Below are 72,089 nucleotides of genomic sequence, written 5' to 3' on the forward strand. Positions count from 1 at the left end.
ATTTACCAAAAGGTGATTCATATTCACCACCTCTATCACTTCTAAGTTTTTTAATTTTCTTACTAAGTTGATTTTCAACTTCATTCTTATATTGAATAAAAGTTTCCAAAATTTCATCATTGGTTCGAATTAAATAAACATAACTATATCTAATATAATCATCTATGAAAGTGATAAAATACTTTTTCTCACCTCTAGTTTGAATTGATTTAAAATTACAAATATCACTATGAATTAATGCAAGTGGTTTTGTACTTCTTTCAATTGAATGAAAAGAAGTTTTGGATAATTTTGCCTCAACTTAAATTTCACATTTATGATTTGAATCAACGTCAAATTTAGGTAAACAATCAATATTAATTAATCTACACAAAGATCCATAATTAACTTGTCCAAGTCTATCATGCCATAAATTTGAAGACTCAAGCAAGTAAGAAGAATATGTATTTTTATTAATAACAAAAGGTACAACAGTCATTACATTCATTTTGAAAAGGCCATTAGACATGTAACATTTTCCTACATACGTCCCATTTTTGGTAAGTACAAACTTGTCACTTTCAAAAACTAGCCTAAATCCATTTTTACTCAACAAAGATCCCGAAAAAGATTCTTGCGAATGTCCGGTACATACAGCACATTGCTGAGAATGAGTTCCTTTCCAAATGTCATCTTCAGAATAATCTTTCCTTATCCTTTAACTTTGGAAGTTGAGGAGTTGCCCATAAAAAGTTGTTCACCATTGTCCACTATAGAATAAGATGTGAGCATCTTTTTGTCGGCACAAATATGGCGAGTAGCACCAGTGTCCACCCACCATTCTTTAAGATTTCCGACAAGGTTTGCCTCGGAAACAACTGCAGAAAGATTTATGTCATCTACACCATTGGAAATTTTGTTCACTTCGGTCATATTGGCTTGAGCAGGCTTCTTGCTTATTCTTCTTTTGCTTTTGCCTTTGCTACGACAATCTTTGGCCCGATGTCCCTCTTTGTCACAGATGTAACACTTACCATTAAACTTGTACTTTTTAGTTTCTCCTCCTTTAGAGCCTTGTGAGGAACTTTCTCCAGAAAACTTTTGTTTCTTTGCTTTTGGAGCATGTTCCACCACAGTTGCCTTAAACTCCATTGGATGCTTATCAGCCCGCTTTTCATTGCGATTGTCCTTCTCAATCCTCAAACGCACAATCAATTCTTCCAAAGATATTTCTTTGCGCTTGTGTTTGAGGTAGTTCTTGAATTCCTTACAGCCTTGTGGTAATTTTTCAATTAAGGCTGCAACTTGGAAGAATTCACTGAGCAACATACCTTTTGTGTGAATGTCATGCAGGACGAGTTGGAGATTTTGAACTTGGCTGATCACAATCTTAGAATCAACCATCACAAAATCTAGGAATTTGCTAACCACAAATTTCTTTGAGTCAGCATCTTCTGTTTTGTACTTTTTCTCTAAATACTCTCATAGTTCCTTTGCCGTTTTGATAGGACTATAGACGTTGTATAATGTGTTATCAAGTCCGTTCAAAATGTAGTTCCAACAAAGGAAATCAGCAAGTTTCCAAGCATCGACCGCAACAACCACTTACCGGTCAATTTTATCATCTTTCAAAGTAGGAGCATCCTTACGGAGAAAACGTGCCAGGTTGAGAATAGTAAGATAGAACAACATTTTCTACTGTCATCTTTTAGTTCCTGAGAACTTCTCTGGCTTCTCAACGTGATTGACTGGCACAATCACAACAGGATGAGGGGTTGGAGTAATGCAACCACCACACCAGTACTTGTTTGAGTATTAGTTTTACCAGTTTCAGTAGCCATGAATTCTAAATTACAAAACAAAATTAGAATTAGAATTTTATACTATACAGAAAATTAAACCAAAACCACAAAATTAAATTCTGTAAAAGTAAAATAAATAAGAATTGTAACTTTTATTTCCAATTAATTTGAAGAAAAAATAAAATTTTATTTAAACAAATTAATTCCACACAGAAAAATATTTCTGTAAGAATTCAAAAATTAAAATACTAAAAACAGAATTTTAAATAATTAACACTCAAAAATTATTTCTAAAAACCAAAATTAATTTCTGGCAACTTCACAAATAAATATTCTGAATTGTTAATGACACCAATATATTACTATTAGTTGTCAAAGAAAATAGACAGTATATTACTACTATCTGTTAAATAGTATATTACTACTATTTATTTTTCCAATCAGAATATTATTTTGTAAAATCACAAAAATAATTTCTGTAAGAAGAATAAAGAGAAAAGGAAACAAATGAAAAATTATGTATAAACAGAATAATTTGAATATGTCTTAAGATTGTTGGAACAATCTTCTGTGTAAATAAAAAAATTGAAACAAATCAAACAAATAAAATAAATTACTTACCGAATTTATTTTACCGAACCAAATAAATAATTAAAAGATCAAGTTGAGCGTGTGACACTCTGTCCTTAAGACAGATTCGCCCCGTTACGGTTCTTACGGATAAAAGGCGTCTATCTCCTAGGATACAATGATCTTCACAAATTGTAGTAGCACTCCAAACAATTTGTACAGCGAACAAAACCTACGTTCTATACTCTCTGAATTTATCTCTAAAATTAGTATGAAGAATAATAATGCATGAGAGCAAAATTAAGGCAAGAAAATCAATTTTTCAAAATTGAATGACTGTTGGAAATGGCCTGCAATATATAGACCCAAACAGGTAGGTTTTTTGAACTGAATAGGTGCAAGTTCAAATTGGACAAATACAGCATCAATCTAGACAGATCTGACAACTGTAGCAGTTATAAAACTGTCCAGAATTGCTGGCAGTTTTTTCCAATCTGTTTAAACATTTGAATCTGTCGAACCTTCAATTTGAATCTGTTCAATCTGCCTAGGCAGATTTAAATCTGTTTGAAAAAACAGAATCTGCCCAGGTGCAACAGCTTTGGAAACTGTTTGGAAAATTAGACTGTAGGAGGTAACATATGGACAAAAAAATAAAATTCAATTTTGGCACAAAATTAGAATTTAGAATTTCTGGAAAAAATCAAATAAATTTTTGTCCAAAAAATAATATTAGAATCAACCCGACCTACAACCGTGCTTGGCGGCGGCGACGCGTGTGTGGTAGTTTGAGTCAAGGTTCCATTTGTCCATAACTCCTCCCTTCTACAAACTTGGGGTACCCCTTGGGGCCCAACCCAAGTGTTGTCATCTAGAGCTTATATACATACACAAGTTCTCTTAAAGTTTCAATGTGGGACAAGCGTAAGGAAATTCACATTTAATTCTTTAATTCCATGAATCCGAAAACGACGTCAAGTTCTCATTCACTCATAAATGGTTTTGACGAACTGTCTTCACCGTGTGATTTGCTATGCAGCAAGGAACACATCACCTCTTCGGACCTACCCCAAAAGCTGTTTGGGGCCCACTCAAAATTAGACTCAAAATTGGCTCAAAATAAATCTATAAAAAACCATTATTTCCAACATTATGAAATTAAACAAGCATGATGGTTATGTATATGGTGCCCTATTCCCATAAAACTTTTGAGCAAATAATAAAACAGTAATGGTAGGAACTAACCATTTCAAAAGAGAATATCAAGAAAGTTAGTATATGATTTAAATTCATCTGTCAGTCCAACATACAAGAGTTGAATATGGATTTATATAATTTTTTATGTGAATTTTTAATATCTAGTATTACTGTTAATAAAATTGTCAAAAATAGAGAGGGGTGAAGGTTTGGGTGGAGAGTTTAGGTAGTTGACATAAATGTAAACTATTTTATTATAATTTTGCTAATGAAAAAAATCTACTCGATTAAAAAGAGATAATCGAGAAGGATAACATCACCCTAAATATAAAATCAATAGTTTAAATGAGATTATAGGGGCATTCTATATTCTTTAAACACAAGTAGAATGACTAATTCATTATTATTATTATTATTTTTGCAAAGCAAATTTCTTATCCAGGATGTTAGAGGTGGGAAAATTTATTGGTTGATTTAGGATATTGTATTGTAATTGGTAAAATGAGATGAAATTTATAAATTTATATTAAGTGATTAAAAAATATTAGAGAATATAATAAATTGTAATCGGTGAGTAATATGATTATGTGATATTGCTGAATTAACCAATAATTTTTGTCAAAGGTGAGTAATATTTAGTTGTTTATTTATTTTCAAGCTATTTATTGTAGCGGTTGTCGAGCTTCCAACTATGTACGGTTAGACTAATTATTTGATTTAATGCAATTTTTTAATATTTATAATTAATTTCTGCTTGATTAAAAAATAATCGGTAATGATATATTTCACTAAAAGTGCTACTTTAAAGTACCACTAATGAGTTGGCAAGTACTTTACATAAAAAAAATAAGACACAAGCAGTGAGTTCCGTCTACTGCCACATCACTAGTGGTATTTTTAGAGCACCACTTTTAGTGGTCTTAAGCATTATTGAAAAATAATATGTATTTAAGCAGGCGTAAAGAATGATGATGGTAAGCAGTAGGGTTGTAAATGAACAGAGCCGTTCATGAACAGACTCGAACTCGACTCGGTAAGAGCTCGTTCGAACTCGGTTCGTTAATTTTTTTTTGCGTTCGAGCTCGAGCTTGAACTCGTTAAATTTTTAATAAACAAAGCCAAACATTCTAAAGCTCGACTCGTTAGCTGGCTCGTTTAATATTTATTATTTATATATTAAATAATATAAAAATATGTATAAAAAATAGGAAAAATATACTATTTATATATTTTAAAAATATAAATGTAAATAATAGTTAATTATAGATAGTATATTAATATAATATTGGTAGTAAATATTATTATTTTAGTAAAATATAAACTTTTTTTAGTATACTTATATATATTGTATATATAATTGTATAATAAAAGTTTTAATTGTAATTTTAATCTCACAGGCAAGTATGAATTTATAAATTTTTTAGCTTGTTAAAGCTCGAGCTCGAGTCGAGCCTAAGCCAACTCGGCTCGAGCTCGGTTCGTTAAATTTTTATTCAGTTCGAGTTCGAGCTCGAACTCGTTAAAATTTTAATAAACAAACCCAAACATACTAAAATTCGACTCGGCTCGACTCGACTCGTTTACCGTCCTAGTAGGCAGCTCATCATTGATCCTCTTGCTAGGGCTAGGTATCAAATTATTATTGATTAGATTAGGACATAGTTCATTATTACATCATTAAGCAAATAATAAATGCCAACCACAAATGCTGGCCGGCAAAATTATAATATCAAAAATATATATATATATATATATTATGCAAACAAATTTATTTTTCTCACAATTTTTTGGCGTGTAAAAAAATTTTGGAAAGCGAAGTCGAACCCAATTTACTAACCTGATAAATGTCGAATCAATTTGTAAAAAAAAAAAATAAAAATTGTAAGATTCGTTTCAATATGAAAATTTTTTAGGGGTGCATTGTATATTATACGTTTGGGATGTGAGTTATTTTTTGACTTTTTAACTATCTTAGTTTGAGGCTAAAAAATCTCATTTGGGATGAATTTTTTGACTTTTTTGAATTTTGTAAGAAAAAAAATAAAATAGCTATGAGTTGAATTTGATATTTTATCTTATTTGTCTAAAATAGTCTATTTTGTCATATATGGCTATTTTAATCCAAATATTCATCCCAAACGGGGCCTTATACAAATTTTTTAAAGTTTTTGCAAATTTACGTAAGTAGTTTTATAAAATTGTATGAACTTAACATAAATTTACATATAATCATATAAGTTTTTTATGAATTTACGTAAATTTGTTTTGAATTTATGTAATTTTATATAATAACTTACATAAATTTATAAAAATTAATATAATTTTATATAAAATTAGGTACGATGTATATTGAAACATTTGTCAATATCTCATAATATGTGTGTTCAAATAATATATATATATATATATATATTATTGAATGCTTTTATACGTTAGGATTTGGTCCGTGTAGTTAAGCCTTCGTAGGTTCATTATGTGACTCACTTCAATGACTTGAGAAATGCATGATATAGGGCTTTTTATGTAAATCATCCATATAAAATTTTAGGGGGTGTTTGGGAACCAAAAATTGAGGTTAAAATAGTTTCAAATACCAAAAAAGCTAAATAGCTTACTAAACTAATAATTTATATTTATAAAAAAAATAAAACAAAACAAAAACCAATGCACTGACGGCCAGCAGTGGGTAGGCCCAGCCTAGTTGCACAGGCCAAAATGACATTTTTGCCCCTATAGACTAATTTTGAAAAAAGTAAAGTTGAGGACAAACTTGTCATTTCAACCTCAAACATCATTTCAAATACATTTTTCAATACAACAACTCAAATAAAAATCCATCCTATTTTTCCAAATACAAAAACTAAAATCGCCTATTAAAATAGTCAAAAAATCAGAAAACTTCTAAAATAGTCACTTCCCAAACACCCACTAAATTGATTAGACAACTCTAACCAGATGATTTTATTACATTTGTTATTAAAAAATGAATCATGAATATGATTGTGAAAATAAACCATCTATTATTTGAATACAAATGTGAACTGGTTATATGCTTACAGTTATTTGATCAATTCGACTTTGTGCTTGGATGATCTGCTCAAAAGATTTTATAATATAAACAATTCAAACCATTAATCTAGATCTCATAGTGAGCCCACTAAAAGCGTCTCCAATTCACCATCAGATGCTTCATCAAATTTGAAGCTTGATGAAAAGCGCCAAAAGAGACGCTCCAACCTTTTATCAAAATCATATCAAATAGAGACAAAATCAAATATTTCATCAGGTGAAGGGAGCCTTACATTTTTTATCAAATTTAAATTTATCGTTAGGCCGGACAACTTTCTAGATGTCAAGCAAGAGCAATTTTGACAATTTTTTTGTTCATGTCTAGACAACTTTCAGAACATTCGCTCAAATGTCCACTCGGACAATTGGGGATGTGAAAAAATCTAATGAAAATTTTAATTTTAACATTAGAATAAACGGTATTAAATCAAATTTTTTTATCAAAATTTTATTGAAATTTATTAAAATTTTTAATACACTGTTAGAAGTGGTCTAAGACCCAACAAGACCATCTAGTTGGCCAAGTTAAGACAATTCAAATCCTTTTTCTATTTTTTTTGTTTTTTTCCTTTCGAAAACTCAAAACAAATACTTGGCTAACCTTTTTTTTTTTTTTTTTTTCTTTGGAGGGAGAATTTTCTCAAAATAAATATACTTTTAAGACACACAAACAAGATAATTTTTTTTGAATGTTCAAATTTTGCTTTTAATATTAAAAAATAAAACAAAGTACAACCAAAGACGGCATAATTGTCTTTGCTATGTGTGTATGGTTTGGGTTGGTATCTACCATTGTGAGCTTTGTCACAAGTGCTAAAATGCACCAGGAGGACACCGAAGCCACCAAAAATATTCAATTAGTCAAAAAAATTCCAGTTAATAATGCCCATCTTTGTTGAAGCCTCCAAGTGGACAAGAGACTTCTCATGAATGAGTTGGACATCTTATCATATGTAATAGGAGGAGATTTCTCTCTGGTTTGGGTTTGGACTGAAGAGTGTTGATTAGCTTTGAGATTGTGCAACATTAACACTTTTTATAAATTAAATATTTTTGTCTGTCCATTAAATATTAAGTTAATTTTTTTATTCAAATATAATATTAGATGAACAAAATTTAAATTATTAATTTATAAAAAATGCTGATGTGGCGCATTTCCACTGCTCTAACTGGACATTCAGTTCGGACATTCAAATTGGAGAGGAGTTCATCCCAAAATGAAAAATGAAATTAAGCATATTAATTTATACATTAAATTGTGTTTTCAAATTTAAACAACAATTTATACATTAAAAAAAAAAACACTAATGATCACATGATTATACATGGTGTTACTAATTAATAAGAAATTATGCAAGGAATTAGGCAACCAAATAATATCATGTAATGTGAAATTTTTTATTGATATGTTTCAGTTCTTATTCACAAATTACAACAAACCACACTACAAAAAAGAAACCCAAAGCAAATATGTAGGTTTGATTTGGGCTCATATTCCAATTCATGTTGAGACTAATCATTTACTATATATGTTCTAAATTAAAAAAAAAAAAAAAAAATCACAAACACATCTTACAAAACAATTAAAAGTATCAAGAAAAGAAATATGTAAATTTATCAAGAAAAAAATCACAGAATTAGACACAATCCTCTTGTGTTTAGTTCTGTGATTAGTATCTGTTTTCCTAGACATTCTGTTTCTGGAATCACAAATGGCATCATGAAGAAAGAGTACACAATCTATGACTTGCTTTTGGTGGATTTTTTAGGTTTCTGGGCAGTTTCCGGCTTGCCAAACACCCCACAAAAACCACAACCGGAGACTTTCGGAGAGGGAGGATCGATCGCAGGGGTGCTAAAGTCGATCTTGACTGTCCGATATGCAGGCTCACTGTTGGATCGAGGACAATGCACCTGTGAAGCTCTTGATCTTGCTAAATTCTCTTCATCTTTGCTTGACTTCACTTTTCTTAGCTCTCCTGCTAAATACTTTTGATCCCAAACTAACCCTGATGAGCCTTGTCTTCTAAATGATGTTTTAGACCTTTGCAAACCATCCATCTCTCTCTCTCTCTCTCTCTCTCTCTCAAACTAGGTGTACTTTGCATGATGTTTCATAGTTGTATCTATTTATACTAGAATGGTGGTAGGCAATTTAATATTTCTTTTATTGTTTTTTAATATATATTTTTTATTATGTAATTTTATTCTTCCCTCTCCTTTCATTTCATTATTTTTTTTAAGGTTTTACTATATTAGTGTCAACTCTTAAGGTTTTACTATAGTTATTGTCAACTCTTAGAGGTAAGTGAAATTCTTTTTAAGTTTATTGAATTACTAGCGTAATGTGCACGGTTTTAAATTAATAATTAATAATTAGTTTTAAAATTAAAATTAAATAATAAAATTTTAATTATTTTTATCACAATTTTTCTTATAATTTTTTTCCTACTATTAATGTTCTGTTTTAATTTCTAAATAATAATAATATGAATCATTATGTAATTAGTAAAAATTAAATAAAAATTATGATAAATTATAAAATTGCACTTTTAATTTTTATTTTTAGGAGCCAAAACTACACCTATGATAAAATATAAATACATAATTTTAATTTGTCATATATTAGATGATATTGTAAACTATGTGAAACTCAATAATTATTATTATTTTTTACGAATTACATTTTTTTAGTTTGCCATATAATAGTAATAATAATAATAATTTTTTTTTGTGAAACTCAATCTAGCAAAATTTGTTTAAATAAAATAATTGAATAACAAAATGAAAATGACAAACAATGAATTACCAGTGACATTTATTTTCTTATCTTTCCTGAAATCAGTATTTATTTACCAAGTACAACTTTTAGATTTTCTCACAATCGCTAGTTTTGACATCTCTTATTGGGCCGTTTTCTTATTATTCTCTCTCAGTATTTATCTTTGCTTAACAGATCTTCATAGCACGGGTATAATTTTTTAAAATTATTTCATAAATCATAATACCCGTGCTATGCACGGGTTTAAATAAATAATTAAAATAATTTTGAAATTAAATAATAACATAATATTTATTTATAATAAATAAATAAACTATGGTAGAATGTATTTTAAAAAAAGTATAATAAAATTACAAAAAATATATTTACAATGAAATATAAATGTATTTTGTCTTATAAATTTTGCAATATAGTTTATTTTATATCAGAGATAGCTCAATCTTATAATAAATTACATTTGTCAATTTATCAACTATCCATTGTCTATTTTGTAAAAATTTTAAAATATGTCTGCTTAGGCATAAAATTATAGTTTCTCCTATGTCATAATTTACGAATACAAAAAAATACGAGTTGGCTTGAGAATTTATAGTTGTGCTAGATACTAAAAGTAACATAATTTAATTAACTCAACATTTATCTCAACTTGGCCATGAATAATTGTCTTAGCATTGGTTTGGCATGATGGGTTTGGGTCGGTTGAGGCTAAAATTGTTACAAAAAAACAAAATAGACTTTTTAGTCTTAAGTTAAAAAATGTAGCATTTAAATCATAATCATTTCATTTTTTTTCCTCACAAAAGTCAAAAAAGTCAAAAAGCTCATCCCTAATGAGACTTTTTAGCCTAAGGCTAAAATAGCGAAAAAGTCAACCCACATTCTAAACGAAGCCAAAGCATGAACAACTTAACTCATTTATTTATAAAATTAGTGAATAAATATATGTTATTATTTTTTATAATAAAATAAGAAATATGTATATGTTTATGCATAATTATAAAAAAAAACTCAAATTTTGATAAAATTTTATATTTATATTTAAAATTATTACACAAATAGTTAAGTATATTTATGTGTGAAAAAACTATTCAAGGTCAACCTAAAGTATGGGCATTATTCTAACCATACTTTAGGCCTAATTTAAAATGTTGATTGGTCAATTAATAGAAATAGTTGATAATTATTAATTTAAATTTTATGTTTAAATTATATTATGATTTCTCAGGTTTTGAATAGTATGAATTAATTTGAGGGATAATACTTGCATTAAACCTTAAAAAAAGTTTAGAAGTTATACTAAGATCAATTTTTATACCAGCAATGAAATTCTTAGAAAATTATTATCTCCATTCATACCTAATTCATGATCACTTAACCCGCTTATTCTTTTTATTTTTAAAATTGGTAAATATATTATGATTATTTTTTATAACCAAAATAAGAAAATGTATGTATATTTTTGCCACATTTATTTATTGTAAAAATTTTATATATTTATATTAAAAATTCTTATACAAATAATTAGGGCAAATCACATATACCTCCCTTGAGGTTTGGCTAAATTACAGATACCTCCTGAGGTTTCGAAAATTACATCCCGCCCTCTAAGGTTTGTATTTTCATAACAATTTGTCCCCTGAGGTTTAAATTTCATAACAAATTACCCCATAATTTGTTATGCAAATATAGCATTTAGGGAGGAATTTGTAATTTCTCAAACCTTAAGGGGTATTTGTAATTTAGCCAAACCTCAAGGGGGTATATGTAATTTGCCCAAATAATTAAGTATATTTATGTATGAAAAAATTATATAATTCTAGGTCAAACCTAAAATATAGAGCTTGATCTAATCTTACCTTGGGTTCAATTTAAAAATTGATCAATCAATTAGTGAAAATCGTTAATAATAATCAATTTAAGTTTATGTTTAAAAATCCGTTAAGTTATGATAAATATGAGCTAATAGTGGATCAAATATTAAAAGTATTGTATAAACTGAATTTGGTTGATTTTATGTTATATAACAATCCAATTTTTAAATAATTGTTTTGGTTCATGCCCAACCATCATATTGGCCACTTATTTATTTTTTAAAATGGTAATAATATTGTAAAAATTTGTAAAAACAAAATAAAAAATATGAATATATATTTGGCATATTTATTAATATTCTAAAACTTCAATTAAGAAATTATATATTTATTCTTAAAATATATCTAATATTAAATTATATTTACATCTGAAGAATTATTTAAGATCAGATTAAGTTAGTTTATAGATTTTGTTTTTAGCATAGAATTTGGTCAAAGAAGTGAAATCTAAAAACAAATCATAATTTTCAATTTAAATTTTATTAAATTTTTATTTAATTCAAATTTTCGCGTAAAATGTTTTAATATTTTAAAAATAATTAATTATTTGTAAAATGAAGTTACCATTATAAAAAACACTAAAAAAATTGTCTTTTAATAGTGTGAAAATCCATTAACTAAAGAATTAAATTGATGAGATATATATAAAAAAAAAAAAAATTGAAAATAAATGAGGCTAATCAGAAGGGTGCTTATAATCATACACACTTAATTTCTTTTCACACCCATCATATATGTTAAAAAATTTATAATTTAGGCATAAATATTGGTACATATGAGTGTACAAAACAAACCAAAAAAGGAAAAAAAGTGTACAAAAGAAATTAAATGTGTATAATTAAATCAAAATATTTTGAAGGTTCTTAATTTTCATTATGAATTTTAAAGATTTGAGAGTAGTTATATATGGTATATGTGGCTCCGTTTGGGAAGATAGGTTGTGGGTTTTTTTTGGCTATTTTAGCCACAACAAACAAAACATCACATCTAACCCATAATCATTACACTCTTCTCTCACAAAAAAAATGAAAAAAGCCAAAAAACCCTTCCCAAACCAAGCTTTTTAACCCAGGCTATAGCTAAAAAAACCAAAAAGCCGAAAAACCAACCCACTTCCCAAACCAACCCATAGTAAGAAGCGAGTTTAAATAAAAATCAGTGAGAGAGGATTAAGTTGGAAAGATTTGAAATATTTTTTTAATCTTTTTTTTTGAAAATTATAAATTATGAAATTATTAAATTTTGAAAACTATTACTTTAATAGAGTAACCAATACTATTTTTAAAATTTATTTTTTAATTCAATAAATTTACAAATTTATTATAAAGTTTTAGAACACCCACAATACTCCTCGCGAAACCACCTTTCACTTATATAATAGATAAATAGATAGATGTGATTTATTTTATATATTTATTATTTACTTTTATTAAGTAACTGTTTTTTTTTCTTGGTTAGGTAAGGTATCTTGGGCCGGTTTATGCGCACTAGACTAAGCTCTTACAGTCCGAACAAGCCTTTTAAAAGAGAGCTTACGCCTTGCTGTCTGTGGCCCCAAAGTATACGTTTACTGGGTAGGAGATTCAAACCGGAGACCTTATACCCAACCCAAATCCAACCTATATTTCATAAAAAGTCAAAAAGTGCACTTATTTAGTCTTCCCAAATGAAATAGTCATGCCCGTTTTTTAATAATTGAGCGCGTGAATGTATAAAATTACTTCTAATTAAAATGATAATTAAATAAAATAAATTCACATAAATATCATGAAAAGTGAGTTAGTGGGAACAAAAGTACAAAAAAATTTGTGACATAGGGAGCAAAAACAAGGATAAAGTTACTTTAATAATAATAAATCACAGAATTGTTGGTCTAGTGAATAACGATTGAAAAGGGTTACATTTTATAGCTGGAGAGTACCAATTTACCACGTTGATACATATTTTCATAAAATGGGTGAAGCTAACCTGGTAAGCTTCATCCACTCTTCTATTTTTTTGTGCAACATCATTAGTCAGGAGCACTATGCGCACACAACAATGGTCTTCTAAATCCACGAAATAATTTTTATTATTCTATTATCTTGAGAGACAATTTTTGAAAAAAAAAATTCAAAAACTTGTTTAGTTGAAAATATTTGAAGAAAAAAAAAAAACTTCAAAATTACTTTTCTCTCTAACATATCAATCAATCACTTTTTTTTTCTCTCATCTCTCCTTTTACATCCTACACAATAATCAATCACTTTTTTTTTCTCACACACATCTATTCAATTACAAAAATAAAAAAATAAAAAAATTAAATCATTTCAAACTCCAAAACACCAATTAAACAAATTTTCAAATTTTGTAAACTCTTTCCATAAAATTATTTTTCAAATACAAACCAAACATAGCTATAATCTTTTGTCTTTGTCCTCATTTCTCCTCATTCTCATTTGTTCCAATATATCTCTCTACCACGTGGTCACTCTAACTAAATCATTCAAGAAAAGAATATTGAGGATTTAATCTCAGCTATGCTACCCTTAAATTTTATTTATACTGATATTATATAGGATTGAGTTTTAATTAATTGATTTCTAAACAATCAACATTTGATATGCAACTGTCTACATTGTTGGTGATAAATTTAAGAATGATATTTTTATTTTAGAGGGACCTAAGTATTTCTCAATGGTTAAGTGATATTTTAGGAATGTAACGTGATTACAAAATTCATTAAATCTTAACGCTAGCATTATTGCATCCCAATAGAATTATTATTATCTCCCATAAAGGTTATCTCATAAAATAACATAGGAAATTTCAATTCCCATTTTACCCTATCTCAAAAAAATAAAAAAAAATTAAATAAAAAAAACTATTTCTATCATATGATGAGTTAATTCCTTTACGAAATAATTTGAAATATGAAAGGACTTGGTCTCATAAATTATGAATATATATATATATAGCAGTCATTAGAGAATTTCAAAAGATTGAACAAAAATGAGGAATACATCATCATATATAAATACATATAGAAATAAGTTGGCATTTCACTATTTTATACATAAGAATTGGCTTATATTGAATTGGCTTCACTCTTGTGATTCTGCCTCTTATAGGATGCCCCATGCTTTGGATTTGACTAATTCTCTGTCAATTGGCCAAGTGTTATTGTGTGGTAATCACTCTTACAAAGCAACTTGCCAATCTATAATTTAAAACTACCAAATTTTTTTATTCATTTTAGAATGACAACAGTTATAAGATCTAAACTAAGGAATAAACTAAATAAATAATAATAACAAAAACAGCTGCATGAATTGAATCTTCAACCTTCCGTTTAGAAACGCTTTAACACTTAGCTAACTGCAACTTGGCAAGACCAGTTGAGCTCTCGTTTATTTATGTTGTGTTTGGTTGGGAAATTTGGGAAGAGATTTGAAAAGAGAAAGGAAAAATGTGTGTGAAACTGGTGAAATGTAAATATATTTTATTCACATTTCACCTAACTTTTTCCTTTCCATTTCCAAATTCCTCCTCAAATCTCCAAACCAAACACAGCATTAGACTCAATTCAAAGTACAGAGAGATTTGTCCAAGCTTAAGCGTGAGCTTAACGCAAATAATTTAGGCTAAACTCAAGTTTGTCAAACTCAAACACACTCCAAAAAAAAAAAACTTTAGTTGTTCGAAATTAACGTATTGTACTTTATAAAAGTAATATATATATATATATATACAAATTATATAATAAGAAAATTAGTTTGAGTTATGTAATATGATTTATTTTTTTAATATGATTTACTCCAAACAACTGAATATAGTACATTGCGATATGATTTAATCCAAACAGTCAGAAAGTAATTTGTAATTTATAATATTTTTAATGTTTATTATATATATATAGCCCTATCTGAATTTAATCCAAACTGACAAATTTTAGCTCAAACCCTAACCAAATTTGAAATTATACTGTCTTGAAGTCCTAAAAATCTTCAAAATAAACTCAAGTTGCATGTTTTTTTTGAATGAAGAAACTCCAATCATATAGAATTAAAAGAAAGACAATCAACAAGAGTCAGAGGAAAGTGAGACCCAATCCAAAGGCAAAGACAATCAACAAAAAGAGTGGGAGGAAGGCATGAGACCCAATCCACAAAGGCAAAGCCCAAGCCGTCCAGAACTTGCATGGTTAGATCCATCCCCTTGTTCTAAAGGGAAGTGCAACTTCACACACTCCCAAAACGATTCATTCAGTATGTACTTAAAATTTCAGTCACAACGTGTTGCCAGAAAATAGGAATGGCAACTGGCCCGGGCCGGGGATTGCCCTCCCCGTCCTCCATCCCCAAAAAGTACGGAATTCCTCATCCTCACCCACGATTCCCGGCAAGGAACCCATCACCTCCCCCGCCCCTCCCCCTAACAGGGATCGGGTTTCCTCGACCCCAAAAAATCCCCGACGGTGACAGAGTTAAAGAGCTGAGTCGTCGTCGTCGTTATCATCATCATCATCATCACACACACACACACACACAGTGATGCAACAGAGTGACACACACACACACACATCTGCAGATCTGAGGAGCCATCATCATCATTACACACACACAGAGGGAGAGAGGAGAGGTCTTGATCGGTGGTGGAGTTGAGGAGCTTTGGTGCGACAAGCAGCGGAGCGGTCAAAACTCTAGTGCAACGAGCTTGAGAGAGAAAATAGAGACTCTGGTTGCGCCGCCTGAGAAGATGGAGACTCTAGTTGCGCGACGGAGAGACGAAAGACAGAAGAAGGGATTAGATTTGAAATGAGAGAGAGAGAGAGAGAGAGAGAGAGAGAGAAAGAGAGAGATGAGCATATATAGTGGGTAGGTGAGTGAGAGAGAGAGGCGAGGTGGAAATAGAATGGGAACAGGGCCAGGGATGGGACGAAAAAACTTATCACCATCCTCGGCCCGAAACTTATCGGGAATTCTTTTTTGAATACCATTCCTAGCCCGTCGAAGGTATTTTTTGGGAAAAAATCGTACTAATCGGGGTGGGGAGGTCAGGTCCCTGTTGGTCTGGGTTCAAATTGCCATCTCTACCAAAAAACAAAGTTTTACAAGGTTTTATTGAAGCTCACCTTGAGATAAGGCTGAGACAAAACGCCTCAAGACTTTGATTTTTAGATTTTACTCCCCCAAAGGCTTGTAGACACAATCTGGGACATGCATCCTGTATGCTTTTTACGCATAAGTATGTGAGGAATACACATATAAAAAGTTTGTCTTAAGGTCTTGTTAAACTTACTCTAATAAATGGTTTAAACATAAAATAAAATAAAAAAATTAACAAAAACCCCTTTTACAACTATATTTTATAGGAAAAGTTAAGTAATGATCAATCAAAAAAAAAAAAAAAAAAAACAGTGTGAATGCTCAATGAGAAGTTCAATCAGTAAAGCTAAGAATACTAATTTCACTTTCAATAAAGCAAAGCTTCCTTCTTTGTTTGAGCATAAAAGTATTTATACATTTATATTTAATTTCGATATATTTATTTATTGTTTTAAAATATTTACTAAATATAAAAATTTAAAATTTGAAATGCTTACGCCTTAATACTTCAAGGCCTATGCCTCGCCTCATGAGGGTGAGGCATTTGCCTTTAAAAACTTTGCCAGAAAATGCTAATCTCCTAGCGAATTAGGTATTGGTATGCAGATTCCAAAACATGGTACAAGTCTACCTTAGGAGCAAAAAGTTTGCTCACCTTAGTGATCCGAAGGAATCCCAATTTTTTTTTTTTCAATATATTTCCTTAAATGTTACCTTAGGAGGAAAAAAAAAATTAAACATAAATAAATAAAAATCTAATCTAATTAATTAAAATCTAAGGTGAGTTATGTTTTGATAAGACAAAAACATCAAAAATGAAAAATATATATACATATATTATTAGATGCCTAATAGTTAAAAGAAAATTACTCTAAAATACCTCAAATTCTTAAGTGTAATATATACAAGTCTACTCCTATCGTACAACATTTTAGAACAGGTAACGTACTACGTTCCCATTCCATGTACCGGAACAATCCATGTTCCAGGTAACATAGGACAAAACAGTTCCTAATTTCCACCAATTTGAGTCCTAGACAAGACTAAATTGATTCATTAAAAAAAAAAATCCACAAAACACCTCATAACCAATGCCATCTCGGCTCATAGCAAAACAGAACAAAGCCTCGTAAGTAATGTCACTTCAAATTATAACCAAACACCAAATAGCCTCATAATCAAGTTCACCACAAATTTGACCACTACAATACTTCATAACTAACCACTAACATCATTCATAAGTAAGGCCACAAATCTTCATAACTAAGTTTAAGGGGTGTATATATACCATAGAATTTTCCAAAAAATAAAATAAAATAATGAGCGTTAAATGAAAGTAAATGATAGGAGAAGGATAAAAATTTAATTACCACTCCACGAAAAAAGAAATCTCATATCTATCAACTGAAAATATCAAGTCTACTGTACATTCAACAAATAAAATATCTCTCTTTAATTTTATTATTATTATTATTATTTGGTGAAGAAAATGAAAGAAAAGCAATGATGAATATTAAAGATCACTCCTATGGAGAAAAGGTAACAACTGCTACTCACAAGCTTTCCAATGCAAATCCTCCAACAAGAATGAAAGTATTAATGACCAGCACTGTACAAGAATTCTAAGCTCCAGGTTATGTTTACTCATTAGTAATTAGGATATTCTAAGGCTACGAAACAAACAAACAAACAAACAAACAAACAAAAAAATTTAAAAATTGAAGATCTTTAATAGGATCAGAATCTGTCTAGTAAGAAGAAAAAAACAGCATGTTCATGTAGTAAGATGTAAGGTAACAAGATCCGACCATACCAGAACTGAAAGGATGTCGATCACAAGCTAGAAGGCGGCTTCTTAGATCATCTACCGTCATTATCTTCACAAAGTTGTTCTCATTGTTGATTCAATGATTGTAATTCAGCTTGAGTAGTTTAGCTGCTGTCATTATTGGCATCGAGTACAGGACCCAGTTTCTTTTTGTCCTTGAGGATTTCACTCAGAGGTTTAGGACCCTGAAACTCTTCTGACGTAGTTTGGGTTGAATGCCCTATCAGCCCCCCAGAGGAATACCCATTTTCTGGGGCTTTTCTCTTCTCTTCTTTGATTTGAGCAAGGGTCTTCGGCCCGGTAAACATCGTAGATTCCTCGGTTAATCTTCTCTTCCTTGAAACTGGCTTCCTAGAGATTTCAGATGAAAGAAAATGCGGTTTAGACTGCCTTTTTTCCTTATAATGCTGCCTCGGCCTGTTTGAAAACGAGTCCCTAAACCGACCATGTTGTCGCGACCTTTCTCGGCTTCGATCAGCCAGAAAAGAAGAGGTGTTCGTGTTCCTTCTTGAGAAACGAGTGACTGGAAGACCATCAATGACCCTGTGTTTCTTAAGATGGTCTCGGAGATCCACACCTCTCCGACCATCAATTACTAAATCCACAGTCAATAATTTCCTCTTTCGGGGATCCAACATTTTCTTCTCCCTCGAGCACCCATGAACTTTTCTGATGTAATCAAATTTTTGCTCATAATTATCAAATTGATCATGAGAATCACGTCTCTCTAGATCGTTCAAAATTCCTGCATCATGGTACGTAGGATCATACTCGACACGGTCTTCATAATCATACCCCAAGAAATTACCATTGAGCTCCCTGCCATCCCTATCAACGGAAAGCAAGTATTCCTGATCATCTTCATAGCCCAAACCTTCCGATATATCCCCTACAAGAACATCAAAACCTGGAGATGATTCTAACCAGTCTTCTCGCTCAATAGGACCATCCACTTGCTCCTCCGAGCTCTGATCAGTGCAGACAAGAGATCTGCTTTGAATTAAACCCTTCTCCAGAAGCAATGTGTCTGACCTAACTGAAGTTTCTTCACAATCGGATGTTGATAGATGAGGAGAAGCACTTTGATCTTTGACATTATTAAGAGCTGATTGAACGTCCTCTTTAAGCATACTCTGTATTTCAGCTTCTCTCTTAGGAGCAGCTTCAGATGGAATTGGAAATGTTTCTATTGGTGCAGATCCTGCATCACTTCTAGCAGATGCCTTATTTTCCAAGGGAAGTGCACCAGTGACTTCAGAAGATTTCCAAGCAGGTGTACCATCTTCATTCGGTCCGTGTAGAAAAGAGCATCTATCGCCTTTATTGCAAAACCCATTGAAATAAAAATAACAGGGTGCATTGACCTTGTTTGTGGGTGCAGAGCACTGAGATTGTGGAGGAGCAGATTTGGATGACACCTCGGTATGTGTATCTAATGGCTTTTAAAGAAGCAAGAATAAGGTCAGATTACATTCTGTAACATTTGAAAAATGACTATAAGACAAAAAGATTAAACATTACAAAACACAAGCAATATAGATTTAGTAATGTACTTATTAAAAAAAAAAAAGAATTATTAACGTACAAATAAGTGGAAGATATATCACTGAGTTTCAATAATCAAGACAAGCGAGTAAATTAAATGGGAGAGAGAGGCAATTAATGCCATAGACTTGATGCTGATTTAGAAGAATTTTAAGGTCTAGCCCACTGTAAGCTGAGTTTCTGTGGTTTCAACTCCCATTTTCTCAAGCCAAGTGAGACCATGGTCTTGTATGAATCACAGATACTTGCTGACATTCAACATGAGAAATCAATTCTTTCGGAGTCTCCAACATAGCTGCAAAAGGAAAGAGAGAATCCCTGGAGAATGGAAGGTTCCAAAGCATGCGTCATTTCAAAAGAATAGCAACAAAACTTCACCTTACTTGAACACTTCTGGTTTGAATTCTTTCATTCTTCCCGATGAATGAAAGAAAGGACCAAAACTCCCACTTCACAGCGAATGAGAAGATGACTCACTGCTTCCTTGTCAGGTTTACACATAAAACACCAATTCATATGCACTTGCCTTCTAATCAAAATATGAGTAGTTAGCATCTTGCAATGTGCCGTACACCAACAAAGAAAACCACCTTGAGAAGCAGCCTTAGTATGCCAAACCCTTCTCTAAGGAAAGAGAGTCCCCCATGACCCACAATGATCTAATAATAAGATTTCGCACTAAACTAGCCAGAAGAACAACTCCATCAGGCTGAATCCCCTCCACCACCAATGCTTATTTACAATAAACATTGCACCATTGTCATTGTCCAAAAGGGGGCAAAAAGTATAACAAAAAATGATATGAAAGCAAAAATATAAAATCTTACGTATTTATATTCAATTTCTTGACTATGATTGAGACTAATCTATTTATTTGGGGGACTTTGATCGGATATGTCAACAACATACAAAAATATAGTGGGTTTCATTAGATCAAAGGATTAATATTGCATCTTTAACAAATCAAGCACAATTGAAAGTGACGCATGCCTTTCTGCGTCTTGCACCTTAGAAGCACTTTATTAAAGTCACCTCGCCTCAGGGGTGTTGAAACACTCATATGTGCTTCGTGCTTTAAGCACACGCCTCAATGCATTTTGACACCACTAGTATTATACACCAACAAAGACATGTTGAACATCAGTCCGACATAAACAAAATATTGAAGTTCATAACCTTTCAAGTATAGGTCTTAGATTTCACTTTTCAAAGTTGAAAATCTACACACATGCCAACATCATAGATAGTGTTATACACCAACAAAGACATGTTGAACAGCAGTCAGTCATAAACAAAATATTGAAGTTCATAACCTTTCAAGTATAGATCTCAGATTTCACTTTTCAAAGTTGAACATCTATACACATGCCAACATCAAAGATAGCATTTAATAGTTACTTTATAATAAACTAAGAAAAATGCTAGGAACCCCAAATATTTTACAAACATTTTTACCAAATGTCTCACATGGGTGTACAGTGTGGAGCCCACACCATGTGGGTCATACACCCATTTGAGACATTTAGTAAAAATTTTGGTAAAATATTTGGGGTCCCTAGCAATACTCGTAAACTAAAGAAAGAATAGTTTTATGCCTATATCAAGGCTCTCTATAGCTTGGTGCAATGGTAAAAGAATGGACTATCAAGCATGAAATGCAAGTTGATTTTGGGGTAAGACATAGCTTCAGGATAGATGTCAAAACAACACAAATCATTCGGGACATGGCTATGACACAATATGTGAACACACCAAAATGACAATTTTCAAATAAATTAGTACACAACACATCTAAGAGACAACAATTACTAAATAGAAATTTTTAAATGTCTACATAAGAATAACAATTATAAATTATTGCTTTATTCTTTACATTAAAAATATATTTATATTTTATTAGACCAAAACAGTAAGAAATCACATGTGCAAACAAAATATCTTAATATCTATTTAGAAAGCTCTATTCATAAACAAAAATAAAGTTTTGGACATTAGAATTCCTAAAATTAAAAATTATAAAATTTACACATTCACCTTCACATAGTCATCTCAATCACACTCATTTTACTTGCGCCTAGTTTCAATTAAAACTCACACATGATGCCGTAGACTTAGAGACAGCATCTCATATGGGGGGAGAGTTTTTCCTCTACTTATTTCATTCCAAGAGATTCAGAGAAGACAAATAATTAATGAAATTTGATGAATGCAAATCAACATTTCTACAGAAAAGAACACAATCCACAGGTGAGAAGTGCTTACAGGATGTCTAAAAGCACAAGAGGGATTAAAACAGCTCCCTGCCAACCAGTACCAGCAATCTCTCGGGTTAAGCCTCGCAATCTCACTATGTCGATACTCGCATTCAATCCCCTGCAAAGGCAAAGATTTCACATGTAAAACTTGCAACTTATTCGAGCTTTAAGCTCTCGATATTCAAAAGTAAAGAACTAAATTAAAAATCTATGTTAACAAACACAGATACATAAGAGACTTACATACATACGCATTGGTACTAAAAAAAAAACTAGTAGTTTTTGTTGCTTCTAAGTATATGGATCTATTACATTTGATACTAATCGAAACAATTTAACGACCAATAATCAGAAAAAGGAACTAAAACAAAAAAAAGAAAGGCAATAAACAGCTAAATTTTGGGGAAAAAATCTCAATTCTGTGATATCAGCTGGAAGAACCCTAACACAAATATTGACGGATAGCAAAATGAAAATACGAAAAGCATTCGTGAGATGAGCATAAGAAAGACAAAACCTAGATTGCCACAACAGAAGTGATAGAATCGAATCAAAATTCGCAACATTGAAAACAAAAAACAAATGGAGAGAAATGATGGAGAGTGTGAAAAACCTTCTTGCAGGTGAGAGGAGAAGCCAAGAAGTAGACGCAGTCGGTGTTTCGCTTCTGTAATTCTTCTTCGTCCATTTCTGGAGATAGAGACAATGCAGAGTGAGAGAGAGAGAGAGACAGAGAGTGTGTTGATTTTTGGGGGTTTTATTGCAAGTTTCAGGATTTTTGAATTGTGTGGATTTTGCAGTGAAGCCTCTGAACTTTTCTGTATTTCTGTATGTCTCCCTTACATTTGTGTTTTTATTACTTATTGTTTATGTATTATGCTATATTTGGATCTTAAATTAAAAAATCATTTTTACATATTTATTTATTTTTGTTCATAATAAGTAAAAAGAAAATGAATTTCTTACAATTATCTATTCTTATTTTTACCTAAATCTTACTTCACTTAATTTTATTTATGTACTGCATCTTTTTTTCTTTTTTTTTTTTCTCATAAATTTATGATCTAAATACAATACCAATATTTGAGAATTATGGTTGAAAAACTCAACAAGAAATAAGTGGGTCTTTTTCTTCTTTTTTTTTCAAATAAAGCTTGCCGATTTTCATGGTGCTGTTTGGTTGTTGGAAATGTTATGTAGAAAAGTGGCTTAAAGTTTTTTTTCATGTTTCAATCAAATTTTATACTTTTTAAATTTATTTAATCTTGATGTACATTAAAAAAAAAAAAAAAATTTAAAAACTTTAAAGTAATTTTAAAAAAATTCCAGAAATACAAAAAAATACAACAAAAAATAATAATAATACATTTCGTATTTTGTAATTTTTATTTAAATTTTTTTACAAATATTTTACTGTTTGAGTATATTTAGATTAAGTACATTAAAAAATTAAAAATTAAAAAATTCATCAAAAACAAAAAAATACAGAAGAAAAAACCTCAAAAACCGATTTTCAAAATCTAAATAAAATAGATAATATTTTTTTAGCTGATAACTCCAAAAATATTCCAAAAAAAACTATACTTCAACTTAACTGCGGTTTCATCAGCAATGCTGGTTCATGAAGATGCTATTTTAACATAAGACAGTTCATAAAAACCCTAGAAAATGAGAACACTCGGGGCACATCGTGATGACACGTGTCCTCAACGAAGCTGTATGCATGTATTGCTTCAAAATTCACTTATTCTAACAAATTTGAGTTAAACCGTAGTAAAACAATACTGATTTCCTCCGAGTCCATCAAAATTTGTAAACCATTTGTTCTGTATATCTGAGTTCCTTGAGTAAGCCAGAGACCTGCAACAAAGCAAAATCGAAAGGAAATGCCTTAAGAGGAAACTAACATATGGGTTTGGATCAATATCAACACATGAAATGCAAAACGCTTTTTCATACCTCGCCTTGTGAATAGTCGTTCGCCTTGTCACCAGATATATGGTTCATCATTCCAGGGGGGCCGCATACCTGAACAAGCAACAGAAACCGACTTGAGTAATTGGAACCAGATATGAAAATAACATAATAAAAAATTTGAGCACAAACAATCTTAAACTACATGCCATGCTCGTCGAATGCAGTGCACATAAAGACTAGAATTTTTGGTTCGGTTAGTCTGCTTTTTAAGTGATTACTTTTATGCTGATAACCTTTTAGATGAGCGAACTGTGATACATTTTAAGGCCTTGTTTGGGAAGACTAAATAAGTCCACACTTTTTATCTTTTTATCTTTTTTGGGTCACATCAATCAACATCTCCTCTCTCCTTTTCTACACATCTTTTTATAAAAAGTCAAAAAGTGTACTTATTTAGAACATCCCAAACAACCCCTAAGTTAACCTTTTGGTTCGGTTAGTCTGCACGATATCCCAAACCTTTGAATAAATTTTAAGTTAGGAACATTTTTTTGTTTCACCTGTTCTCGTTATTTTATACAATTTTTGTACCTCAAATTGCAGAAGCGGTTTCTATATAATGCAGCTTTAGAGCAGAATATAGGGATAGGGAAGCGTGCTATATTTGGTTGAGAGATTTGGAAAGGGAAAGAAAAAATATAGGTGAAATGTGAATAAAATATATCTACATTTCACTTAGTTTCACACATTTTTTCTTTTTCACTTTCCAAATCCCTTACCAAATCCCCTAACCAAACACAACATAAGTGCTTTAAGGCTGTGTTTGAATTTTGAATTTGAGTAGGCGATTTTTTAAGGGAAAGGAAAAAGAAGAAAAGTGAAAAAAAATAAAAGCTAAATGTAACAAAAAAAGGGGGACAAACTTACAAGGATAAGAGTATCATCACTAGGACCAGGTAAGCCTTTGATGGCCATATCCTTCGATATGTAACCTGTGCCTCCATTCCAATTGTTTGACGGTTTATCAACGGTGTAGAATATCTGCAATTTCGCATCAGAGCATAGGGTTTCCAGTTCAGAAAAAAGTCCAATGTCAGGAAATAAGACAAGTTTAATACTGAAACAGTCGGTACCTTCAAATTTGGGTGGCTAGCAGCAAGCACGTCAAGCTTCTGTTTGAGCAGTATGTCATCAGGGGAAACATTGGCGTAGAGCAAAGAAACCTGGATGGAAAAAGTCATCATCAAGCCATAAAATTAGTCTTACTGAGACAGAACTCATCATGAATTATTCAATAACATTTCACCTACGAACTAATAATATGAAAATGTATTGAGATTGGCTAATGCACAACATGCACACCATATCTCCAAATATTTCCAATTATGACCAAACCTTCGAGTCATAACTATGATAAAATTGACTGGAACAATCTAAAGATTGAGAATTACATGCAAAATATAAAGAGATAATAGGTTACCTGTGTGTTGTCCTCGGGATTTTTTAGAATAGCCTCAATTACCTGAAGCATTGGAGTAATGCCTGTTCCACCCGCAATCTGAGTGAAAAGTATACGTTCACATTTCAGATAAAGTAACCATACATATGCGTTAAACTTTCACAATTACAGTGGACAAATCAAAAATATATACATCAAACATAGGGACATCAAATAATATAAAACATGTATATTAGAAAGCAATGATAACAAAGGGGATGAGAAAAGAACTAACCACCCAAATTTCCGACTATCTTCCTAAATATAACACTCTACTACGCTGACTAATAACCTTCAAATAAGTGTAGTTGTATTCACATATAACCTTTGATAGTGCTGAATGGAGAAAAAAGATTCATGTAGCCAATCCCACTTGATTGGGGACACAAGGCTTAGGCCTAGGCCTTGTTTAGCTAAAAAATCAAATAGCCACTACAAGTTATCAAATCATTCTCTTTACTTTTCTGCACTTTTTTTGTAAAAAGCTAAAAAACCACTATCAATTCCTAAACACCCCCTTAGTTTAGTTTGGTTTGGTTTGACATTAAACAATGGAGGTGTTAACCAGAGAGCTGAAGAAAGGCATTTTTTGGAAGTTTGGAAGCATAACTTTTTTCTAAGGGTGCATTTTGGCGGCGACTTTTTTTTTTTTTTGGCAAGGTTAACAATATAGTGCAACTGCCATAGGAACAGAGCACTAGAAAACCTGAGGTTTATAAGGGCTCTGTGAGAAAAGTTGCAGAGGAAGGTTTGCACCTGAAATGATATTTCACCCCTTGCAGAAAATCCAAGTCGTTATATGTAGAGTAAATTACATGGCTGTTGGGCATAAGTATTCTAAAGATCCATCCTTAAATTTGAGCATTTTTTACTTGCAATGTCTTCAAAAGTTCAAATATAAGGTATATCCTCTAGATTGTTTTCTTTCCTTTTTTTGAGTAAAAATTAGTACTGAAGTAACCTCCATTGTCAGAAGAAATTGAGTTCACAAGCATTTAGTACCAAATAAAATAAATATATCTAGGGGCTCTATCTGTCACTTAGAAACTTTAGGGATGGCAAATTGAAGATGATGTCTATGTATTTTTTAAAGCATCATTGATTCTCCTAAGTGCTTAAACTAGTTTAAATTCATATGTGATCAAGCACTGCTAAATGTAATTCATAAAACTGCAATAGTTACGTATAAAGATGAAGCATGTCATCAGTAGGATAACTTTATAAATCCAATAGAAAAGACTAATTCTGAGTTAAAATCCTACAAACCAGATACAAATTCATTCATTTGTTTCTTGCCCGAACTTTTCACTGTTTTCTGCCTTGATATTGAACAAGTATGCCACAACATAAACTTTCAAGGAAGATAACTCGCATTAGTTTCTAGTATAATATTATGACATTTGAGAACAAATTATGAATCTTATTTTGAAAACTTGAACATTCTTCAAACCTGCACACTCGCAGTCTTTTTTTTTTTCCCCTCATGGACTCCTTGTTTGTTGGAAAGGGTGAGGGAGGAGGAAAAAGAAAAATACGCTACTCAAATGATTAGTAATTAAAAAATACATAAACCTTTGCTCTTCCACGAAGGTGTTCTACAAAATTCCGAACCTGAAACTTCTAGATTCCTTGGAAATTTAACTAAGAATTTCTGTCGCATTTATGACTGTGGGTGAGAGGTGTGGTTAGAGGTAGTCCGGGAAGATGGCGGGCACTTCAATGGCCTGAGATCACCGGAGGTGGAGAGGAGGAGGTCAAGGCAAGCTTGGAGAGGGAGAGGTTGGCAGTGATAGACCTTTGAACACTAATGTAAAGTATGAGAGAGTGTTTAAGCATGAGACTTGGTTGTATTGTTGTTGTTGTATCTCGCTGCATATACGATACGTTATATAGGCCACAGGAGTATTGGAGTCCAAGCGAACTGTTGGGCAGATGGCTCGTTCTCCTCAACTCTGCCAGAAGTGACATAAGCCCTTCTGCCGTCTGTGGCTTGCCGGCAGGCGGAGAGCAACGTTTCATGGCAGGCAGAAAGTAACATTTCGTATATGCATCGGATTACATGAACGTAAGGTCATTGTTGCCTCTTCTCCAAGCCTGGTCGAGATGGAGTTGTCTTAGCAAGAAGACAACCATCTCGACGATCCCATGACCTCAGCCGCCAGTCCAGTATCCTCCGATGATCCCGAGCAGTAGTGCCTGGGTCCTGCTCCCAACCCAGGCATCCAAGTAGATAAATGGGCCAGGGCCCACCTTAGTGTTTAAGAGAGCCAGGGGCTCGCTTCCAAGTGACCAAGTAGGAGAATGGGCCGCGGGCTTATCTCAATGTTTAAGAGAGGGGTTCGCTTCTGAGCGATCAAGTAGGAGAATGGGCCGCAGGCCTATCTCAATGTTTAAGAGAGCCATTGTTTATCAATCTAAGTCCAAGTGAGCCGGGGGGCTGATTGTATTGTTGTTTGGCTTTGGAGCGAGATATGAAGGACCATGGGCCATGGTGCTGCCTGTTGCAGGGCTCTTCATATCTAGATATATTTGGGCTTGTATATATGCTCCCGCTTAGGCTAAGCATATAGTTTTGGTTGCCTTGGCACATGGCGCCCATGGGGCTCGCCATGTATCAAACATACAACATGCAAGACGCGGTGTCTTATTGGTCTGCCACGCAGGTGTGGTTTTGGTGATGTGGCACCTGTAGGGCTTGCCACGTATTGAGCTTGATACAAGTACCCACAATGACTTAAGGCATGCTTTTCAAAAAAAGAGTATGGCATGCCATGGATGGAGTACGGATAAGAATAGCCTCTTCAGATCATCACATTTTAATGCAAATTTGTCTGTATTACTAGTTGAAAGCTAATAGCTCTATCCTTCCTTTTTCCTTCGTCTTATATTTTTATTCATTACTGTTAACCTTTTAGTTGGACTTCCTTGAATAGTGATGAAATAAAGTGGACACATTGATGCCCTATCCTTACCATTCCAATGTGTTTCTTCATATTGGGACTATATCTGAGCTTTTCAATAGGCCTGCAAGAGAAAAAATGGATCCAATGGTAAGAAGAAATACAGAAAAATACTTGCCTACTGGTTGCTCATGTGTATGTCTTACCCTTTCACTTCCACTACATCGCCTGGTTTTAAGCTTGCAAAATGCTGACTCATTTTCCCATCTGGGTACACCTGCAACAATTTGTAAAGGTAAAAGGCAATAAAATTTCAAAATAGTTGCACATCTATAGAGCAAAGAGCATTTTCATACTAAGCAAAAAGTACAGGCATACCTTAATCAACAAGTCAAAGTATCCCTTAGAATCAGGATCTGATATAGGAGTATACCTAAAAATGGCACAAACTTGAGAAGATTTTCAACAATTTGACTAGAAGTTAAAATGTAGTAGGTTATAATATGAGAAACAATGTAATTCAAATAAATAATCTACATTCCACAGGAAAATCATTGGGGAAACCATTAAAGTGTGTTAAATGAAGTGATATAATTTAGAAACAATGGATATGCAATCTTAAAATTGAGATTCTACATGAATCGACAATAAGAAAGTCATAACTGATAACACCAATTCCCTTAAGAATTAACCCGATCAAGAGAAAAAAAATGGACAAGAAGACTTACGGGCGAATGACATATTTCGTTTTTCCTTCAGCATCTTGTCCTAATGGAGCCCTTCAGTAATAAAAGAAAGGTGGTGAATACGGCTGATATATCCAGTAAATTAATCCAATAGCCACCTTAACTCCAAATTGAAATCTTAAGACACAAAAAATATATATTATTAATATTATTTTACAAGTAGTTCCTCTTATTGAGTATAGCCAAACATACCTTGTAATAATGCATGATGCTACATCAAGACCCAAATTGGCAGTGGGATCAAATGAAAACCTAGCATTATGAGGGGAACAACACAGTTAGAGTGAACGATCTTTTGATCAACCCAAATATATCGTAACATTCCATTGTAATTCTAATGCAAGAGAATTCGCCGAGCAGCTCTTACGACAGAAATTCATTGAGCTTTTACCAGCATGCATATGACTCATTGACATTGAACTAGAGCATATCATGTAATTTCAACAAATGAATTCATTTCTGTTTTCACTTTGGTAATAATAACGATGCCTTCCTAGCTTATAAAAAAATTATAATGATGCATTTATTAAAATCAACATTTTGTATGTTTTAAGTGTTATGCAATGCACGCAGCATAAATAAATTCCTATGGGTCATCCAATCCACCTTAATCATTAGATATTTAAGTGGAGGTACTTCTGGAAAGACAAGATTAACTAGAAGTTTTATTAATTGATGCAACGCACCCTCTCAAAAGAAGATTTAATTGAATCAATCTATTAAATCAGTAATACTCGTCACTATCGATCATGTTAAAAACTTCTTTATGGTGCTACCTTGATATGTAGACAGCCAAACCGTTCAACTTCAACGAAATGAAATAAATTAAAGTTCTATGTGGAACTTTGAAAGTTCATTTGTGTCTGTGGTGTGACCAAATTCACCCTTCTGTTTTAATAATCATATAGCCATGATCAGCTGACTAAAAGCATCACTGAAATTTACAGATTAAATAGGCAGCTGATAGTGCAGCTGAAAATATGACAAGACTACTTTAAATATAACATGGTTTCATTGATCAACAAGTATGCAAGTAATTTAAAACCAAAATACATCTGAAGAATAATGGTGACAAGAGGATGACCTGAATAAGTGAGTATTGTGGCTGACCTTTGCTCTGTCTTGCAGCTTAAACTCAAGCCACTTATTTGGATTGAGGGCTGGGGAAAAGAAAAAAAAAAAAAAAAATCATCACTTCAGCTTAGAAATTATAATGCAAAAAAAAAAAAAAAAAAAAAAAAAAAGATGAGTATTTGTGGCATTTGGCTATACTATATGTTTAACTGTTACCACAAACCCACAGGAAACACGATATTAAACTCATAAAAAACACCATTGCAACATTCCAAACCCATAACCAAAAGACCATGGGCAAACCAACATCAACATCTCTACCTGTAGGTTCAACACCCCCTTCTAATTAAAACCAAAATTAACATTATTATCACTAAATTCCACCAATGGATCTTTTGCACACCCATTAACAAGGTCTCAATTATTTATTAATTAATGCATCAATATATGCATGTATATGTATTGTGTATGTGTACACATATCAAGAGGTTTCGCAAATCACCAACGAGCACTCTCTCTCTCTCTCAATTATTTATTAACCCCTGATCTCAACATACAAGCACGAATCTCTTGAGCACTTCAGCGGCGGATAGCAGCATGGGCAAAGCACTCTGCTGCGGCAAGCGGCCGGTTCTTATTGCATTTCTAGAAAGAAGGCCTTTCTCGCCCATCCCCCTAATAGACTCCACTTCTTCACCTTAACCTTATCTTGAAAAAACAAACTCATTCAACAATATCTTAAGAAATAGTAAGTTTGAGCTAGCTTTCTTCAAGTGAGAGAGAGGATCGAAAAATCTCGCCCCCATACAATGGAGTACAATCTCTCTCTCTCCCCCTTAGCTTTGAATAAACCCCCCCCCCCCAAACAACACGGAAGTGTTCTACTTGGAAAGCTTCCACTCTACCGAGCAGAACTTTACAAAATCCAACCAAAGCCTGATCCAGCGCTAGCGGGTTGATGTTAATGCACTGCTGCCACTTCCTTTGCTACCAGCTTCTTTCAGTTTGAAAGTGTAAATCAAGAAGCTAAACTCGATCTATCTTTCCGGCTTAGCCGAACTCCTTAACTCTTTAACCTTTTTCTTTTATATAATCAAACTGCTGATTCAACTATGGAGTTGGACCAGTGGACATGGCCTGCTGGTACAGGTCGTGTGGCTGAGTTTGATGCCCAACGTCCTCTCCCTTTCCCTCAAGGCTAGGCCAGAGTAAGCAATTCCAGTGTAAAAAATAATAATAATAGATCTGAACTCAACTTTCTAGCATGATCTATTTGCTTGGAACTTTTGTGAGAAAAAAATTTGAACTTACATCTCTTTCTTTCTGCTTTAATCCCAGCCCTTAAAGGAAACTAGCTTCTAAAATTAAACCATTTAGATGAATAAGATGGAAATTAAATCATTACATTTTATATAGTAGAATTTCTATCTGGTATATACTGTTAAGTAATCCAAATTGGAAAAAAATATTGGTGGACTAAAATAGACTATGATCACATCCAAATTCGGTCTTACCAGTTAAATGTACTCATATTGGTCCCACAGTCAATGTCTAACAGATTGCTAATCAAAGACGAGCAATATCAATGTCATGTTTTAAATTTTAATGCATTGAGAGAGAGAGACTCTTACCAACTTTTGGACCCATATCTTCATTGATTTGATCTAAATGAACCTGTAAATTAGCAAACCAGATTTTGTTGAGGTTTTCATTATGAAATTAGAATGAAATAGCTTATCATTAAAAGTAGTTTAATACCAGTGTTCCCAAATTTCTAAAATTCATATGTTAAATGAGTACAGGAAAGAACAGCTTTGATAGCTGGATACTAGGTGAGATAAGAGAACCGCTGCTTCCATTCCGTAAATTAAGAAAACCAAGTTAACCACTGAATCCCAAGCTTCGATCAAGACGAAATCTACATTATAGAGTCTTGATTACTACTGAAACTGGATACATGATTTTGGCGTGATCGTATGGTTTTCCCTCGTGTGGAGATGGTCAATGTTCAACTTCTTAGGGTAATTACTGGAGCATTATTGAATATCCCAAAGTCCAATTTCGAAATGCAATTACACTCACTGATGATATGCTTGTGCACATCTAAAAATGCCAACACAATCACATTCCCAACTACTTCAAACTGCCCAACTATTGATGATGAATATTTTCAATATTAACAACACTACCAACGAAACCCAAAGTCCACAATCATCAAGAGATTTCAATCCACAACATGTTGAACAAACCCATTATTCCAAGCATTCAAAGCCCTTAATACAAACATCTAATTGAGATTAGAAATTACCAAATTCCTAATGTCAATTTCCATAATAACTATAGCATTATTCAGAATATTCAAAAGTCCAATTTCCAAATGCAATTACACTCAAATTCCATATTGCCATAAGCCTTTAACTGATGATTATACACATGTTCACATCCAAATGTACCAACATAATTCAAACTACGCACTTCAATCAGGTAAATTCGAACACTTTTAATACCCCTAATACATAATTCTTAAATTCTATATACATACTCAAGTTTGATGACTTATGATGAATATTTCTTCAATATTAACACTACCAAAAAACCCAAGTCCACAATCATCAACATATTTCAATCCACATACTTTGAGCAAAACCCAACATTCAAAGCCCTCAATACAAACATCTAATTGCAAAGAATTCATTTTCAGAAAACGGCACACTTCATTTCCATAAAGTTAAAATCAAACCCAAATGAAATTGAGATTAGAAATTACCAAATTCGGTGAAGAAAAGTAGTAGTAATACGAGATTCCACCAGAAATCGCAGTAATTGCTCCGAAGGGAACTCGAAAACTGGGGAAACTCGATTTGGGTTGGTCACGAAATGCGTGACTGAATGCGATCGGTGCAGCTTTGGCCAGTCTTTTGAAGAACATCGCCATTTTCACCAAAGAGAGAAGAGAGAAGAGAGAGAGAGAGAGAGAGCAGTGAAATGATGGTTTTGAGAGAGAGAACCTGCACTTCCAGCCTCCGAGTGATCCAGTGGTTTCGCATTTCCTGGAAGAGTCGAAGAAGGAATCTGACGAGATCGAGACCACCGTAAGGTGCGTGATTCACCAATCAATTAATGCCATGTGGCCAAATTCATCTAGGCTTTTAAGCTTCTTTTGAAAAAATAAAAAATAAAAAAATAATAAAATAAATAAAAAAATCATGTTATTGACTTATTACGATCATATCACTGCTCTACCCTTTTTTTTTTCAAAATTTTTTTATACGCTTTTTCCATGATAAATCTATATAATAAGGGAGGAAGATTTTTGAAAATATGTTAAAATGTATAAGAGATACATTTCATTTGAATGGTTGGGATGATTCCTAATCAATATCTAAGGGTCCAGATTAAATTTTTTCCCGCCCAAACACTCTCTACCCTCTCTCTCGTCCACGTCTGCCAAACACATCTCTTGAACTCTATCTCTCCACGTTCTCTCTCACGTTGGTGGATCTCTGTCAATGTGTTGTAGTACAGAGAAAGAAAGAGATGGGTGTTGTTGTGTTCACACACACTCTCTCTCTGTCTCTCTCATCTCTCTCTAGGGTTCTCACTCTCGATGCCGCCAAACCTACCCTAATGCCGCCGTCGCACTACCGTTACCAGAACCACCGCCAACCACATCAACCACGCCCCTCTTCTGCAGCAGCACCGTAGTCCGCATCTGCCGCTCTCTTCCATGTTCACCACTTGATGGTGCCGTTGTTTCGGTGCCGTCGCTTCTAGATCTAGATCCACCACTCCTCTGCCGATGATTTCACCACAAACACTCTCAACCGATGATTTCACCACTGCCGCCTCAGAGAATCTTCTGCCGAACAGACAATCTTCTGCAGACTCTCTGTTTTTCTCGCCCAAAAACAGCAAGGGGTTTGAACTACGCTTCGATTTCGCTTAGATTTTCTTTGCCCTTTCTTCCTATTTTAATCTATTTTTATGTTTTTGTTTTTTTCCCCTAAAATTTGTATATTTATATAATATCAAATGGCCCAAAAACTGACACCATGAAGAAGAAGCTCGATACCCGTTTTCCCGCTGTAAGTTTCTCTCTCTTTCTTTACTATGTTTTTTATTTTTGCTGCAGATGCGTATATGATTTTGAATTTTTGTTTTTTTGGGGGTTTGTTTTGTGTGTGTACCAAATAAAGTAGATGGGTGTTCATTATTGGATTTTGTGAAATCTGAGTTATGCTTTGTATAGAGTTTAGGGCTTTAATTTCTAAAATTTGAAGTTATTTATGTATGTGTTTGTATTTGATTTGGGTGTTCTATGCAACTATGAAAATGTTTGAGACCCCTGAAAAGCTGCCTCAATTTGACCCAGGGGCATAATAAGTGTCAACTTTTGATTTGTCACACACTCAACCATATAGGTCCCAACTCCCTTTCTACATCATTGTGAGTCTCAATTTTGGGTCTTTAGCATTTCTCGTGGAAGTATATGATTGTGCTATGTTTTGCTTTGAATTTCGGATGGATTGTCTTTGGCTTTGTTGTTATTAGGATTTTCATTGCTTTGGGTAGGTAGGTAGTAACTTTGATTGTGTATTTGGTGTTTTATAAAAATTTCGTATTTTTTTTTGTAGGAGACTCAAATACTTTTTTTTTTGGGATGAGTAAGAATTTATTACAGAAGGCACATGCACAATCCGTATGCAAAGATAAAAACCTGTACCCTCAATACAAAAACAACCTATTCTGAAACCTCTATAAAATTCAAAAATTGGTCTAAATGATAGTTGAGGAATTTGGTTTCTAGGATTAATTATGATGGTTGAGCAAAAGAGGTCATGGGTAGGATAAGTTATAAATAGAGATAACAAGTTGGAATTTTCATGGCCTTGGGTCTAGGAGTAGGAGAAGTGCAGTGAAAGATACTTTGATCAAGAATAATCCAGATATTATAATCTTTCTAGAAAGTAAAATTGAAATTTTTTTAGGAGCATTTGGGGGACTTGGAATAGGAGTTAGGAGGCCTTATCTTTCAGTAGTAGATCCTTCGGGGATTTTGGTCGGTAAGCTACAAGTAGTATTTAGGGTGTTTTTTGTCTATAAGGTTTAGAGATTTTGATGACAACGATGAGTGGCTTAGCTTATGGGGGTTTATGGTCCTAAGTCCTAGGTTTAGATGGTCGTTTGTTGGAGTTAATTGGTTTGTTTGGGTTGTGTTCGCCAAATTGTTGTGGAAGGTGATTTTAACGTTAATGGATTTGCTTCAAAAAAGTTGAATGGGGATGGAGTCTCAAGGCTTATGAGAGATTTTGATGCTTTTATTACGAATTGTGAATTGGTTGATCCACATTTGTAGTAGGCAAGGCTTTTTTTTTATAATTGCATAACAATATTTCTCTTATATGTTATTTATTTATTTATTTTTATTTGACTATTTTATTGGTGAAGTAAAATAGATGACTGTTTTTTTTTTTATTGGTGAACATTATAAATTTTATATGTTTATTTCTTAATTTGTATTAAGGTTATTCGGGGTTGTTATTTTTAATTGAGAGTTCTGTGTAGATATTCTCATTATAAACATACATTTTGTTTGGTGATACACACTATAAATATTTGTAAACCTTTCATAATTACAATATTAGGTAATTATGGATGAAAAATAATTTAATCATTTGAGTTTAAAATGAATGAAATTTAATAATTTAATCAATTGAGTTTAATAACAATATTAGATGTTACAGATGGAACATAATTTAATCAATTGAGATTAAGGTACATAATATTTTAGATGGACTTACGATAATTCCCACCACTTATATAATTAAAAAGGACCACATAATTAAATAAGACTTACCTGCATAAATCTAAATTATAACGTTATAAGTTTTAGTATCCAAAATTTAACATAAAAAATTTGCTATAAATTAAACTGAACCATTCGTAAGAATTCTTTATTTTGTTTTATTTTATTTTATTTTTTTGGCCTTTATAGATTTGGCCTCTTCTTCTTGGGGTAGCAAAGCGTGTTTTGAGGGGGAGAGAGAGAGAGAGTTAGTATGTGTTTTAAAATTTGAAATTTGAAAAAGTGAGGTGAGCGATAAAGGATGGATGGGTGGGTGGGGGTGAAGAGTTTTTTATTTTTATTTTTTTTGGCCAGTTGTGGCTTTTGGGCACAAAGTGTCTTTTGTTGTCCATCACTGCCACCGCCACCGCCACCGTCGCCTCACTTTCTTGGGAACAAATTATGTTTTTATTTTTGTTTTTGTTAGTATTTATTTTATACAAAATATAAAAAAAAAATTAAAATGTATTATTTACTATAATTTGAGTTCAAATACTCAAAATACATAAAAACACATAAATCATGCAAAATTATAAAATTTGAAGAATCCTTGACTGCTACTAAATGTTTGATTGCTAATGAATAAAGTTTATTGATTCTAAGTGAACTTTTAATTTCACTTAATTTTGAAGAATCCTTGACTGCTACTAAATGTTTGATTGCTAATGAATAGACTTTATTGATTCTTATATTCTTATTTTTTGAATCCACAAGTGTCTCTCTCTATCTAAGACCAAAAATGACTTTGACTGGAAACTTCCATAGCTTCTATGATAGATTGGGGTCAATAGTATAATGATTTCTTGATGGTGGTTATCACTTGGCTGGTGATATTTTTGAGTTTGTTTAATGGTTGCTCATGGTTGTTCTAATTCAAAAAATAGTATAATGATTCTGTTTTGGATAGATTGGGGTAAATAGTAATGTTTTGATTATGGTTGTTTTGATTCAAAATATAGTATAATGATTCTGTTTCTAATTCACAAAGTGGTAATGTTTTTTTTTTTTTATCCAGTTAAATTCTCAACATTAGAGCATTCTTTGTTTTTTTAGAAAATTTGTGTTAGAATGTTTGGTGCTGCTTTTGCCAATAACTTATGAGATTTTGTTTTGTTGGGAAAGAGTTGTTCGTTGTTCGATGTTCCGATTGTTCTCTCACCTTCCCTGATGAGGTCGATTTCTCTCTCTCTCTCTCTCACATGCAACCAAACCTGAGGCTTCAAGGTTTGATTGTTTATCTGGGTTTAAACTATGTTTATTGTACCCAGATTGAGGAAGAAGATAGATTATAACATATACATCCATCCAAATTCCAACATATTTAACAACTTTTGTCATTAAAAATAAAGAGCAAAATTGGAGAGAAGTTAACCTTTGAGTTCTAGATGAGGCACAATCTCCAAATAATCATTAAAGAAAAAAATAAAATAAAAATAAATTTGGCCAACTACGTGAAGAATGATGATTTAGAATGAGCATTTTTTGATAAACTATTTTGGTTCGAGAATGATTAAGTTGCTAAACTTTGATATAGTTTTTAGTCTTATAGGTGATGAGAACGCTAATGTTTTTGGATAGAAACATTTGAACAATAATAGATTATGGTGGTGCTGCTGTTTGAGGAAGCTGTTAAAGGAACTCATTGTTGTCGATATGTAAGCATTGAAGCCCTATTTTGTTCATAGTCTATTACTTTCATTCGTTGTGTAAGCTAATAGTGGTGTTGCAATAATCATGACTTTAGTCTTGAAGAATAGCAGTATGAATTTTTATGTGTACTATTTTGGGCTACTAAGGCACTAAATGTTGATCTGTGTCTTTTCCCTACAGAAACTCTTTCCAATATTTCTTCTTCTATTCAGTAAGGCACTAAATGTTGGCAATGGACCTTATTTTCTTATTATTTTATTTTCTTAATCCATTAGAAATTATAGCAGTGTGCTTGCAGCTAGATATTGATAGTGGCATGCAACAAAGGACACCGATTTATGTTATGAATGAAAGTACTTTTTATTGATTTTATTATTATTATTATTGTTATTATTATTATTATTATTATTTCCATTTTAGGTTTGATGTTATGGTTATATCTTGAGAGGTACTTTATTATATAGATTTGGGCTGCCATTCTCTCTCAATCTGGGTTTATTTCCTGTTCTTCAACTGGTTTTTCGCTTGGGATTTCAATGTGTTTCTGCCTTTTCCCTTCTCTTTCTGTTTTTTTCAGCTCTGATGGTTGTGTTTGTTTCCCTAGCATTAAGCAATTGTGGTGCTACTACCGTTGGGAAAATTGTAAAACACATGCTGCTGTTGGGAAAATTGTGGTGTTGTTGCTGTTGGGAAAGAATTGAATTGTTTGAGGGATTTAACCCATGTTAACCAGGTAATTTGATTTCTCTTTCTCTCTATCTCTATTTCTTTTTGGCTCTCCTTTCTGGAATAGCTATGCTCACATTTTCTGCCAAAAAAAAAAAAAAAAGAGTGAAGAGTAATTGAGTTATTGAGTAAAAAAAGAAGAGTAATTGAGTAATTGTATGTGAAGTCTGACTTCTTCCAAGATTTTTTTTTCTTGAAGTGTTGGTGCTGTGAAATGTTCTATTTTGGGGTTGGAATTGGATTGTTTTACTATGAAGCTTTTGGGTGGGGCTGTTGGCAAAATTGAGGGTTTAGTTGAAGTGCTGGTAAATTGGTGTTGCTGAAGTGCTGAATTTGGAGTTTATTTGGGTTACTAATAAATTGGTGTTTCATTTGAGTTTCATAGAATTTTGTTTCTTCCTGTGAATTCACTCTCTACTCTTTCAAAAGAAAAAAAAAAATTGTGCTGTGTTGTATGACTCTTTTGGGTGTCTGTCCACTTCAGATTTCTTTTGCTGTGTTTCTTTACATGTTTGTACCAACTGTTTTTTTTTAATATTATAAAACTTGCAGCTTTCTTGCTATTTTGAGGTTATAAAAATATATAAGCCTTTGGTTGGATTGTAAGGGGTGAGAAAAGAATGGAAATGACACAACACATCACATTGGTTTACTGCATGTAAAGGCATTATTGTCATGGATATAAACTGTAAGCTATGAGATTGAGGCCCTTGATCACCCATTTTGATTTATTTTAATTTGTTTTGGACCATAATGCATCTTGCAGGTAGTCTGTAGTTTATGGAAAATTTTACTTTCCTGTATGATCAAAAGGTTTAGTCATGGAATTCTTGGGGTTTGTTTAGAATTTCTTGGGTTGTGTCTGTTTGTTTTGCCTCTCCCCTTCTCTTTGTTTGATTGCTAACTATTAAACCTATTTTGCTATCAGTTTCTTCATTTTCAGTTTGGTTGTTTTAGGATCCGTTTGAAAGTGGAATGAACAAGAGCCTAATTTCCTCATGCTACGAACAATTAATCAAGCTGTCATGTGCTTGAATGTTTTTGTTGTTTTATTTTATTTAAATTTTGTCCTTCACAAATTTCACAAATTTCAATTACATTTTAATCCTAACATTATTTACAATGTTGCTTCAGTTGCCTTCATTATTACTTATAAAATGTTGTTGTCAGGTGTATTTTATTGCTTTAGAATTGCCAATTACATTATTGCTTTACTTGCTTGCCCACCCTCTGTTTCTTCCCAGTCCGACAAAGGCAATGGAAACTAAATCTATTCTACTTAGCTTCCTTTGCTATTTTTTAAATAGAACTTTGTGGTGATCGTTCTTGAATATATGTGTGAGTCTATAAAGTTGGAGCAAACTGAGTTTTCTCAATTGTGTAGTTGTATAAATTATAATTATAATTTGATCCTAACATTATTTATATCGTGGCTTCAGGACATGAGATTTCCTTTTGGAGAATATGAGATTACAAATTTAAAATTACAGTTTTAACTTAGTACTCCTGTTTATACTATATACGTATGAAATTGCAGTTTGAAATTACCCTTCGAACTCGCACTCGCAAGGTAAGATTGAGAATTGTTTCAGTCTTTTTTTCCGCTTGAGAATTGTTTCAGTATTTTTTGTTTATTTTAACTTAGTACTCCTGTTTAAATTATATTTTTTGGTAATTCTTATTATTTAAAAATAAATAAAGTCTAAAAATGAAATTAAACCGCGTGTGTTTCATCCTCTAATTTTGCTTCTCTAATTCCACCTCTAATGATGTAGAATTAAAGAGGCTAATTTTTTATAAGTTTTTTAAGAAGAAGAATACTTCTTTATATTTTTTCAATATCTTTATTAAACACTGACAAGACTCTACAAATTTGAACATGTTATGTATAAATTACAATTGCATTTTAATGTCAACATTAATTATGCCGTGCCTTTAGGCACGGGCATACAGTAGTCAATAAATAAATAAAAACACTTCTCAAAATAGACCTCAATCACCTCAAAGGTGATCATATGGTACTTGACGCATTAACATTCAGTGTGTTTGGTTTTAGTTTTTTAAATTTATTTTTTTGGAAATTAAGTTTTTTTATTTTTTTTTGTTTTAGTGAATAATTTTAAAATTTTAAGTAATTTTTTTACCTTTTAACATTCATCTTACTTAGATATATCTAAATAAGTAAAATATTCGTGAAAAAATATATTAAAAAATTAATAAATACATAAAAATATACTGATTTTTTTTTTTGTATTTTTGGTATTTAGTGAATTTTTTTAAAAAAAATCACAAATATTATACTTTTTAAGTGTATTTATATTAGGTGAATCTAAAAATTAAAAAAATTGCTTAAAAATTAAAAAAATATTGAAAACGAAAAAATACAAAAAATAAAATAGTAAAATTTTCTAAAAACCAAAACCAAACAAACTGATTATTGTCCAATCATGAATCATATTCCACCATGTGGCATAAAATATTCTGATTAGAGAAAAAAAAATGTCTCAAGAATTTAAAATTTTCTCACAATTCAATCCATAATTTTTTGATTTAATAAATATCATTTTTTTATTTGATTATACACTTAATAATATAAGACTCGCGACCCTTACCACATATATATTTATAAATGTAAAATATGGGTCTTTAACATTGTTGGAGATTAGAGTGAGAGATTATCTGCAATATTATCTTTCAAATTAGTTAAATATTAGTTTAAAAAGTCAAAAAAATATTATAAAAAGTCTAAAAAAAAAAATTTTAAGTCAATTTTCAAACCAATCTAAAGCTAAAATTAATAATGATAAGTTCTTAAAGTTTGGAAAAATTAAATTTTTAACAAAATTAAAACGACCTTCTTTAAAATTGTAATTCTCAATAATTTGTTAATTATATAAATAAAAAAACATGTTATTATTTGTTTATTTCTATATCTACACAATTTCTGCATCAGACCTACTCGGTCCTTGTTCTTTCAGATACAAATTTTATCCTTGAAAAATTCAATGTTTTCTTGTGGTAAATATCTCATATATGGGTTTTCCTTGAATGCAAGTATTTCAAAACAATTTTCTCATTTTTCTTCTTCTTTAAAGTAGTTTGAAAATGTTTCATGGCTTCCTCTACTAATATACTTTAGAAAGTCCCTTTCGTACCATCATAAAGAAACTCTACTTTGTTAGTAAATGTTGTACTCAATGCACAAATCTCCGGCTTATAATAGGATGAGCATATTTTTCAATTGGCTGATTGCAAGGTTCGACACAAAAATTATTCAATGATAACTCAGTTAATTGTAGCCTTACAGTTATAACAAATGAACTGAAATTTAACTTATCACACGATTATATCTCTATCTAATAATATGGATATACATAATATAAAAATAAGAACAACAAATGATGTGTCCTCTAAACTAAACCTATGATTAGATTATAAAACATGATTTGTCAACCAACCCAAGGGCAACCACATTTCACAAAACCAAGGTCTCAAGTCCCTACAGTCAAGGTGCAAGCGTAAAATGACCTGAACACTTGGTTATCAAAATGAAATAAAAAAAAAATTTAAAAATCCCCTACAGTTCAACCCAATACTAGTCTCCAAACTGTTCTATCAATTAATTGTCTGCTAGGCTCTGGATTGGGAAGAACTAAATAACTTTTTTTTTTCCAGGTAAAAACCCTTAAAACAAATTGTTTGGATAGCTTCTCCGGAAAAAAACAGCAATTTTAGCAAATTTTAAAAGATAATTTTACCCTCTATCATTAGCTTTTTTTAATTCTAAAATAAAAATAAATAAATAAAACACTAAAAAAGCATTTGTCAAATTCCAACTAAAAGAATTGGAAAAACTCACTACCAGTTATTCCAGAGATTCAAAGCAGAAATATTTAAGGGTAAGTACTAGGACTAGCACCACAAAACACAAACTCCACAGTTAAAGTCAAGAATTTTGGATTAAAAATTATTTTATAAAATATAACAAACATGAATGAAACAAGCTGTTGAACATCCTCACAAAATTCCAAACCTTCAAGGATATATTTGCGCGTTCATTCGAAACAAGCACACTTCTTATTGAAAACCAAAACATTACCTTATTAAAATTCTTGTCTACAAACAATTCCAAATCTCAAAACTGAATATGATTAATGAATAGAGGACAATAAAAAGAAAAGAAAAGAACAAAAACCATGCATTCCATCATGTTTTCATCCCTTTGAGATAAATCAAAATGAACTTGCAGGGTACCTTCAAAATTGACAGCAAAATTGCAGAACCCATTGAACATTTCTTAATCTTGTTGGATAAAACGCAAAAGAAACTCCATACGCAAAAGAACTTGAAGTGAAACATAGACTTCTCAGCTCTGTACTTTGTTTGGCAAGCTCAGAGGAGGTGTCAGATCATCGATCCAATCAGCATAAATACGATCGATCTTCTTGGCTCCTTTCCACTTTGGAAAGCATTTCTTACCCTTAACATCTTCCTTTGCAGGAGCACAGACTACTGTCCTGCTAGGAGGTACAACATCATTTGCAGGAACCAAAACGGGTTTTGTTGGAATAGACAATGTATTCACTGCTTCGGCTTCAATGTGGCCACCGGGTGCCTGTAACTCTGTTGGACCAAAAAAAAAAAAAAAAAAAAAAAAAAGAAGCAAAAATCAGAAATCACCTTTGGGAAGTATTTTAAGCTCTCAATGAAGACGACTTTTTTCACCATTCATTTGTTTTTTCTCATTCGTTACAAAAAGAAACTTTACATAAAGTGGCAGTTTCAATTTAATACATTAATTTTGGAGGTAAAATGGAATCAGAATATAAAAAATAAGTCAAAAGGTCAAAAAACCACTATATCGGCATAAAACAATATATTTCTACTTCCAAAAACAACTTCTTGCTTTGACAACAAAGCAAATTTCTTCTTTGATTCCTGAAAAGTAAGTAGTAAATTCCAAAAACGGGTGCTTTTGAAGTATCAATTTAACAATACCTTAAATAGCTAGTAGGAGGTACATCAAATTAAATTGGATAAATTATCCAAATATACACAATAATAACAAAGATTGTATTTTCAAGATATTACGAGGTATATTCCAAGCAAGGCTCTGAAAAAATGGATCACCCTTATTCCACATTTGAACAACAAATCAATTTCACAAGGGAACAACAATGCAACCAATAATGAATCAAGCTATGCATTAGTGATAATATATACCTGACAGCCCATGAGCAAAATGGCATCTCTCACCGAAAGGACACTGTCCTGTGGTCTCCCACTTGATACAGAGCTTTGTCTTCCAATAAGTAGGTTTCATATAATCTCGAAAATCATCAGAACTAGCATTAACATGCTTATTAGTATTCACTTCGAATTGATCAGAAACACTCCTATTCCCCACCATAGACCCTGTAGTTCCAATGCTTATTGCAGAACTCTCTCTCGGGCTCCCCATCTCAGTCTTGAACTTCTGCTCATGAAGAAAATTGCATTTGTCCCCATAAGGACACTCTTCTCCGTTATAAAACCTCTTGCAAATTTTCATCTTATGCACCATTCTCTGATCATCGTTCCAATTTCCCAGCCCTTTGTCCTTGTCACGCGCACCAACAATTTCTTGCCAATTGGGTGGGGGTTCTCGCAAGTCTTCAGGCCCATGTGCAAAGGTACAATGCTCTCCATTCCGACAATTACCCTCCAAAAATTTCAAGCACATACGCGTCTTATAAAAGATATGGCCAGTTCCTCTATTGATTGGAGGGTTTGTCAGATTCATAATCCTCGGATTCATTGGTGGAAAGGGTGTGGAATTTGCTGGGTTGTTTCCAAAATTTCTTGGCTTCTTAAAAAGGGGTCCATGATCAAATTGTGAATGTGAGTCCATGTCTTCATCGTTTAATGGAATTTGAGGCCAAAAGCCAACAATATCACCTTGCGAAAAAGGCGGCACAAAGGGAGGCTGTGGTTGAGGATCAGGAAAACTCATGATTTTGGCTGAAAAGTTGATCAAGATTAAATTTTGGTTAGATAACAATTGTATCAATTGAATACAATACAACCCAATTCACTAATAAGATATCAACTGAAATGGCAATAAAGAATCAACAAACATGAATGCACAATTGATTAAAACCCGAATGACAGTATGATCAAAATTACCCAGAAAGTATTTGAACTAAAGTTAATTTAAACATGCGAGAATGAGCGGATATAAAGATTGAAAAATCAGCAAACCTGAATATATCTGATTGATCAAGAACACCCAGATAGAATTTAAGTTCAAATCTGAATATGATGTTGATTACAGGACTTCCAGAGAACAATCAAGAACACCCAGATTGTAACTTGGGCTAAAACAAAATCTCATCAAAGAAGATCAAAAACCAAAATTGAATTTGTATGTGAATTTGAAAAAAATGATCAAAGTTCAGAACTTTTTATGCAAAACCCTAACAAAAGTTGAATGAAAAAAATGTATATATGTGGGTTAGGAGAAACAGAAAGGGAATAGAAACCCTAGCCGCCGTACAGAAAGCCCTAGTTGAACAAAGATCAGTAACTTCAAGACCAAAGTGAAGTTACAAAACTCATGAAAACGGCTAAAGCCCTAATATATGTAGTGTTTAAGATATTATTACGGCAGAATATAGGGATTAAGGACTCGTTTGGAAGCGATCCGTTTAGTCAAAAAAAAATTAAAAAATTATTAAAAAAGTTAAAAAATTAATAATTCATATTAAAAAGTCAAAAGTTTTCTTTTTTTTTTTTACTTTTTGTATATCTTTTCATAAAAAGTTAAAAAATTATTTCAAATATATTAATTTTTTTTAATTCATATTTTAACCAAATAACTAAAAAATTACTAAATTGATCTGTTCCTAAACCAAGTCTAAGTTTTTAAATTAAGAAAATTGAGTAAATTACATAATTGGACTTGGAAGTTTGGATTTGGAACATCTAAGCAATATCAACAACTTTTTTTAAAGGTAAATTACACTTCCTTCCTTTTTTTTTCTTTTTCTTTTCTTTTTTTTTTTTGGGTGACAATTAGACTTACTTCTCTGGAAGTTTTTTTTAAAAATACAATAAAAATTTTAACATAATTATATTAAATTTCCTTAAAATTTTAATTAAGATAACTATTAATCTCTTTTTCCATCTGTCGTTTGTTAGTCATATAAATAAAAATAATAATATTTTTATATCTTTTATACTAATATATATATATATCATTTATATTAATTTTAATTTACTTTCAATCTATTCACTGCTATTTATCTTTGTGTATTCCCAAGTAAGATTAGATCAAATATTTATTTGATATACATTAGATAGAGATTTACATACTGTTTTTGGTTTGTTATAAATATATGTTTTGCAGTACTCGAGGATTAGTCGGAGTGAAATTGCAAATACTTTGAGCAAGAATCCTCTGTCCTCAAATAATTCTTTCTTGTCCCAATTCATTCGTTGTCATTGGATCATATAAGAGTTTTAAAATGTAAAAATCTCAAGATATATCAAAAGATTGTGAGTAAATTGAGACAAAAATACAGGATTACGTGAGCCTAAAAATAAATTATGTAAAAAAATAACACACCAGTTTACAAGCATAGCCTTTGGTACAAGTTCTTTTTTATCTAATATTTTTTTATTAGTATTTATAATATCATGAAGTTGGAAAAAAAATGTATGGTAATGGGGTTATGGCCCAAAATTTTTGAGAAATGCTTTAGATTACTAATTAGTGGTGGTTCTAATGATGTGGTAGTGGGTCCCACCCACTATCAAAGTGTATTTGTGCCTTGTTTTGTTTTGTTTTGTTTTTTTTTTTTTCAATTGCCGCTTCACTAGTGGTGGGATTAGTGATGAAAAATTAATGATATATTGCAATACTCAAAATTTTTTGCCTCATAAACCTTAAGCTTCATATGGGCCATCTTTATGCATGTTTTCAAATCAAGGAGAAATTACATGTAGGTAAGAGAAGAAAAAAAATTACGAACAGATAAGGGTATAAGTATATCTATGGTGGAGTGCAAATAAAAGACTGTGCGGTGCAAGTGTCACTTGCACCTCTTTCATGCGTTAGGAGTTTTTTTTCTCCTTCTCTCACCTACATGTAGTTCTCCATTAAACCAATGACTGACAAATGAGTTCTTGACTTTTTAAAAACAAATGAAAATAAATTTAAAGGTTGGATTCGCTTTGAGGTACGAAGTTCATTGTATCTATCGTGATTAGAAATCGAAAATTAATTAAAATTGATGAATGTGTTCGATTTGAATTTAGTAGGTAAAAATACATTTTTCAAGACAGTCGATTTCAAGTATGGTTAGAGGGTATAACTTTAATTTTGATACCCTTTTTCTTCAAGTTAAAATTTCCAAAGGATAAATCACATTTGTTTAACTTTGGTGATTGAATAATTTGGTTTCTATATTTAAGTTTAATTTTAATTTGGATTTTCTATTCAATTTGGAGATTAAAATTAATACTTTTGGATCAATCTCCTAAGATGTATATATAGAAAAAATTAACAAAAATTTATACGTAAGAATCAAACTGAAAATAGATAAAAAAAAGTAAAAATTAAAATGTTTAGATTAAAACAATAAAGATCAACGTGAAATATGGATCAAAAGAATAAAAAGTGCAATTTACCCATTTTCAAATCATAAAGTGTTGACAGTGACTCTTGTCCTGAACTTGTACTAATATATTTTCAAATAACAAAACAAATTCTTTCATTTTTCATTGCCGGCTCTTAATTACATCAATAAAACCATCTATAAATGTTATGTTACGTGTAAAGAAATCTCAAGTTTTGTATTATGAAAATGACACCAAATGATTGAAAGCCAACGTTTTCAAGAAAAGAAAAACATATAAATCACATATTTTTTTCTTTAATTAGCAAAAAAAAATTTATTGATCAAAAAACAAGTAAACAAAGTACATGAATTACATCAATGAAGGGGAGGAGAGTGCAAAACCCATTATAAAATAATCTCAAGATTCCAACTAGATTGACATAAAAAAACATATACAATTATTTACTAACACAAATCTCAAAGTTGGTGAGTAACCGACAAGAGAATAAAGCAAACCCTTAAAACAATACACAAATGGAAAACAACAATGATTTATCCCACTAAAAACATCACCACTAATAGCACTAATGCATTAAAAAAGTTTAAAAAAAAAAAAAATACAACTCCAAGACCAAAACATCACATCATTAATGGCGGGACCCACTGCCACCTAATTAGTGGGAGCACTAATTAGTGCTCCCAAGCATTTTTCAATGGAAAATGTTGGAAAGTTCTAGAGGAAGAGCTCTAGAGAGAGCTCTAACATTGGGTCTCACCATGTGATGTGATGTTTTGACTTGTATTTTTGCTATATATATATATATATTACATCACTAGAGCTCATATACTTTATTTTTAGAACTTTGTATCATTGCTCTACACAAATCAAAGGCAGCAGCCCAACATCATCAGAACTAACAAAACACCATACCAATCATATATTTTGCAGCATATATTTTTCTTCAACATAGATGAAACGTAAAGACAGTGACATTCACCTGAAAGGTTCAGCCCTAATTTCCGAATGAAAGATCAGCTCAATTATTTGTTTCGTTCAGTTTACAGATTGGATCTTACGCCAGATGTGGACCGGCCCGCATAGGGCACTTTTGGGCCACTGGCTTTTGGACTTCAAATTCCACAATTGGATGGATTCTAGAAACTCTCATCAAGCCAAAAACTGGCTTTGAAGATTGCTTTCATAAAGGGTTTTGTTAATGCAGTAGCAAAGACTGCCTTATCCCAGGGCCTTGGCTGCTCAAATCTAAAACTACAACAAACATAATGTCCACTCTAATTTATTGTTTTGCTTGATTATGACACCAAAAAAGGGCAATTCCGTCATTAATTAGAACTCTTCACATCAAAAACGCATATGAAGTAATATAGGAGGCAACAAGAATCTATCAAAGTTGAGCAATGGAGTATAGGGGCCAACAAACTAATGCCTTTATGGAAACCACCTTTTTAACCAATAGTAAGGATATATTCAACATGCACATCAAGCCAATGGCCTCGGTAATTTGTGTCATGACGTATGTTACAACTTTACTAATTTAAATAAATTGAAAATAACTTAATAAGATAGAAAATAGATACTTTTAACTTTTGCACATTTAAGTTATCAACATTTAACTTGCTAGTATCAAATGGAGCAAATGTAGCAAACCTAAAAATGGCTTAGGCGGTTGATCCTAAGAACCACATTTCTAGCCACTAATGAGCACACATTCAATATGCACATCAAGTTAATGACCCTTCCTTGAACAACTAGTTTGTTCCAAAGTATTTGCTACAACTTCTATTTATAAAATTATGAGATGAAAATAACATGGGAAGTTGGGAGAGGAACGAATACTTTAAGGTTTTGCATGTAGATTATCTTAGGTTGCCAAAAGCTACATCAAACAAGACCAATTTAGCAAACCTAAAAAGGGTTAGGAAGTCCACCCTAAACTAACTTGGAGTTCTTTTTTTCCCAATTTGGAAAGGGACTTTAACGGTAATGTAACAACTGATTCAGTAAGCAAGAAACCTTATGGATTGTGAATTGCAGAGCAATAAGTGAATCAATCAAAAGGTTCTAAAGAGAAAGTTGGATTTTGACTTCACTTTGAACTTGACGTTGCATATGAGCTCATAAAGCAGAGCATCTGCTTCTTATCTACATAAATTATTAATGATTTTTTATGCTTAAAGGATTCGATTTTTATCGCTCCAAAACAAGGCTGTCTTTTGAAGCGAACTACTTAAAAAGAAGAAAAATATATATATAGAATCTTTGAATCTCATATCCAATTCCTCCATATTCTATCATTGTTCAATTGGATGAGAAGCAATACATATCGCCATTTTATGTGAATGCATACATGCCAAGATATGACTCTTCTTGATTTTTTTGTTTTTTCTGATTTTTTTTTTTCAAACATGGAACCAATCAGAAGCATCCACCTAGGCGGTGACGAAATAGATATAGCTTTTTGTTATTGCATTGGTTGAATACATTGTTTTGGTGGTCCTAATTGGTCATGATGTGTATTTGAATTGCTTTGTAGACTTAAGCAGCTTTGGTTGACAGTTTTGATTGCAGAAACCACTACATTATACATTCCATGGACCACCCCCAAAAAAAATATTGAGAGAGAGAGATTTATTGAAGAAGTGAAGAGTTTTCATTTGCTTCATAAAATAAAAGTTTGAAACCCTAGTTGGGGCAAATACATGGCTATGCTTGTGAAAATGGATCATCAAACATAAATGTAAAGCTTATTAAACACAACCAGGAAATGAGGAGAAAGTAGGCAAGAAAAAAAAGGGAAAAAAAGAAGAGGTGTTAATTCACTTTCCTTAAACCGCACCACCTGAAAAAACAAAAAAATATATATATGAATCTTAGAAAGATGAACATTTAGTGTTTGGAAACAACTAAAAAAAAAAAATTATCCGATAAAGACAATGAAGATAGCTTACCCTAATCCCGCGGTGTTCTGCATTTGAAGCATTCCATCCTGCTAGCATAGTTGTGCCAACCACATATAGGACTGACCATATCAAAATCGTAAACTCATCTTAGATGAGAAACCAAAATAGAAATGGTACATTGATACAAATGCATGAGGATTAATATCCATTGATTTTTATTTTTAAGAACATTGTGATTATTCAACATTTGATTACACTGTGTAGTAGTCGTGTTGTATATTAGTTTTATTTTCATGAGGTTCTGTTTTGAATATTAGTTAGCATGTTTGGTCGTGGTCTTTATTTTTTTTGTTTTTCATGTTTTCAGAAACTAAAACAATTAAAAGTTCAAAAACATCCATTGTTTTCTTTTTTATGTTTCCCAAAATATGAGTTGTTTAAAAAAAAAAAAAAATCTGAAATACTTTTTGAAAACAAGTTTCCTGCAAAATAAAAACAGAGAACCAAAATACACCCAAAGAGATCCAGGTGTTTTTTTATTTTATCTTATTGTTATGATGGTTGTTACTATTCATGAGGGTATGTTTTGAATAGTATGTTTGTAATTTTATTGTTTTGATTAGTATTAGTAGTGTTGTGTTAGAAACAATATTTTTCTATTTTCATGATCTTATGTTTTAAATTATCCGGTAAATGTGAACTAAACTAACTAACCTAGTGCAAATCCAGTCACCAGATTTCCATCCCGGGAGGCCACTTCCATCGTATAGATAACCACCAGCAGCCGCCATCGTGCCACCGCCATATCCACAATAATCTTGTTTAGTAGTGCCACACCTATAGCAACTTGTCCGGCTTGCGTAGTTGTGGGCCCCACAGTTCATGGCATGGCAGTACCAGTCCCCTGCCAAGACTTCTGTCCTGTTTATTCCATACGATGACATGTCAGCCCCGCCTCCAAACTTGGGAGTTGAGCATCGTTGGCACGAGTCCCGCTTCTTGAAGTTCATGTGTTGGCATGAACCACACATCCAGTCTCCGTCCGATCTGCTCATTTTGTTTTTATCTGAAATTACCCACCAAAAAAATATATATATATATGTAAGAAATAGAGCTATCAAATTTGATCTTTGAAGCTATAAGTATAATCTTACACCGGGAACAAATGTTTTACTAACATTTATGCAGAAATAAAATAGAAGCCTATTCTAAACAAGTTAATTAGTAAATGCACGGGATGATAAAAGCAATGTGCTAAAAATTGCACAGTTTTGCCTCGACGAAGTCCATAGGAAGGTGCATTTATACACAAACAAGGACGGACTCCAGACTCCAACACACTAAGGCCTAATAACCCACTAGTATTTTTCAACAACAAAAACAAAATCATAGGGAGGTGAGTCTTAACTCCAAAAAAAAAAAACAAAAAAAACTTGGAAATGATCTGAAATGAAAAAACAATTAGGGAGGCTCACCTCAAGAAGATGAAGAAAATGAAATAAGAAATAGTAGCACAGCAAATTTATCAGTAGCAAAGAGGAAAATAGGTGAAGGAATTGGTGATGTTTGGTGGATGGGTTTGGGGTGGTTTATATATATATTTGTTTTAAGGCCTCAAGATGCAGTGGGGCCCTTGGATGTCCCTTTTTCATGTTTTATGAGTAATTCAGATTTTTTATTTTTTATTTATTTATTTTTAGATGGGATTCCAAAAGTGAGATTTTTTTTTTGAAAGATTTAGAGAGTTCTGACTTCTTCTTTTTTCCCTTCTTAATTCTGACTTATAATTTTTTTTTTTTTGTTTGGAGGGTGGTATTATTCGTATGTGGGGGAGGGCTTTTGAAGTAACGAATTGTTCAGTGGATGCATAGAGCACATATGGGAGGGCGGGTCTTGACACAATAATAAAGATTGCTCTATTGTAAAAGGTTAAGAGTTTTTTTGCACGTGGGATAAGATTGAGCAAATTACCATTCTCTTAAGGGTGCTGTTATGATGTGCAATGTCTTAAGGTTGCACACCATATGCAATCAACACAAAAGGTATAAGTGGAAGGTGTAAACATAAAACAGGATAGTAAATAGAAAGGCGTAAGTGTAAGGTGTAAGTTGCACACTTAAGAAAAGTCATTCTCTTAATTCACACAATTTCTTCTTTTCATATCCCTAAAGCAAATCATATATTATTAAAAGTAATTTTTTTTCTTACTTGGCAAAATCTAAAGACTTTTTTTTTTTAAAATCCACATCAGTATGCATTTTTTATTTACATATAAAGTTCTACCTAAACTCAATTTTAATTATAATAACCAATTTTGTATGAATTCTATTTGAGAAATACTTATTTTCCATATATATAATTATAATTTAATTATTATGATACTTGAAAAAACTTATCTCGATATTCCACATTGGGAAAAGCAGAAAAAAGTGAGTTTCTTCACTTATATAAAATGAACATTATATTCTTATTTAATATTGTGTTGTTATGCATGTTTTAATTCAAGATAGTTTAAATTTTAAAATTAAAATAACATTTAAAATTTTTAATTAATTAATTTTTGTTTAAGTTGATTGGTCTTTTAACTTAGCCGATTAGGCTGAATTGTTTTTGGTTTAATTGATTCGCTAGTTTAATTGCGATCTTAGCAATTTTATCAAAATATATTGGTTAGATTTGTTTGATTCGAAATAAACTAAAGATTGACGTAATTAAAAATTAAATAATTGATATTGTTTTGATTCAAAATAAATTTTCCGTCCGAACAATTGTTAATTTTTATTTTATACAATCCCATATCAGAATTAGAAGAAAAAAGTGAATTGTTTCACTTATATAAAACAAACTTATGCTCTCATTTATATTGTAATGTTATTCATGTTTTAGTTGAAAACAGTTTAAATTCTAAAATAAAATAAAATTTAAAAATTTTAATTAATTAATTTTTGTGTAAGTTGATTAGTCTTTTGACTGATTTTAACGATTTTATCAAATATATATATATATATATATATTGTTTTATTTTTAAAAGGTATGTTTAAGTTTCATGACTAACTTTAACATAGAAAAAACTAAAACAAAAAAAATTATAAAACAAAAATTATTTTTATTTTATCATATATATTTAATTTATTTTATTTTTTTTTCATCTTTACCAATTAAATTATGACATCTATTTCTTATTGTGAACTTAGAATATACCGTTAATGACATAACAACTGCAATATATATTATAATAAAATAGTTAAAATTTAATTCATTCTAAATTATTTTTATATACATTTTAAATAAATTTTATGTTATTATTCAATTTTAAAATTATTTTTAATTATTTATTTAGCCCGTGCATCGCACGAGTTTATATGCTAATTACCCTTGAAGATAAATAACACGCCTCTCCAAACCTCACCACCACTGGCTGCCACAACTTGTTGCTACAAAACCCTAGCCAATGTGATCCCCTTTCCTTAGCTCCCTACCACTATGACCCAGCCTCTTGCTTCATCTTCACGGCAACCCCACCATTGCAGCACCCTCTCCCACCCCCTATGCTAGTGCCACCCTCCACCCCTTCCTAAGCACCTTCAAATCCTAGATCTAAGAGGTGTGAGAGGTGGAGCGCTAGAGGAGGGGTAGCAAAGGGCTAGGCAAGCGGTGGTGATCAAATCCTAGATCTAGGAGGAGGTGTGGGAGGTGGAGGCTAGAGGAGAGGTAGGGGAGGGCTAGGAAAGAGGTGGCGATATTCTACGGAGAGCAACAGTGGTGACTAATGGGATGGGGTTAAGGTTTAGGTTCGGAGTTGAGGATTAGATGAATTGAACAGAGTAACAAAAATTAAAATTGTGTATTTGAACTAAGTAATGGTATGAACTAAAAGAATTTAGGGGGGTGCAAAGAGAAGTTCCATAGGACTACCTTTTTTTTTCCATACAAAATTCCAATTATATGATTCCCCATGCATTATTTGAAAGAAAAGGCTTTCAAAAATTTATTCTCTTACCTCTATCCATTTCTTGCAAGGTGTTATGAGGGGAAGTTGTTATTTGAAAGCTGGTTGCAAAGATTTTTTTTTCTCATCTTCCCCATCTCCAACTCACAAGATGGCCCCTCCATCTGCGAAGATGACATGGACACAAAAACACGCAATGTTCACAATGCAAAATTGTGGATTCCATGTCGACAACTTGCACATAACACCTTCCCTCCTAAGCAGGCCTCATGTAGTTCCGGTGCGCATGGCTCAGGTTTTAAAGCTAGAGATCAAAACAAGTGAAGTTCTCCATACTGGAATCGATTCCTCTTCTTAATGCACATCCGTTGTCAAATTCTATTCTTCTTCCTCTTTTCTTTTCAATTCCTTTTTTGCAATAATTCAAAGGCCCCACTTGAAGAATATTCATGTCCATTGGCATTCTTTTTTGTCTCCTCAACTCGTGTATATGAATGTTTTATTTTGACAAGTCTTTTTTTTTTTTTTTTCCTTCTTAATTTCATGTATAGAAACAACCGAACGCATAATATAGCATGGCATATAAGAGGGCATCTTTTGACTCGATGCCATGCAACGTATTAGACATTCATGTCCCATTGGAAATCTGACAGGTATAGCTACTAAAGCATTTTATTTTATACGAGTATTTCATTTTTTTTGTTTTATTTATAGATAAAGCATTTTATTTTCATTCAAAGAATGTTCCAAGAATTATGTTTTTTCCACAACAGAGTTTGCGGCGCTATGAAAATGGGAAGGATTATGTTGTAGGTATCTTAGGAGTTGTTTGGGATGACCTAAATAAGTATATTTTTTGTCTTTTTATAAAAAGATGTGCAGAAAAGTAGAAAAGTGATGTGATGAAAAAAAGATAAAAAGATAGATTATTTTGGTGTTGCCAAACTTGGCCTTATTCTTGGGGGTGGAAAATTGGTATTAGGCTCCTTTTGATTATTTATTGATGATTAGGCTACTTTTGATTAAGGGCAAATTACACTGACAGTCCCTATAGTTTGGAACTCGTGTCACTTTGGTCCTTGACTTTTTAATTGTGATACATTTGACGCTGAATTTTGAATCTTGTTCCAAATAAGGACAATTGAAGATACCATTGTTTAATTTCAAGAGCAAAATCGTCAATTTAATAAAATATAAACTAATTTGACAAAAATAAATGTCAAAAAATTATTTTTATCCACCAATGATAAAATTATGTAAAATTGATAAAAATTAATAAAAATTACATGATTAATTTTTAAAAAATAATTTTACATGATCATCATCCAAACACGTAATAAAAATTAATTTGGTAAAAAAAATAAATAAATGTCTAAAAGATTTATCAATTTTACATAATTTTATTTTTAGTGGATATAAATAATTTTTAAAAATTCAAAAATATTTGTTTGACATTTATTTTTGTCAAATTAGTTTATATTTTATCAAATTGACGATTTTACCCTTGAAAAATCTAATGATATCTTCAATTGTTCTAATTTGAAACAAGATTCAAAATTCAGGATCAAATATGTCACAATTGAAAAGTCAAGGATCAAAGTGACACAAGTCTCAAATTATAGGGACTATTAGTGTAATTCATCCTTTGATTAATTATTGATTTATTACCTTGTTTGATTAATTATTTAGTGTTTTTTTCAATAAACACTAGCTGTGTAGCGTTATAGCTGTGTAGCGTTATAGCACGTGGCGTTTTACTGTTTTCAAATGAGAATTTTTCTTGATCCGTGGCTGTCAAAGATTCTCAATTCTATTTAATTATGCTAGGTTAAAGTTCAATTATTTTGAAACCAAGCAACAAAATTATGGTAAGAAGAAACCAAGGAATTTAAATTGAAATTTTTTGAACTTTGTATCAAAATCTTAGACAGAGTTTATGTTGAATCCAAGTTCTTTCTATTCACTCCTCTTTAAATATATATCTATATCTATATATATTTTGATAGTTCATAATATACAATCAGATTTCTAAGAATGTGTATGCAGTGTTTTACAGAGCAGTATACATCACAAAAGCATAATACTGTACTTTTTTTTTTTTTTTTTTTGATTAGCAAAAAAATGAAATCTTTATGGATATAAACCAACAAACAAGGAAGAAATACATCAAAAAAAGATAAGGGGGTGAGTGCAAAGAGTACCATAGCTGCACAAGACAATCTCAACTAAGTTGGCACTGTCAAGCAAGCATAATCATATATTAGTACATTACCAAGTTGGAGAGGATCCAACCGAAACAAGAAAATAGAAAAGAAATCCAAAGAAGGGCAACCCCAGCTGAAAAGGCACAGAAAACATCTTCTTTTATTTTTTATATTGAAAACAGTGGATCAACCATGCAGTGATGCTAGTGAACTTTAATTACTGATATAAGACGGTGATTTTATTTGGAAAAATAATTTGTAAGCTGGAAGATGAAACTGTTCATTGAACAATGATATTACATCGCTAAACTCAAGCCAAATACGTCAGTCAATCAATTTCAAGTGATTTGTATATTTCATATTTTTGAACTCTATTACAATTGTTCACTTGCGGAATTGCAATGTCAATGAACCCAATACCCGAACATAAAATCATGCCAAAGTTTTACCTTTTTTATTTTTTTTTATTTTTAAAATCGATATATAGAATAGAAAAACAATAGGATTTTAATCAACAATATGTTAAAAAATGATTAAATTTAACTTTTAAATCGCCACAAATTGAGTAATGGACTGTTAATTTTTGTTTCACAGCAAATTCTTTGTCGGAACAGGATAGGATGGCAAAAAGGTAGATGAGCACAAATGTAGTAAAAAGTCCTTTTTGACCCTAGTATGTTTTTGGGCCCACATTTGCTGACATGGCAAGTATAGTCAATATCCACGAAAGCATAGATGCTCAGTGTTGACCTCGGATTTGATAAGGAGGAATCCTAATCATCAAATTTATTCTTTTATTTATTGACAATATAACTATTTCACGTTAAAAACATCAAACAAAGCCCCTTCCCCCCTCAACTCTTTATTCTATATGTGTGATTGATCTCAAAAGGGGGCCAATTCTCCTCAATAATACTTCTAGAATCCACATCCTAACTGTGGTGTAAAAAATAGCCGTTACTTTTTGAATTTTTGAATATGCCTTTTATACTATTCGGATAAGTATTCTAACTCAGAACTCTGAATTTTAATCATGGTTGATTTTTAACAATGGTTTGTTGATTTATTTCCCATTCTTAGTGCCCTTTACAAAAAAGGTGCCATTTACAACATTTTCTTTAGGCTAAACAGATGATAGAAAATGGAAATTGTAAAATGTAGAGTGAAAGAAAAGAAAAATAAATGAAAATTTATTTTTTTGCATGCATTTGAATAGATTAAAAAATTTGTAAGAAAATTATCAGAAAAAAATATAATCACTATATAATAGGGAGTTGTGGAGAGAAATATAGATAAAAAATAAATAAATAAACCTTGTCAAGATTTGTGAAAAAAAATAATTTTTTCTATATGTTTTGAAACAAGTTGTTAGCCTAGCTAACAAGCTAATTTGAATTATATTAGTTTCCATTACTTTCTAAGGTTCTCTATCCCAAAAAAAAAAATTTGTTTCACTTTCACGTATTATCTATCTAACCAAACTGAGTGGTCTTATGAAAAGTTAATAAAAAACTGGTTTTTTTTGCTTTTTGTTGGCTTTTTAGGCTAAAAAAATGGCTTTTTTGTGTAAAAGAGCTAAAAAATCAAAAAATTGACTTTTTACCAAGTTTTCAAATTGGCCTTGAGCAGTAGGTAATCGTTGTTTTGGTAGAAAAAAATTTCACCCTTATCCAGACATTAAAATGAACTACAGAAATTTCTATGACTGTAAATCTTAGGCTCCGTTTGGTTTGCCTTTGGAATCATGATTCCAAAGGCAAACTTTTCAAATCACTTTTCAAAATTCATAACCAAATATACAACTCAAAATTACTCAAAATTCAATTCAAAAATTAATTTCAAAACTATAATCAAACACACAACTCAAAATTTAAACTCATAACTCTTTTGATGATATAGTGTTAAAGATAGTTAGTAATTAAATTCTTGTTATAAAAAATCTAAAAAAAATTAATTTCTATATTTAAAAAATATCTAAAACTAAAATAAAATTTTTTTTTTCAAATAACAAATTGCAATTGCAAAATAAAAAGAAAAAAAGAAAAAGAAAAAAAATTTACATTGTTCCAGTCAACTGGCCGGACGACCGACCAGATGTCCAAGAGGATGTTCGGAGAGGATGTTCGGTCGGATGACCGGGTAAACTCAATCCGCTCTTTTCAAAATTTAAAATTCATTTCAAAACACTTTTTAAAACTCTTTGCAACACTCATAATCAAACAAATTTTCAATTATTCAAAACTCAACTTATAATTTCATACTCAAATCACAACTCCAAAAAGATAATCACAATTTCAAAACTAAACCAAACGCAGCCTTAGATGTTTATGTCCCCATGAGTTGAGGAAGCAAGAACCTTCACTCAAATTGATGATGTTATGGGCTCCAGATGGAGCGGGTCAGATTGATCCACGCTTCCCAAACCGTTACCCAAGGGTTGAACTCACAGCAAAACCTACACAAAAGTTCAACGGGAAAAGGGGAGTTCCCCAGCGAACCCTCTGACGAGCAAGTTAGAGGAGAGTGATCGAATGTCGGGATAGAAATGAAGATAGAGAACTTAACCTTTTCTTTATCTTAGGAGCATGCTTATATCCTTTGCTCATCATTTCCTTGTCCACTCCGGGCTGACACGTTGGCCGAAAGTCTATGTTCTACCTTGCCTTGTTCATGTTGAGGCTGTTCTGTTCCGACGTGAAGGGTTATCGTAATAAATGCTGCAGGGAAGCTCATTAATGGCTGATGTGTAGTGTAATAACTCTACAGGATCTTTGTTTGCTGATGTGGCTGGCTCTTTACTTGCCAAGTGTTTAGATGTCATTGGTGCTTGGTGTAACGTTAGGTTTTAGGAATGTTGGGTTTTAATAGTTGAATCATGTATTGGGCCTTAAGTGGTGGGCTATACCCTTTATGGGCTTACCTATGTCAGTAGTCCCCCATTCCCAAGTGTCGTTTTAGTCCAACGAAGGGAATAAGAAAGTAAACAGGGGTAGTGAGATAACGACGGAGAGAGGATCGACTGGGAGGTGGGCCGACCACGAGAGGTGGCTGAGTGGAGGGGCTGACCGTGAGGTGGGCCGACTGCGAAGGGTGGCCGAGGGGATGGGCCGACCACGAAGGGTGGCCTAGTGGAGGAACCGACCGTGAGGAGGGTCGACCGCGAAGGGTGGCCGAACAGAGGGACCAACCGTGAGGTGGGCCGATCGCGAAGGGTGGTTGAGGAGAGGGGCTGACCATGAGGATGGCTGACCACGAAGGGTGGCCGAGCGGAGGGACCGACTGTGAGGTGGGCCGCCTGTGAGGAGGGCCGGCTGTGAAGGGTGGCCAAGGGGAGGGACCAACCGTGAGGAGGGCCGACCGCGAAGGGTGGCCAAGCGGAGGGACCGACCGTAAAGATGGCCAACCACGAAGGGTGGCCGAGTGAGAAGAGGAAGTGGCAGTGCGTGGGGCTCGAGGAGCGGCGGGGCACGTGGTGAAGTTAAGCGGAATAGACAGGGGAGGAGAAGGGAGTAGTGGATTGTGGTCGTACACGTGGCAGAATCCTTGAATGGGGGAGGTGACGCGTTAGTAAGAAGTAAAGGGACAGGGTGATATAGGGCAATGAAAAGACAGGGGCGGGACTTTTTTAAAAATTTTCAAACTGGCGAAATTTAACCTTAACCCTTGGAATATAGGCAAACCATGGGCGTTTGGGGTTGTCCGCTTTACCTATCTTTTTGCCAAAAACCAACATGTCCCAGAAGTAAACTCATTTGTTTCCAGTGATACACCTCTGCAACACTTTGTGAACTTCCTTGCACCCGCGTCCGAATCAATATGCAGACACGTAGGAGAAATGGTCCAAGAGGAAGTGCTAGCCACAAGGCTTGATTCATTAGGTGATGACGATGTGGTGGAGTTAGCGGAATAGTATCGAGTGGAGCGAAGGGAGGGGGGGTAGTTAGTCAAGCGGTGCGGGCTCGCCCTATGACAATGATCGCGGTCGCGAGGCCCATTAGTCAAGCAGAGTCGGACCATTGGCACACCAAGCCGACAGAGCCACACTTATTACGGAGGAGTTGGAGGGAATAAGGAGGAAGTACCAAATTCCCTCAGAAATAGGGTTGAGGCTACCCACATCCAAGGAGAGGGCATTGGATGTGCGACCGGATGAATTCATCCTTTACGAGGAAGCGTTGTGAGGGGGTTTGAGACTACCTCTCCCCCAAATAGTGGTGGACGTGCTAAACAAGTTAGAAGTGGCGCCAGGGCAACTGATGCCGAACGCCTGGAAGATAGTAGTAGCCTACGCGAGGGCCTGGCAGTAGGCGACCGGAGGGACGGTAATGATAGTGGAGGAGTTCTTCTCCTACTGCAAGGCCTCCGGTTAATAGGAGACGTGGGTTACTCTGCAAGCTGTGGCGGGCCTGCCATCTTCGGTGAAAGGGTGGAGGCCAAGATGGTTCTTCGTGTCGGCGAATGGTGGGGCAGGAGTTCGCACAACATAGAAAGTCCCCACGAAATCGGTGGAGCCAAAGTTAGGCGTGGAGGCCGAAGACAGAGTAAAGAAGGTGAGGGAGTGGAGGGAGGAGAAGGGAATGAGGTGGGCCGAGCTGGTCCTTCCTTCAACATTGTTTGCCCTGAACGTGGGACCGCAACCGTTGGAAGAGGATCCGGCGAGGGAGGAAATGGAGGTGTGGAGGAAGGCAGAAGAGGAGGAGGAGAAGGAAAGGAGGTTGTTCACCAGGGTGGAAAAATACAAGGAGGCGCAATTGGGGCTTGCCCCGAAGCTGGTGATGAGGGAGCGGATCCGACCGCGTCCTAAGCCAGTGGGCAACAAAAACCTAACTGGCTTCGCCCCTCTACCGCCCCCAGTGGACTACTGGAGGTGAGGGGCAAGCAGGAGGTGGAGGCAGTTGTAAAGAAACCAAGGAAAAAGATGGGCGGTGTAGAGGATGGGAAAGATGCCCCTATTTTGAAAAAGATGAAGGTTGGGGGGCTGCCCCTGTTAGGAAGGAGTTGAAGGAGAGGAGGACGGAGGAGGCCCTGGAGAAGGAGAAGCTAAAGGAATGGGGGATCAAAGAGAGCGTAGAAGAAGAGACCGCCCAAATGGCTAAGGAAAAGCTGGGCCTAAGTACCCCCATGGTGTCGATGGTAGCACCTGCACCAGAAGTAAGCTCAAGCCCCCGCAAGAGAAAAGCAGGGATCAGCAAGCCAACGACAAGTGTTGCGCTGGCGACCACCTTGTACCGGGCGCGCGCGCTGGCAGTCGCTCGGCAGAAGGGGAGGGGGCCAGGGTCGCAGCCGACCGCTTTGTTGGTGTAGTGGAAGACGCGGCGGTGCGCTCGACGACGTGTTTGTCGGAGGCCGATCTGCTGAGAGGGTTTTACTCAGCCCAAATGGAGGCAGCGACTCTGGCGACCGCCCTGATGAACAAGGCGGCGCGCGCTAGGGTGGAAGTGGAGCCGCTAAGGACCCAATTGGAAGGGGCAAAATCAAAGCTCCAGAATCTAAGGGCGAAGACGGCGAGGTGAAGGAAGACCGCCAGGAGTGCGTGCGCCAAGGGTTTGGAGTATGCGTAGAGGGCGAAGGTCATGGAAGTGTTGGCGGTGGTGCATAAGAATGCGACGGAGCGAGCTAGTGCCGAGCTCGTCGCAACCAAGTTAGAGCTTGAAGCGGAGCACCACAAGGTGATATCGCTTGAGTTCCAATTGGCGGGCGAGCAAAAGAAACTTAAGGAGGTCCAAAAAGCCTGCACCACCGCCAACGAAAGGTGGGAAGAGGCCATGACCAGCAACGAAGATCTGCGGGACCAGGTGATCAAGGACAAGGAAGCAGCCGACGGTCATATCGCTGAGTTGGAGAATGCTCTGGCGGAGGAAAAGTCTAGATTGGCGTCTGAGAGAGCGACGTACCCCGACCTGTGCAAGGCGGTGGTGGAGCAATTCAAGGAATCCGCCGAATTCCAGATAACGATTGATGCCGCAGTCGCCAGGAGCTTGGCGAGAGAGGGTGATGGGGGGCTGGGCCGTCGGGAGCGGCCGTTGGAAGCAGGAGCGAAGAGGAAGTGATCTAGAGCTTCCAGCGGTCGGATTTTTATAAGCATGAAATGGCTGAGTTCTGGGACAGCGGCTGGAAGACCTTCATGCACAGGGCGCGAGAACTGTTTCCAGATATCGACTTCAGCCTCATGAAGATAGGAGAAGACGACGTCGCCCAGACCGCTCTGGATGAGGTGGTTAAGAAGGAGGACCTGGTCTCTAGTGAAGAGGAGTGATCTATGTAGAAAATTGTACTTTTGTTATTTTACTTTGGTGCTGTTTGGTAACACTTACGTTTTCAGTTTTCTGTTTATATTTACAAAAATTTTAAAAACTCAAATAAAAACTTGTTTGGTAAAATTTTTGATTTATAAATCAGTGGTCTCAGTTTATAAATTTGGCTAAAAAATGAAAACACAAAAAATGTGTTTCCATTTTGAGTTTTCAATTTTTTTTTTTTTTTACCACCCACCACTAGCCACCACCCGCCACCATTTTCCACCACCACCCAGCCCCCACCACCACCTGTCACCACCACTCACCACCCACCTGCCACCACCCGCCACCACCACCCACCTGCTACCCACTCGCCACCATCACCACCCATCCCTTGCCGCCACCACCACCACCCATCCCTTGCCGCCACCACCACCACCCATCCCTTGCCGCCACCACCACGACCACCACCACGACCACCCACCACCCACCATCCACCACCCACCACCCGCCACTACCATCCACCGCCCGCCACCACTACCCGCCACCTACTTGCCATCACCACTCACCACCCACCTACCACCACCACCCACCACCACCACCACCAACAACCACCCACCACCACCACCAACCACCACCACCACTCACCACCCACTTGCAACCACCCGCCACCACCACCCACCTGCTATCCACTCGCCACCATCACCATCCACCCCGTGCCACCACTACCACCACCACCACCACCACCACCCACCACCCACCACCCACCTGCCATTTACCACCCACCACCTGCCACTACCATCCACCGCCTGCCACCACCACCCGCCACCTACTTGCCATCACCACTCACCACCCACCTACCACCACCACCAACCACCCACCACCACTACCACCACCATCACCCACCCGCCACCTACCTACCACCACTACTCACCACCACCCACTCGCTACCACCTACCACCCGCCACCGTCACCCACCCACCACTACCCGCCACCTACCCACCCGTTACCCGCCACCCACTTGCTACCACCACCCATCGCCGCCACCGCCACCACTACCCACTCGCTACCACCCACCACCCGCCACCGTCACCCACCCAACCATCATCACCACCCACCCGCCACCACCCGCCATCCGCCACCCACCCGTCACCACCCATCATCCACTTGCCACAACCACCCGCCACCACCACCACCCACTCGCCACCACCCACAACCCGCCACCTGCCACTATCACCCACCCACCCACTACCACCACCTGCCACCTACCCGCCACCACAACCTACCCGCCACCACCCGCCACCGCCACCCGTCATCCGCCACCCACCTGCCACCACCACCAACCACCCGCCACCGCCACCGCCACCGCCACCGCCGCCACCACCACCACCACCCGCCACCATCACCCACCCACCTGCTACCGTCATCCACCACCAGCTACCCACCACCCACCGTCACCACTTTCCACCACCGTCTTTCGCCGCCACTTGCCACTACTTGCCATTTTTCACTCTTTTTTATATTTTTTAAAATTTTTTAAAATTTTGTCAATTACCAAACACGTTTGTAGTTTATGTTTTTCTAAAAATAAACAAAAAATAAACAAAAACCACTTTATGAAATTTTTGTAAATATAAACTGAAAACGTAAACGTTACCAAACACACCCTTTGTGTTTGTTTGTTTTTGTTTTTTTTTTTTTGTGTAATTTCTGCAGCAAGTTGTATGTAACCGTAAATTTTGTAAATAAAACAACGAGTTTTCTTTTGTATCATTGTTGTCCTTATTTCTTCTGAGTTGTAAATAATGAAAATGGCAGAGCAGAATTTAATAAATAATGGTTGTAAAAGTAAGACGTTTGTATGAATTGTGAAACTTGCTAGTAGGTTGTGATGTAAAAAGTTTACAAATGGGCAGCCAGTCTGACTTGTGAGAAAACTATAGTGCACAAAATGTCAAAAATGAGCGTGCATGAGAATGTTAAGAGTGTTAGAAATGAAAAATAAGCTTGGACGACTATGGGCTTAGGTTTTAAATGAGTTAGAAATGTAAAGTTAAAACTGTAAAGAATGTTAAAAGATGTCGTAGTATGGACATGGATTTGAACTAAATATGGCAACCATGTTGTAACATGAAATTACGAAAATAGACCAACTGAACTCTTCATTCGTGCTCAGTCTGGCTAGGGCCTTTAATTAACTCAGTCTGGCTGAGCCCTTCGTGCTTAGTCTGGCTGAGGCTTTAATTAACTCAGTCTGGCTGAGCCTTTCGTGTTTAGTCTGGCTGAGGCTTTAATTAACTTAGTCTGGCTGAGCCCTTCGTGCTCAGTCTGGCTGAGGCTTTAATTAACTCAGTCTGGCTGAGGCTTTAATTAACTCTGTTGAATAAGTCATTATTGAAGCACAACGCAGATAACAGAGCCATAAAACCATTGTCATTTAAGGCATAGCCTATTGATCACAAGTTTACACCATGTATGAAGAGGACAAAAATAACCAAATGTGTAGATGGTCAAAAAGCACATACAGCAAATGGTCAATACAAAAATAGGACATGACATTTTACTAGAAATAACGCTTCAAGTGCTCGGCATTCCACGGGTGAGGCAGGTCTCGGCCTTCCATGTCCTGGAGTCGGTAAGTGCCCGGGCGAGATCTGGCCTTAACAACGTAAGGTCCTTTCCACTTGGCTGCTAGCTTGCCCTCAGTCGGATTTTTGGTGGCAAGAGTTGCTTCGCGTAAAACTAGGCCACCAACTGCGAACTCCCTCGGTCGGACTTTACGGTTGTAGTGTGCTCTCATTTTCTGTTGATATGAGGCTCGCCTGACGGCAGTTGTTTCGCGAAGCTTTTCAATCAGGTCTAAGTCAGCCCGACGTAGGTCTTCGGTTAATTCAGGGTCTTGGTGTAGAATCCTCGGGGTTGGCAGGCCGATTTCCACTAGGATGACTGCCTCAGCGCCGTATGTTAAGTGAAAAGGGGTCTCCCCAGTAGGGGTTCGAGGTAGTAGTGTGATAGGCCCAGAGTACGTTTGGCAGTTCCTCAGCCCAGAGTCCCTTGGCGGCTTTCAACTTGGTCTTGATGATCTTCAAGAGAGAGCGGTTGGTGACCTCAACTTGCCATTGGCTTGGGGATGGCCTGGGGAAGAGAAGCATGCCTGAATGTGGAGCTCTGCACAAAATTTCCTGAACTTGGCGTTGTCAAACTGCTTGCCGTTGTCGGAGACGATGGCTTGGGAGATGCCAAATCAACATACGATCGACTGCCAGATAAATCTAGTTGTGTTCCGTTCGGTGATTGTGGCGAGGAGTTCTGCTTCCACCCATTTGGTGTAGTAATTAATGGCGACCACAGCGAACTTGGTTTGGCTCCTACCGGTGGGCAATGGACCAATTAAGTCAATGCCCCACTTAGCGAATAGGTAGGGACTGCTGAATGTAATCAATTCTGTCGGCAGAGCATGGGAGATGTTGGCAAAGTGCTGACATTTATCGCACTTAAGCACGAACTCAATGGCATCTTGATTGAGAGTAGGCCAGAAGTAGCCGGTGCGGAGTATTTTATGGGCCAGCGACCTGGCACCCGAGTGATTACCATATACACCCTCGTGGATTTTCCTCATCACATAGGTCGCTTGGGAAGGACTGAGGCACCTGAGGTATGGGCGTGTAAATTCGTGTTTGTACAGGAGACCGCCGATGAGGATGTAATTGGACGACTGGGCTCTGACTTTGGTGGCCTGCTATGTGTCATCTAGTGACTCCCCACTTGTCAAGAATAGAAGGATGTCCGCCGTCCATGGGACAGGTTCATTTGGAGGAAGTGGACCTTCAGTGGGATTGGCGACGTGGCCGGGTGGACCAGGTATTCAAGACGAACTCCATAGCTGAGGTCCGATTGGTTAGCCGAGGCTAATTGGGCCATTTCATCTTCCTTGGATTTTTCTGATCGAGGAATGTGTTTGATGTGGAAAGTGTTAAAGAGGCGAACAAGGGGAAGTGCAATATCCCTATAGGTTTGCATTGTGTCGTCCTTGGCGTTGAATTCCCCCGTGATTTGTCCGACGATCATCTGGGAATCACTGAATACTCAGATATAGCTCACACCAATGTCTCTAGCTAAGTAAAGACCTACTATCAGGGCCTTATACTCGGCCTCATTGTTGCTTGCGTCAAACAAAAAACGGAGAGTGCACTTGAAATAACCACCCTCGAGGGTGGTAAGGATGAGACCAGCTCCACTTCCTTCTTTGCGGGATGATCCATCGACATTGAGGGTCCAAGAGTGGGGATCTTCTGCCTCATTGTTGAATTGCTTGGGCGGGGAGGCCGTGGTTGGAGTAGGATTAGTGAATTCCAGGATAAAATCGACGACGGCTTGTCATTTGATCGCTTTTCGAGGTCGGTAGGAGATTTCAAATTGGCTGAGCTCGACAGACCATTGCATAAATCTGCCAGACAACTCTGGTTGTTGCATTATCTTCTTCAAAGGTTGGTCAGTGAGGACCACTATGGAGTGAGCTTGGAAGTAAGGTCAGAGTCGTCTTGAGGCCATGACCAAGGCCAAAGCCATTTTTTTCCAGTAATGGGTAGTTCTGTTCCGTTCCCCTGAGAGCCCGGCTAATGCAATAAACCGGATGCTGTACTGAGTCGTCCTCCCTGATGAGGGCCGCACTGACTGTAGTGCTCAATACGGCTAAGTAGAGAAAAAAGGGCTCGCCCGTGAGCGCCCGAGAGAGTAAGGGTGGATTGACCATGTACTGTTTCAATTGTTGGAAAGCTTTTTCCGATTCGGCCGTCCACTCAAAAGCCTGCCAAAGGACTTTAAAAAAGGGTAGGCACTTGTCCATTGCATGGAAATGAAGCGGTTGAGGGCGACGACTCTGTCGGTAAGCCTTTGAGCCTCCTTAACTATTCTAGGTGACTGCATTTCTATCAGGGCCTTGATCTTTTCGAGGTTGGCCTCGATACCCCGCTGTAGACACCCCATTTTTGACCATCCTTAAGACTTGGATGTGCTTGCAGGGTACATCCAGCAACAAGTTTGATTGCTCATCGAGTGTTCGACTTTCGCGACGGAGTGCTCCAGGTTTGATCCTTTTAAACCCTATTTCCATTCTGTCTCATTTTTGGACCATGTGTTGGTCCTTTCTTTGTGATGTCCTTGATGGCCTGCCGACCATCAGAGAGGGCTGCCGGCCATGGGCTTTGCCCTGCCGGCCATCAATAGGCCCTGTCGGCCATCAATGAGGCACTGCCGGCCACCACTGATGGCCGGCCGGCCACCTTTATTTCAATAGATATATTTTAGATATTTTGAGCCAGTTGTGGCTCACTGAAACTCATCCTCCATACATGTGTACAGAGGGATGGAGCAAGCTTTTTGCTTGTCTCCTTTATATATGGGGAGCTCTCTCCCCCTATTTGAGGGTTCACAATTTTCAGAGAAAAAATATCCCTGTCACTCTCTCTCTATATTTGTGCTATATTGAGCCTTAAAGTGTGTTTTCTTTATACTTTTGCACTAAGACACCTAGCCAAACACCACTACCTTGGACCTAAGGTCCTTGAAGGTTTGTTTGGAGTTCAAAAAGCTGGTCTTTGGCTCATAAGTTGTCCTCTTGCTGCTGTGCTTCAAGGGTGAGCATATCTCTCTTTTAAGCTTATTTTTGTATACCATATTAGCCACCTTTGCTTGCTGTTTTAGGCTTGGTTTTTAACTACAAAAAGCTCTAATTTTAAGTGTTAAAAATGTTGGTTTGAGTCTTTGTTGGAGTTAGGGGTGGTCTACCCTCTTTCTTTGCTTATTTGTTAAACTTTTAAGCCATCATTTGAAGCTTTTGTAATAGCCTTTGCATGGCCTTTCTACCACTGAAACTCAAAGGAATTTTAGTGGTGGAAAGGTGGTTTTGAGGTCCAAAATGGGAGGGGGTGGTCCCCTCTCCTCTTGTCTTGCTTGCTTGTGTTGTTGGCCTATCAAATGAGCATGTGTTTCTACTCTTTTGTGACTTAGTTCGATAATGTTTTTGGCTTTGTTTTGACATGCTTTAACTCTATTTTTGGGTGTTTGGGTCACCTCTTGCTTGCTTTGGGTACTTGTAGTGCAATCATGTTTGTTGGCCTAATATGCTTCATGCTTTAGTTCATCATTCTAGCATGTGTTAGCTTTGCTCCAGCATATTTTTGCCACTAATTTAACATGCTTGAGGTTTGTTTTAAGTGGTCTTGGTCATATATGCTTAGCTTTGTATAGCTATAGTGTAATTGGGCTTCACTGGCTTTGTGTTTGAGGTCCCTAACATGCTTTAAATGTGATAATTGCATGCCTTAACCTCATTTTTCACATGATTTTAGTGTATATAGCATGGTCACACTCTCACATGTTCCACTCTTTCAATGCTTTTGAGAGATGTGCCTTATGCCTTGTTTGTGAGCCAATACGTATGCATGTTTGTCTAAGCTTTTGGGCTATCATTTCAGCATGTTTTAGCCTTTTTTTTGGCATAGTTGAGCTCTGTCTAGAGCTGGTTTGGTTGTTTGGGCTATGTATTGCATACTTGTTGTGTAGTGCTCTTTACTAGCCTTGTGCTTTAGGTCTTCTAGGATGCCTTATTTGTGATGTTTATGTGATATGGCATCATTTAATACATAATTTCAGAGCATGTGGCCTTGTTATACTCTCATGTTTATCACTCTTTCAATGCTTTTGAGAGTTGAGCATTATGTCTTGTTTGTGAGCCCATGCATGAACATCTTTCTCTTGCCTTTCATGCTATCATTTCAGATCATTTTGGCCACTGTTTTGGAATGCATGAGGTCTGTTTGGGGTTGGTTTAGTCCATTGAACATTATATTGCATAGTCCTAATGTTGTATCATTCACTAGTTTTAATGCTTAAGTCTCTTAACATGTTGTGCATACGTTGTTTGCATGTTAGAGTCTTGCATTTCATGCCAAAATGAGCATGTTGTTTGCATTGCATCGTGTTCAACCGAACGTTATGTTGAACACAAGGTGGATTGGCCCACTTCATACTCAAAGTGATGAAAGTGAGCCAATCCCCTTTGTCTCCATTGCCTTTGATCATCCATGATGAGGTAGTGGATTTAGAGTTTTGTTTGAATTGCATTCATTGAATTTGTACAAATTGGATCTTTGGCCATCAAGATTTGTATACTTGATTGATGGTCTTGGATCCGATGATGCCTCTCCCTTGATGTTTTGAGATGATATGGAGTGGCATAGTACACACATGTCCTTAGGAGACCCACCATTTTCTTTGTTTGGTGCTCTGTTGCAGTTTGGTGTCACAGCACACCAGTGGCCGATAGTGTTTCACAGATGGCCGGCACTGCTTTATCCTTGGCCGGCAGTGCACACCCTTGGCCGGCAACTGGCCGACGAAAGCTTCTCATGGCCGGCAGGCTACTGGTGGATTCCTCAGAGTTGGTTTGGTAAAGTGGAGTAGAAAATTCCTAAAGACACCCTGCAAACAGAGCCTCTCAAGAGGAAACTGGAAGGCAATTCCAGGCCGCAACCGAGAGCATGCATCCTTTATTGTTCAAGGCAGAAGCTGAGGCAACCTAGTTTACATATCTTACATGTTTAGTAAGATACCATGATTAGTTAATTTGTTAATTGATTAAAGTATTGTAATAATTAGTAATTGGTTTGCTAGTTATTCGATTTGGTTGTGTAATAATTAGTCTAATTAGATTATTAGATTAGTTGATTAGCTTAGCTTATTCAGACCCTCCGTCGAGAGGGCACAATGTTGTAATAAAGGTGCGTGTGTGTGCATGTCTTCCAGCCCCATTTCTTTCTCCCTTTTACTTATCAGCTTTTGATAGTTAGTTTAGGGCACATTTTGTTTAGCATACCTTATGCTTGCATGTTTGCATTATTCATTTGTATTGCATGCACCGGGCTCGGCGCATCATCCAAACTGCATTATATTTCAATACACTTACTTGAATACGTGTTTCACAGCCTGTTATCAAGTGTTGCATTCATAAGCCATTTTAGATAGCCGAGCTTATTTAGCTACATTTTGCATTTGTTGCATTAGGCATCTTGTATAGTTAGGATCATACATGATTTCTAACAAGTTTTCTGTTTTGGCTCGGAGTACACTGTAAGTGTTTACGCTTTAGCATCCTTGCATGAGTGTAAGTGATTGCCATGTTTAGCATGCTTACAATGAGGCTATTTGCTTAAGTGATTAACTGCATGAATGGCCGTGGATGAAGGCTTCATTACTTGAATTGGAACAATTCATCAAAATCTGAGTTTTAAGCCCACTTGAGGGTGGTAAATCATGTTATTTCAAGCTCACCTTGTTTGGTGGCAAATCCGCGTTTTAGCCTACTTGCGAGTAGCATCTTCAAATCATTTTCGAAAAACAAACATGAGATGTTTTGTTCCAAATCGAGTGATTTAATCTATACTTGTGTGTTATGCGCATCACATAGTACGTTAGCTAATAATCAAGCAAGAATACATGTGTTTTCAAAAACAACATACCATGTTTAGTAGAGGTCGATCCTTTGATCGGGCAAGCGGGGGTGCTCATTTCAGGACCTTCCTCTCTCGTACCCAAGTTCTTGAGATGAGGCAACTTTGGTGATGAAGGACACGTGGCGTTAGGCATGAGTCAGGGTTTCCTAAATTTTTCAAAAATAAAATATTTAGGTGGGGACTCTATAATCTGGCAAAGCAGTCCATGTTTGGCGCTTTTTGATTCAAAATTGATTTTTCAAAACCAATTGCCAAATTTGTACTCTTTGGTGATTTATCAGTCTTACATTGCACTTTGTGAGATTAGATTCAGAACCATGATAGGAGTCCAAACTGTAGTAGCAGGACGACCAATTCGCGCCCTCTCCGAAAGGGGGGACCGCGCGAAGAGATTTTGAGCTGTCTACAATTTTTGGCAACTCTGCTAAGGATTTAAAGAACTTGACTCGAACATCATGATATGTTGTTTTATCTACACTTATGTGCTTCTTCGCATTGCATTTGCATTGGTGTGCCTAGGACACCGTATTTTCCATCTACTATTCCTGAACGGTTTGTCGAAGGCTTGCTTGGAAAAGCGTGCCATAAGGCTGACCGATTACGGGCTTTGCCACGATGGGAACACAAACCTCGATTCTCCTGAGGCACCCTTTTTGACCATTCGACCTAATGCATATCGGCAGCTTTAGAGACTGTTCTAAATTAGGACAGTTTGCTTACCCGAATGTAGGTTGTTTGAAACCGCATGCGTACGTAATGAAATCCTAGCTCCTGACAAAATAGGACAGGGAAACCTTACCCCACCATAGGGGTGTTTTGGCTCTCACTTGCTTGCTATGTGCTTTTAGAGTGTGTCTCTACAGGAATGCATGTATCAGTTTGCAAGTCTGGGTATCAGTCTCAGGACATCAGTATTTGGGGGTATCAGATTTGAGGCAGTGATTTGGAGGCAGAGATCAGTGTTGAGTGTAGTTTTTCTAGCTTACGATTTATCAACTGTGTGTTGTCATCATCTAAGCCGAAATACTGTCCATTTTCTGATTGTTGTTTCTTTTTTTTGCTTTATTTATCTTTTTGCAAGGTAGTATTGCATCATTGTTTTCGAAAAGGCAGATACCCCTCGAGCACTTTGGACTAGAGGAAGGAGAATTTCTCAATCTGAGGATCTAATTGACGGACAAGAAGTATTCTTTTCATTACCCCCGGTTACAAGACGAAGGGCAGTTAGACATGGAGTATCAGTACAACAGTTACCAGATCAGCGGTCATTATGCACCTCACCTGTGCGCAGTTAGGCTGAGATATCTGCTTCCACCTCAGAGAG

At 34.8% G+C, this 72,089-nt stretch overlaps 5 protein-coding genes across 5 annotated transcripts; all 5 read right to left on the bottom strand.

Moving 5' to 3' along the window:
- Nucleotides 1–8,070: 8,070 nt before the first annotated feature.
- On the bottom strand, nucleotides 8,071–8,699 carry LOC114296145 (uncharacterized protein At1g15400). The gene has a single exon (XM_028240432.2). The coding sequence runs from the start codon at nucleotides 8,676–8,678 to the stop codon at nucleotides 8,358–8,360; it is 321 nt and encodes a 106-aa protein (XP_028096233.2). The 5' UTR covers nucleotides 8,679–8,699; the 3' UTR covers nucleotides 8,071–8,357.
- A 9,219-nt stretch (nucleotides 8,700–17,918) lies between these two features.
- LOC114296133 (zinc finger CCCH domain-containing protein 32) lies at nucleotides 17,919–23,482 on the bottom strand. Its single transcript, XM_028240423.2, has 3 exons — nucleotides 22,599–23,482; nucleotides 21,993–22,103; nucleotides 17,919–19,624 (listed from the first exon to the last, which is right to left on the bottom strand). The coding sequence occupies exons 1-3, from the start codon at nucleotides 22,671–22,673 to the stop codon at nucleotides 18,290–18,292; spliced, it is 1,521 nt and encodes a 506-aa protein (XP_028096224.2). The 5' UTR covers nucleotides 22,674–23,482; the 3' UTR covers nucleotides 17,919–18,289.
- A 13-nt stretch (nucleotides 23,483–23,495) lies between these two features.
- Nucleotides 23,496–33,297, bottom strand: LOC114296140 (FAD/NAD(P)-binding oxidoreductase). The gene is made up of 13 exons (XM_082870293.1): nucleotides 32,888–33,297; nucleotides 31,752–31,794; nucleotides 30,131–30,206; nucleotides 29,239–29,298; nucleotides 29,029–29,079; nucleotides 28,679–28,733; nucleotides 28,507–28,577; nucleotides 28,373–28,424; nucleotides 25,383–25,460; nucleotides 25,036–25,125; nucleotides 24,830–24,943; nucleotides 23,945–24,013; nucleotides 23,496–23,845 (listed from the first exon to the last, which is right to left on the bottom strand). The coding sequence occupies exons 1-13, from the start codon at nucleotides 33,053–33,055 to the stop codon at nucleotides 23,789–23,791; spliced, it is 984 nt and encodes a 327-aa protein (XP_082726419.1). The 5' UTR covers nucleotides 33,056–33,297; the 3' UTR covers nucleotides 23,496–23,788.
- Nucleotides 33,298–42,418: 9,121 nt separating this feature from the next.
- On the bottom strand, nucleotides 42,419–45,049 carry LOC114296134 (zinc finger CCCH domain-containing protein 39). The gene is made up of 3 exons (XM_028240424.2): nucleotides 44,582–45,049; nucleotides 43,565–44,341; nucleotides 42,419–42,964 (listed from the first exon to the last, which is right to left on the bottom strand). The coding sequence occupies exons 2-3, from the start codon at nucleotides 44,331–44,333 to the stop codon at nucleotides 42,708–42,710; spliced, it is 1,026 nt and encodes a 341-aa protein (XP_028096225.2). The 5' UTR covers nucleotides 44,334–44,341; nucleotides 44,582–45,049; the 3' UTR covers nucleotides 42,419–42,707.
- On the bottom strand, nucleotides 44,426–50,873 carry LOC114296138 (uncharacterized). Its single transcript, XM_082872275.1, has 3 exons — nucleotides 50,578–50,873; nucleotides 44,582–44,632; nucleotides 44,426–44,429 (listed from the first exon to the last, which is right to left on the bottom strand). Exons 1-3 carry the CDS (start codon nucleotides 50,871–50,873, stop codon nucleotides 44,426–44,428), a joined length of 351 nt encoding a protein of 116 aa, XP_082728401.1.
- Between the last annotated feature and the right edge of the window lie 21,216 nt (nucleotides 50,874–72,089).

The sequence above is a fragment of the Camellia sinensis genome, chromosome 5 (assembly GCF_055761805.1).
Source record: "Camellia sinensis isolate YWXY chromosome 5, ASM5576180v1, whole genome shotgun sequence".
Lineage (NCBI taxonomy): Eukaryota > Viridiplantae > Streptophyta > Magnoliopsida > Ericales > Theaceae > Camellia > Camellia sinensis.

Coding starts and splice junctions, on each gene's coding strand:
- LOC114296145 (XM_028240432.2), bottom strand. CDS start 8,678: ATGGATGGTTTGCAAAGGTCTAAAACATCATTTAGAAGACAAGGCTCA.
- LOC114296133 (XM_028240423.2), bottom strand. CDS start 22,673: ATGGACGAAGAAGAATTACAGAAGCGAAACACCGACTGCGTCTACTTC. Junction 22,104..22,598: donor CTCCTCTCACCTGCAAGAAG/GTTTTTCACACT, acceptor TTGCCTTTGCAG/GGGATTGAATGCGAGTATCG. Junction 19,625..21,992: donor CTTGTGCTTTTAGACATCCT/GTAAGCACTTCT, acceptor CTTCTTTAAAAG/CCATTAGATACACATACCGA.
- LOC114296140 (XM_082870293.1), bottom strand. CDS start 33,055: ATGGCGATGTTCTTCAAAAGACTGGCCAAAGCTGCACCGATCGCATTC. Junction 25,126..25,382: donor ATCCCGAGGACAACACACAG/GTAACCTATTAT, acceptor TTTTCCATCCAG/GTTTCTTTGCTCTACGCCAA. Junction 23,846..23,944: donor ACGACTATTCACAAGGCGAG/GTATGAAAAAGC, acceptor GCTTTGTTGCAG/GTCTCTGGCTTACTCAAGGA.
- LOC114296134 (XM_028240424.2), bottom strand. CDS start 44,333: ATGAGTTTTCCTGATCCTCAACCACAGCCTCCCTTTGTGCCGCCTTTT. Junction 42,965..43,564: donor TTTTGCTCATGGGCTGTCAG/GTATATATTATC, acceptor TTGGTCCAACAG/AGTTACAGGCACCCGGTGGC.
- LOC114296138 (XM_082872275.1), bottom strand. CDS start 50,873: ATGAACTTCAAGAAGCGGGACTCGTGCCAACGATGCTCAACTCCCAAG. Junction 44,633..50,577: donor GGTGACTGGATTTGCACTAG/GTTAGTTAGTTT, acceptor CATCATATTCAG/ATTTGAACTTAAATTCTATC.